The sequence below is a fragment of the Mirounga angustirostris genome, unplaced genomic scaffold (assembly GCF_029215605.1).
Source record: "Mirounga angustirostris isolate CCGP_5_RB_7025 unplaced genomic scaffold, mMirAng1.0.hap1 SCAF_1, whole genome shotgun sequence".
NCBI lineage: Eukaryota > Metazoa > Chordata > Mammalia > Carnivora > Phocidae > Mirounga > Mirounga angustirostris.
The window spans coordinates 177,596,706-177,668,644 of NW_026991709.1; the positions used below are offsets into that span (position 1 = coordinate 177,596,706).

At 43.8% G+C, this 71,939-nt stretch overlaps 1 protein-coding gene across 2 annotated transcripts; it reads left to right on the forward strand.

The window, feature by feature from the left end:
* Positions 1 to 9,772: 9,772 nt before the first annotated feature.
* Positions 9,773 to 51,712, forward strand: EIF4E3 (eukaryotic translation initiation factor 4E family member 3). 2 transcript variants are annotated; one of them, XM_045861968.3, is made up of 7 exons: positions 9,773 to 9,915; positions 27,055 to 27,127; positions 37,454 to 37,548; positions 39,058 to 39,118; positions 41,721 to 41,787; positions 45,173 to 45,328; positions 49,702 to 51,712. In XM_045861968.3, exons 3-7 carry the CDS (start codon positions 37,523 to 37,525, stop codon positions 49,746 to 49,748), a joined length of 357 nt encoding a protein of 118 aa, XP_045717924.1. In that variant the 5' UTR covers positions 9,773 to 9,915; positions 27,055 to 27,127; positions 37,454 to 37,522; the 3' UTR covers positions 49,749 to 51,712. The 2 variants fall into 2 exon arrangements, with proteins under 2 accessions (XP_045717924.1, XP_045717925.1); XM_045861969.2 differs by lacking the exon at positions 9,773 to 9,915 and adding an exon at positions 12,994 to 13,181.
* Positions 51,713 to 71,939: the final 20,227 nt, after the last annotated feature.

The following is a 71,939-nucleotide window of genomic DNA, read 5'->3' on the forward strand; positions in this document are numbered from 1 at the left end:
TATTATATCCAGGATGTAATCTACATTGATGAATGTTCCAGGAGCATTTAAAAAATAAATGTGTATTCTGCTAAAGTGCAATATATGTCAGTTATGTACTGTTGGCTAAACTTCGTTATTCATTTCTTCCGGAACCTTTCTTTCTTGCTGATTTTCTGCCTAGTATTTCTATCAGTTGCTGAAAGTGGGTTGTTTAAGTTCTGAACTGTAACTGCCCATCTCCTTTCCCCTCGCTCAGGGTTTGCTTTGTTGTATTTTGAGGCTCTGTTGTTTGGTGCACACATATTGGGGTCATTATGTCTTCTTGAGTTGATTTGTTCATTACATAATATCTTTGTTTGTCTCTAGTAAACTTTGCTTTGAAGTCGGATATTAATATAACCGGATATTAATCATAACAGATATTAATATAACCACTCTTAACTTTTTTTAGATTAATGTCTACATGACATATCTTTTTCTATCCTTTTCCTTTCATCCTACCCATATTGTATGTTTGAAGTGAGTTTTTTTATAGATAGCATATTATTGGATCATGAGGGGGGTTTTTTGTTGTTGTTCTTGTCATTGTTTCTTTGTTTAATCTACCCCCCCCCCCCATGACGGTAGCTGCCTACACTCCCATGTTGGCCTTGATGACTTGGGTAGGAGGTGGGGTCATAGTTGTTCTGTGGTGTTTAGCTGGTGTACAGCAATTCTCGTCTAAAAGTTTTCTTTCTTGGTAGGCTGCTGCTTTTCTTATCCTTTGGCTAGAGAGAAAGCCAATTTTTCTTGGGCTTTTTCTGCCTCTGCTCATTGGCATTTCGAGGATGCTAGCTTGTCCAGCTCCAAGTCTGGGGTATGTGAGGTGCAAAGAAAACCCATGGCACAGAGCACAATGTTGTTCCTTGGGTGCCAAGGTTCCTAGCCGGTATGCCACCTTCTTGCCACCTTTTACAGTTCTCTTCTGTTTAGCTTATAGGTAGTGTTCAGGATTTTTCACTGTACCAAGTACAAGGAATTGGGAAAAGCATGTTGACTCCATCTTTCTGGAGGCAGAATTCTTTTCCATTGTTTCAGAAGAGATATTTCACTGCCTCTAGAATTCTAGGTTGACATTTTTTTCTTTCAGTACTTTAAGGAGATTGCTCCCCTATCTTCTTGCTTTTATTATTTCCTATGGAAAATCTCCTCGAATATTTTTGTTTTTCTGTTCATAATGGGTACTTTTTTTTTTCCTGGTATTGAGCAATTTGATTATGCTCTGCCTCAGTGTAATTTTCTTTATGATATTGTGTCTGGAGTTCACGGAGATTCTCTTAGATCTGTGGGTTTACATCTCTTAAACAGCCCCTCTCCCAAAGCAGATGACTCAACCAACCTTATGGCAAATGCTTAACTGCTGTTAATTTGTAGTTCAACTCCACTGCTTACCAGATTCCATATTGTTTTTTAATATGTGTACATATGCTTTGTACACCAGATACACAGGCCCTTTTCTACAGTGTTCTAGTTTTAAACATTTGGGGGCATAATTTGAAAACTTCCCTAAGTCAAAGGCCCATCTCGTTTTTCATATGTTAGAGGGATAACTGCAGGGAGGTGAAACTTGTCCTCTAGAGGTAAGTTTGCAAATGTAGGAGCACAGACTTGGAACCAGGCTGACTTTGGTTTGAACTCCATACTTCTTGCTGTGTAATTATGGGAATGTTATTCAACCCTTTAGAGCCTCCAATGTATAAAATGGGGATGATAATCATACCTACTTACAGGACTGATATGTGGAATAGGTAAGTAAATGTGGAACATAGTTACACACTCATGAAATGTTACCTGTTGTCATTGTTGGTATTTTTTTTTAATAGCCTTTATTTTTAAAGCACTTTAGATTCACAGCAAAATCAAGCAGAAAGTATAGAGATTTCCCTTAAATGTGCACATGCACAACTTACCCCACTATCAAAACCCCTCACTAGATTTGTACATTTGTTATAATCAATGAATCTACATTGAAACATCATTATCACCCAAAATCCATAGTTTACATTAGGGTTCACTCTTGGTCTTTACCTTCTATGGGTTTCAACAGATGTATGATGACATGTGTCCACCATGATAGTATCATACAAAACAGTTTCACTGCCCTAAAAATTCCCCTTTGCTTTATCTGTTCATTCTCCCTTCCCCTAACCCTTGGCAACCCCTCATCCTTTTACTCTCTCCATAGGTTTGCCGTTTCCAGAGTATCATATATTTTGACTGATATGGTATAGGGCCTTTTCAGATCGACTTCTTTCACTTAGTAATATTCATTTAAGCTTCCTTGTGTCTTTTCATGGCTTGATAATCCATTTCTTTTTTTATCACTGAATACAATTCCAATTAACGGACATACCATTTCCATTTACCCACTCACCTACTGACGGACATCTTGGTTGCTTCCATATTTTGGCAATTGTGAATAAAGCTGCCATAAATGTCTGGGTGCATACTTTTGTATGAACACGTTTTCAACTACTTTGGGTAAATACCAGGTAGCCGTATTGCTGGATTGTATGGTAAGCGTATGTTTAGTTTTATAGGAAACTGCCAAACTGTCCTCCAAAGTGGCTGTACCATTTTGCATTCCCACCAGTGTGATTAGAGTTTCTATTGCTCCACAGCCTCATCAGCATTTGCTGTTGTCAGTGTTTTGGATTTTGGTCATTCTAATAGGTGTATATGGAACCTCATTGTTTTAATTTTCAGCTTCCTAATGACAGATGATGTGAAGCATCTTTTCATATGCTTATTTGCCATCTGTATATTTTCTTTGGTGAGCTGTCTGTTCAGATCATTGCCCATTTTAAAATTAGTCCGTTCATTTTCTTCTTGTTGAATTTTAAGAGTGCTTTGTTTATTTTGGAGCTGTTGGCATTTTAATTTGAATTATTATTGTCTTCAGTGCTATAAGGGTTTTCTTGACACCTCAGCATTCTAGGCTGCAAAAATAAAAAATCTGTTTTCTCTTTTTTGAGGGAAGTAGAGAAATTATCTTCACCAGAAAAAAATTAAAAGGTTTCCCCAGGACTACCTTGATCCCAAAAGAATTTCAGGCTGCCTCTTAGGTACAACTGTGGCCTCATGGGGCTTCCATGCTGTAAATCCCTCCCTGCAAAATTAGCTTATGCCATGTGTTTCTTAATAATTGCCTTGTTAAGTAGTGGGAAATACCTGTTCAGCACAGCATTGCCTTTCTTCTGTGTCTTCCATAGGCATGTGTAGATTAACAAGGGCCTCTGCTCTAATCAGCAGCAGTAACGATACACCTAGTAGCAAACCACTCTAACTTCTAGAAAACTATTCTGGCCTAGATCATTCTATAAAAAATAGTCACTAATGCTACAAGAAAAATATGTCCCATTGCAGGTGAAGGATGTATTATATTTCCATTCTCCCACCCCTTCACTATGCGTCAGTAGATTTATATCATGGGATTCATTTTCATTTTATGTCTTTTTATTTACGCACCAGTTCCTTTGCAAGTAATTTTAATTCTCCCTTTCATGAGAGTGAGGTTTTGAGTCTGTGTATTCCTATATAAAATAAAGGAAATGATTGTTTTTAATGCAGATTTGAAAGAAATATAATGGATTTCAGTTACAACAATTTCTCCCCATTTAGAGGCGATGAACACCTAGTTAGATGAAGAACGTCATTTCTCGTATAATTTGAATACATCCTGTTTCCATGACAACTTGTACTTACCAGCTTGCCTGGGAAAAGGAGTGTTTGAATTCTTTCTTTGATAAAAGATTTGGCCAAACACTGGGATTCCAGTTTTTTAATTCCAGTAATTTAATTCCAGTTTGGGGGTATTTCTCTTTTTAACCTGGGCTGCTTTTGAAGGAAAGAAACCCAAAGATCATTTGGGGGGTAACTCCACCTTCAGAACAAAAGGAGAGGGTTCCCAGGCCAAATGCTAATGAGCCCAGGAAATGATACTGTTGCAGGTTGTACTCATTTTCTGGTATCTTCCAGTTAAATTAAATCAACAGGATGATGCAACAACTTATTAAGATGCTATTTGATTTGACAGAGAACGATTCAGTTACTCATTTCCATCTGGACACTATAATCATTAGGCTTGTTTCCTCACTGCGAACTTATGTCTTGCCTTTATGGGTGGTCTGTGCCCTCTTAGTGCTGAATTTCGCTTCTTGCAAGGAGTATGGTTTTATTAATGATTTTCCCTCAGAATGAAAGATAGGAAATTATTTGCATCATTAACTATGCTTGTGCAAAACATGAGAAAGATAGTAGTGTATTTTATGGACAATATGATGTTTTAATGTCATATGAAATATTTTAGTCCATGAGGCAAGAAAGTATGACCCTTGGGCATTTTAGGAATCATAGAGCGTTAACTCCAAGTAGGATAATTGGAAGGTTTTGAAAGGGCAAAAGTGATTCTTAGCTATCTCCAAGATCGTGCTCAATGATGATAAATATTTGTGACCAAAACACGTGTGCACAGTGGTGTGTCGGGTACCAGTTTATTATAACCCCCATTAGAAGCCACATTTTAAAACTTTTTTATTTTATTTGAGAGAGAGACAACAGAGCGAGCCAGAGGGACCCTGAGTGGTGGAGGGAGGGGCAGAGGGAGAAGCAGACTCCCCGCTGAGCAGGGAGCCCACTGAGTGGGAAGCCCCATGTGGGGCTTGATTCTGGGACCCTGGGATCATGACCTGAGACAAAGGTAGACGCTTAAGTGACTGAGCCACCCAGGTGCCCCTATTTCTTTATTTTTATATTTATTTAAGCAATCTCTACACCCAACGTTGGGCTCAAAGCCACGATCCTGAGATCAAGAGTCTCATGCTCTTCCAACTGAACCAGCCTGGTGCCCCAATACTAAGGAAATTTTAAAGATATACCATAACATGCAACTTAATATTATGTGCATAATATGTAAAAAATGAAAGCCAACAGGAAAGAAGGAAAAAAAATGACTATCTTTCTGTATTGGGAGTATGCAATTCTAGCACTTGGTAAAAGGAAAGAGATTAAGTAGCCACAGAGATTTCTTTGGCCTAAAATTCTGTTTGCAAGCATCTTCATGATTCCTAATGTAGCACTTTGCTCAGTAGTTGCAGTTCTGAAAATTTTATGCAATTATAATTTTATTTTTTGGAAAACAAATAATGTGGCTTTATTCCAAACTTGCTTTATTTTCCTTTTCGAATTGCCCATCAACTGATAATAGCTTCTCAAATTTTAGAGGACTCAGCTCCTAAGAAGTAAATGACTTATAAAATATTTTAATATTCACTTTAATGAATGTTTTAATCATAGAGGGATTCATTATCCAGATATTTATTGAATATTCACTACATGAGCAATCTTAAAATACTCTGTGAGGAACACAAAGGTGACCTCTCATGCCCCCCTACACACACACAAGGAGCTTAAACTAATACCAGAAATAAGGTATACGTGGTCATTTTGTAACGTGACTCATCACCTCCTAATATTTTGCTCAGTAAGTTGATATTTTCTGTATGATGATTTCTTATGCCATAATATGATGTGATTATTTAAGCTTAAAAATAAAGCTTTGGAAGGCACAGTGCCCTTTCTCAAGAGTACAGGCTTGCACAATGTTCCCCCTAAGAGATTTCTGAGCCATAAGTGAAAGCTCAAAATCAAATCTTATCCCTGAAGAATTTCTTAGCTATGAAGAAGTAACCAGCTTGCTGCTGACATATCCCACCATGCAAGCAACGGTTACCTTGCAGTGGGGGATTGGAGGCCTCCTGGATGGATGTAGGCCACCAAGTGCGCTGTGGACATGCTCCTGGCATGACCAACCATTCCAGATTGCCCAGGACTGAGGAGGGGTTTTCTAGGATGCATGTTGCTGAAATCAGGGCAGTCTCACACAAACAGGGATGGATGGTCCTATACACTCTTCTCTAAAGCTCCGAAGAGTGCAAAGGAGAACACCTGTATTCAAGTAGCCTAGTGTTATCTCTGCCAGGAATTGTAATAAGGAAACAAGAACCAGTAATTGTGTGGCATTTTATGGCTCATGCGGGGCCTCATCTCCAGGCAGCACTGCGAACCCAGTCTTAATAGCACACTCATTTTTCAGTTGAGGAAAAAGAGAGGTTGATTGATTTGTCTCAGATCACACAGCTGTTAAGGGTGGGTTCAAACACACATTCGGGGGATTTCCCCTGATCACATTGCCCTTCTACTGACCATCTCTTCCTCCCTTTAAAAAATTTCCAAAGACCAAGTTGAAGCCTGCTGGCCTTCCTTTTCAGGTCCATTCTCTGACCTGAGCATCCTCACATCTTTGGTTGATTGATAGGCCAGGGGAGCATTAATAACTAGTCTATGAGGGAGCCAGTGATTTGCAGAGTATATTGATTGCAGGGTTGCACGTAATGGGGACAACCCTCGGTAACAATCTGAATGCCAGCAGTAGGAGTGGGTTATGTTAACCTTAGAAATAAAACCTCCAGTTATTTATTCAGAAATAGCAGAGAATTGGAACCCAGGACAAGCAAGCTATGGCCAAACCATTGGCAAGTGCAGAGAACAAAGGAGAGGAATGCTCTCTTACAGAGGAAAGGGGGAAGTTGGAAGGCTGTTAGAAAAAATCCACTGGAGTAAACGGAGCTCAGAGTATAGAGACTTTCCTTTGGCAGATAGGGGGTGGGCTGTTGCTGGAGGAGGAGGAAAGCCATCCCCAGATGTATTTGGAAGGGTGGGTTGAGTGGGAAGATTGCAAATGCTAGACTGGAGATTTCAGACTTCAGCTTGTGGGAGAGAGGCAGCCATATAAGTTGAGCAAAGTAGCAGGGAAAAGGTGCTTTTTAGGAAGAGTAATATACCATCCTCCAAAAGGATAAACTAGCAGAGGAGAAAGACTAGAAATTGGGAAACAAATTCACTGACTGTTCTTTCAATCAACAGCTGTTGTATACCCAGTTCTTTTCCTTCACAAATCTTGGGGGCATGCCACCCATGTGGCCAGACCTAGGCTGGGTACCAGGGAAACCAAGGGTCCTGGTCCTCTTGGACCAGATGTTCTAGGGTGGGAGATGGACAGTAGATCCGTGCAGCTATGACGCGTGTTAGGGAAATCATCAGTGGGGATGAGGACCTGCTCTGGAGCCGGATGGTTGGGAAGCTCTTGCCCAGGAGGCCTGAGTGGGAGAAGAAGCTAGTCATGCAGAGCAGAGATGGGCGGTTCAGCAGAGGAAACAGCTTGTGTAGATGCCTCAAGGCTGCAGAGAAGCTGTAAGGAACCGGGGAGAGTGCAGCCATGTGGTTGGAAAGGCAGGAAGCGTGCAGAAGATACTGAGCCCTGTTTGCAACCAGAAAGAGATGGTGAGAGCAATAGGAAGCTGGCGAAGCACGTTAGGCATGATTGAATTGGTGCTGGGAGACAACTGCTGAGACTACTGTCTGGCACCGGGTTGGCGGGGCAAGGGCTGGAAGCACGGAGCCTGGTCAGAAGCATGTCGCGATTGGCCGGAACTCAGGATGTGAGGACTGGGAGTCGGTGTTATTGGTGGGAATAAAGGAGGAAGACCAATGCAGGGGCTGCAGGAGGAGCAAAACCAGGACTCTGTGGCTGATAGGTGGATATAGATGTGGAGGGTGGGTCCACTGAACCTTGATGTCACATTTTCCAGGCTCAGTGGTTGGGAGGACTTCAGGCTCCTCATTGCAAATACTCAACAAATGCTGTTTCGCTTAGCCCTTTCCCTTGCACTTGCAAGGGACCCCTCAGGGGTCTTTTAGATTCTAGACAAATAACATGAGTCGAGCTTTTCCTGTGTGTGGCTTGCAAGGTGTATAAACATGTTTTCTCATACATCCCTCAAAGCAGCCTATGGAGGGAGCTCTTGTTATCTACATGTTCCGAGTGAGGAATCTGGCATTCAGCAAGGTTAATAACTTACCAAGGTCACACAGCTTACTCCTGGCAGGATCTTGGTTAAAGCAGGGGTCAGTCTCACTAAAGCAATAACTCTTACAGCCTCCCCCGACACCCTCAGTGCCCCAGAGGTGTTTCAAACCTACCCCCCTCCTCCGGGCCCCTCCTGGGACTGACCACTGCCACACCTGCCTTTGCTGGAAGCTTCTGCAGGGCCTGGGCCTCACTGTCCCCTGAATCTAGAGAGACTGAGGTCTGCCATCTAGCGGCCACTGTTTTCCTTTTTATTCTGAGCCTTTAAAAGAAAGGAAACCGGGAGTTCCCACATACAAGACAGGCCTGCATATTTATAGCATCACACCCTGTAAACAGGAAATTTCTCAGTCTTAGAGAAGGAGCCTGGTAACATAAACATAGCATATTGGCAATGAGTTCCTCCGCCCATTCAGCAAACATTTAAATATATATGTAATGCATATATATGTATATACATATATATTTAAGTGTTTGTGTTTATATATATATTCATATATACACACACACACACACACACATATATATTCATTCCCCTGGAAAATAAGCTCACTGAGCCAGGGATTTCTTTTGTCTGTATTGCTCACTAATGAATTTCAAGAGCCTAGAACAGTGGCACTTGTATAGCAGATACACAGTAAATATTTATTGAATGTAGAATAAATGAGGACCTAACATTTAGTGCACCTTTACTATACACCAGGCACTTGACATGCATGTTCTCTCATTTACTCCTAATGATGACTTAAGAGGCAGGGAATGTCAAGATGCCCATTTCTCAGATGTAAAGACTGAGCCATAGAGGGACAAGAAGCTTACTGGGTCTGGGGAGAGCTGCTGGGTTTTTACTCAGGTTTGCTGACTTGAGAGACACTGCATTTAGCTACCACACATGGTACCTCTCGTCGGCTCTGTGTGCAGGTCTCATGTGCTGCCATTTAGACAGGTGGTAGAAGTGCCACCAGGGGACCGCCAGCCATTCCCCTCCTGTGCTTTGACTTTACTGAGTGAAGTTTTCCATCCCACAGTGCTATGACAGAGGCAGCAAATGGAGGGAATTCAAGAAAGGCTGGCCGGCTAACAATGAGTCCCTGTCACTAACTAGCCATGTGGCTGTGTGACCTCGCACAGTGCCCCCACACCTCAGCTTCCTCATTAGTCAAAGGAGGAGACAGAGTTAGGATCCCTGCCTTCCCTTCCAGCTCCAATATTCTACTATTTCTGTGACTCCCAGGGAGCTGGATGAGAGTGAAGAGAGAGGACCACTCGTTCCTAGGCAACCAGTACCCGCCTCACCCATGTTGCCATGGTGATGATGGAAGTTGGGCTGATGGGATTACCAGCTCCTGCTAATTGCATATGAGAGCTCAAGGTCTCTGTCTCTTGCTTGCGGGCTGGCTCGCTCTTACTTTCTCATTCTTCTAGGAACTGTGGAAAGATCTCCTCTCCTCCATCTTCAGCATCCCCAACGCAGCCCTAGTGCAATGGAAAGCAACTGGAAATGGAGCCTAGCTGTGCCTCTGAGTAGCTGTGTGACCTTGGGCAGGTTACTCGGCTTCTCTGAGCCTCCATTTCCCCATATGGAAAATGAAGGTGTTGGAATAGGGACCCCCGTCTAAGGCTCTTCCCAGCTCGCAAATCCTTTGATGCCTAGGGAGCATGTCAAGGGAGCAGAGCACATTGTTACTAGGCGACCAGCAGGCACCCTGCCCAAGTTGCCTTGGCGACTGGATCCTAGAGGGGAGGGGAGTAGCTGCTGCAGCTAATTGCTTAATTATTTATGAGTGCCTCAAGTCCTTTTTGTTGTTTTCCTTGCTAGGGGCTGTGGGGTCACCTTCTCTTCCTCCCTCCTGCTACCCCAAGTCGTCTGAGGTGCACGTTACACAGCGGGAGAGCACGTTGGCCTGGATTTCAAGCTACTCACATTCTAGTCCTGCCTCTGTCATTTCCCAGAACTGTGGCCTCAGGTAAGTCACCTCACCTGTCTGGGCCTCAGTTTCCTCATTGGTAAAATGGGGGGTTTGCTTAGATAATCTCCACATTTCCTTTTTATCCTGTATTTCTAATTCCTGCTGTCCAGTTGCAAAGTGGAGAAGAGAAGGAGAATTTTCCCATTTTTTTTTTTTTTATCTTCTAAGGATGAGTCTGAAGAGCAGTAACAATAGTTAAGTCTCTTACACATTTCAAACAGGAAGGGGATGAAAATTAGGCCCATTGTTCTCTGCTTGCCTCTCATCCTAGCCATGTTGCCTGGGCTGTTTTATTAATCTTAAGGTCATTTAACTTTTATCCTTTTGTACATCATCTCCTTCCAAAATAGATCTGAGGGCTTCACAGTATAAGATGCCTATGTGCAATTAAGTCATTAAAATAAAAATAGGAGTAGGTTAATATAAAAATAGTGACGCTGCTTCATTGGTTATCATCAGTGTTCTGATTAAGCATCAGATGTAATTTTGAGCATCCTGGAAGCCAAAGCAAAAAGAGAGGGGGGTACATAATTGTTATTCAATAAAGAAAAATTGCCAGACTGTTCCTTGTTCTAAATTCTGAAAGTAATTTAGCATGTGGTGCTTACTCTCTTTCAGAAACTGCACATAAAACTTTTTAAAATAACCCTGTGTTGTTGACAGTATTGTTGAAGGACAGAGGAAGAAGCTAGACTAGACAGTTTGACGAGGTCTAATCTAATTAGAAAGCAAAAAGTCCCTTCCTATCTTAGAATTTTATGAAGATAAATATCATTTAATAAACATAACTTCAGAATCAACCCTTATTTCTAAATCAGTTATATATAAATTCATTTAACCACTTTGCACAGTAATTTAGCAATATGGGTCAAATTTTTTAATGCCGACCAAAATTCTAGTTCTCCAAACTTATTCTGAAGTAAACTTGTGCAGCTGAAGAAAGACACTGAATATAAAAATGCTTATGGTAGCATTATTTATAAAAGAGAATGACTAAACCACGGAAGCCTTGAGGGCTAGTGAATTAAATTATATTATTTCTTTACAATGGATTATTTTGCGGCCCTTTAAGTAGAGGTATATGTTTTGATATGGAAAAAAATCTTCAAATATATAATGTTAAGTAGATAAGGAAGTGCAGCAATGGTATAAAATGCTTCTGTTTCTCTTATAAAAGATATTGATAGGGATACAATTTCTGTATCTAGATATATGCTTTTATGTGCCTACTTGCATTTTTTCCGGAAGGAAACTGTTAACAGTCGTTTCCTCTGGGCAGGAAGATTGATAGCCTTGGGAGGGAGGGAGACTTACTATTCACTGCCTTATTTTTAGTATGTAGACCTGTTCATTCTCCAGGTAGAGAGGCAGTAGAGCCTGGCAGTTAAAAACCTAGACTCTGGAGTCTGAATCCGTGTGTTCAAATCCTGGTTCTATCACTTATTAGCTGTGTGACCTTGGGATTAATTTAACTTCTGCATTCCTCATCCATAAAATGGATAAATCCATAAAATAGTACCTTCCTCATTGGATTGTTGTGAGGATTAAATGAATTAATACACTCAGAACAGCCTAAGCAATACCATATATGCCGTTTCTTGAAAAAATAAAAGGAAAAATTAAACAAAAAACCCTGCATCTAACCAAAAGGAGCCCCAGGATCTCAGAGCCAGAAGGACTTTATAAATATGTCACTGCTTTCAGCCTCATATGTTGTATACAGATTATGTTTGCAAGAGGGATCACAAAGCATTGGTCTCATTTAGCTTGTCATTTTATCTGAACTTGAATACCTTTTAGGGAAGGCACCTATCTTGGGATTGATAATAGGCATTTACAATCCCTGAACCTATCTGGTCTTACAGCTCCTGTTCTAGTCTATCCCAGTGAATGCTCAAGCTAAGAGCAGAACATATGCTAGGCCAGGTAGAAAATCTATGAGAAGATGGAACTCTACATCCACAGCTGTTAAAGGCCAGGGAGGGACTAACCAAAATTGGAGCTTCGAGAGGGCATTCATGCCCATGCCACTTACGACATGCGTTCATAGCTCCCAAGGAGTTGTGCCAGGAGGATTCCTCTTACTTTGGACCCAGGAATCTTACGGCCACAGGGGTTCCCTGTGCCTTCAGAAGTTCAGAAAGCAGAGGGTTCTGTGTTCAAGAGTGCCTGGTTTCCTTCTTTGCAGGTGCTTTGGGGCAAGTCTGGAGACTTAGGCTGACTTTGTGAACCTTCCTCTGAACTTGGCCATACTTTGGGCCAGACTTGGTCCCTTACTATAGGCATATGGTGGCTCTGGAAAGGGTGGGATGGGAGCTGTGTTCCCTTAAAATTAGCTGAGTTAGGAAATGTGCTCACCGTGAGGAATGCAAAACTGACCTATCACAAACGCATGCCCAAGTCAGTGGTCCCTGGCTTGGGTCTGTCTGGCCCTCCCTTCGGGCACTCTTGGACATTCCAGTCTCTTCATCCATTTGGCCAGCGGTTCCCCTTGCCATCTCTCTGTCACATCCAACTGCGCTTCCATCTGCCCTTCCGTCCCTCGATCCTCCTCCAACCATCTGCCAGTTCTCCCACCCATCCTTCAGACTGCTGGTATTTCCATGCACCCGTCCTCCGCTCCCACCACGTGCGTCTGAAACTCCATCCACTGGTCCGTCCGTCCATCCCTCCATCTTTCCGGAACCCGCCCGTCCATCTCACCGGCCTCCGTCCCGTCTGGCTGCAGAACCAGCCCTCTCTCTGACCGGTCCTCCGTTCCCCGACCCCCAGCGACCGCTAATCCGTGCCCGGCTGCAGCTCTGCCCTCCCCCCGGCCGGCCGGCCGTCGGTCCCCCGCCCGCCGGGTCCGTGCCCCGTGCCAGATGGGCCCCGCCGCCCGCAGCGGGTCGGCCGGCTTCGGTCTGGCGGCCCGGCCGGACCGTGCCCCCGGCGGCTCCCAGGCCGGGCGGGCGTCGGGCCCGGGGCGGGGCGGGGCGCGCGCGGGGCGGGGCGGGGCGGCCGCGCCGGGGCGGGCGGGGGCCGGGTGACTCAGCCGCCGCTCGCCCCGCGGTCCGCGCGCCCGCCGGCCTCGCAGGCGGGGCGGAGAAAATGGCGATGCCCCCGGCCGCCGTGCCCCCCGCCCGGGCCCGGGAGCCGCCGGGGCCCCGCGCCGCCGCCGCCGCCGCCGCCGCGCCGCCGCTCGGCCTGCAGCAGCGGTCGGCGCTGCAGCCCGAGCCGGGAGAGGTCCCGCTGCACTCGCCCTGGACCTTCTGGCTCGACAGGTGAGGGGGCGCGGGCCCCGCCGCGCCCGGCCCCGGCCCCGCTGCCGCCGCCGTGCGCCCGCCGGGCCCGCGCCGCCGCTTTGTCTCGGCGCCGCCCGGGGCCCGGGACTCGCGCAGAGCCGGGTCGGGAGCCCGGGGCCCGGCCGGGGCGAGCGAGTGTCTGGCGGCCTCGCCTCGGGCCGGGAGGACACCGGCGCAGCCCCCAAAGTTTCCGCAGCACTTTCCCCCTTTATTTCCCTCGAAGGAAGCGTGCCCGCGGGCGGCCGTCCCGGCCGGGCGCTGGGAGATGGGCCAGCCGAGGGTCGTCGGATCCTCGCTGTAAAGTGGGGAGAGCGGTGCTGTCCTGGTGGCCCCGCTCCTGGGGCGCTCAGGACCCGACCTCCGCTGTGACAGCGCTCGGGAAAGTGGGCCGGCCCCCTGGGAACTGTGCAGGGGTGGCTGGATCACGGGCCAGCGGGGGCCTCCACTCTGTGCCCCACCGAAACTGCCACGGACACCTCTGGGCATTCTTTCTCAGACACTGGGCAGGTATTTTCTTGACCATTCTAGGCGCTGGGAATTCAACAGTGAGCCATACCTCACTTTGTCAATAAAGTGGGGACAATTGTAGCGTTCTCAGGGGACAGCTCAGGTGCCATCTCCTCAGAAACGCCTCCCTGAATGCCGTAGCTAAATTAGCACACCCCCATCTTGCAATCATTCTGTATTCCCCTGCTCTGTCTTGTTTTACTCTGTAATGCTTGATGCTGCCACATAGTATTATGTATGAATCTTTATTTTCAGTCTGTCTCAGCCCCTCAATACTTTCCCCTCTGTTGAAAGCCATTGAGCAGGGACTTAGTTTTTGACACTTGCTATATCCCAGCGCCTAGAACTGTACCTGGCACGTAGTAGGAGCACAAGAAAATTTTGACAAATGAATAAATGCACGAATGCAAAGCCCTTCTTAGTATCCGTTACCCTGTGGGTGCCCAAAGATGACACCTCAAGATTGTCCCAAAAGCTTATGGAAACTTTGATGACACCGTAGCTGTGGTTAAATGTTTGGAAGAAAGGTATATGACTGCTTTCTATGAAATTTACTTAATAGACCCAAATCTGGTCTTTAAAAGCCTTGCATAAAATTCCTCCAAGATTTTTTAAAAGTTATAATCATCCTTTTAGGGAAGATAATTTCATTCCTTTCTTCTTGTTGGAATTAACACCCTCTATGAGAGTCTATAAGAACTGATACTAGGAGCCAGTCTTTTCCGGGGACACAAAGAAGTTGGGGGTGGGGTAGATACAATGAGTCTCATTTTCTAAAACATTTTCACTTTCATTATGGGATGCTAAGAAAGCATTTCACTGTCATAACAGGAGTGGGTTTGGCTAGTATTAGCTGAATGAAATCATGTGTTTTTGTTTTCAAAGGTGTGCTGTAACTATTGTTGCAAACTGGTATCTGTTTTCAAGGTGTTAAAACTTGGACCTCTGGTCTAAGGGTCTAACATGTGGAGATTGTTGCCTGGTGGAAACAGTATCAAGAGAGTTTCTTTTTAAATGGCTCACAAATTAGTCTACTTAAAGGCACATCATTTTAAGAATGGTCCAAAATGTTAATACTACGTAACAACAAGTAACTTTTTAAGTCAGGATAAGAATACAGTAACTTCAATGAAGACACAAACTCTAGCTTTCCTAGTATGCATTTGGGTATTTTTGTTCTCTGAAAGCCAGCAATCCAATGAAATGTTATAGCTGCAGTGTCCAAATTTGTAATAGAAATAATTACATTAATCTAGAAATTATAATTACTTCCAGCATTGCTCATTTGAATTCATTTTGCCTGATCAATTGTCCCATAGCTTTTATTGAACTGTCTCCACTTCTCTGGGAGTCCATTACCTTTATGTCAGCGGACCCCCTTCCCTTCGGGGTTATGAACACATTGTGTTTTAGAAGTTTTGTTTGTCACTTTTCTCCTAAGGAAACAAGATTCTAGAGGCAGTAGTAAGGCTCTCAGGAGAGCCCCCCAAGGCAATCTTCACCCCAGCATAGCTGATGTCTGCCACTGAAGGCAACAGTTTTGAGTTCCACAGCATCCAGAGGTCTTCTGATCCCTAAAATTTTCCTTTGGCACCTACCACCTGTCCTGTCTTCCCTTTCAGCCTACTTTGTGACCAGAGACAAGTGATCTAGCCCCACTAAGCCTCAGTTTCATTGTTTGTAAAATGAGGATATTCATAGGCTATCTCTCATAGGGGTTGTTCTGAGGATTAATGGATGAATATAAAACACGAACCTGGGTGCCCGGCATAGAATAAGTGCTTAATAAATACTGATAACTAACATTGTTACCTGAAGCTCCCAAATTACTCCCCCCCCCACCCCCACCACACACACACACACACACACACACACACACACACACACCAATAGTCCCTGGAGCAGCTTGTCTGAACTTAGTATTAGGAAGCCAGCAACCTGAACTCATTTCCCCCACTGGGTGAAATGGAGAGTCCCTTAAGTAGAGTTATTTGCATTTTCAATAGCAAATTCCAGTAAGTCCTTATTTGTGTGCATGTGTGTGTGTGTGTGTGCACGCGTGCATGTTTTAATTAGACTGTATGGCTAAGAATGCAAGCATTTGGGGTATGATTTTGATTGGGGATAGAGAATGAAGAGTTTTCCTCCCCTTTTCTGGATATCGAAAACCCAATCCTGTCTCGATCTTGGAGGCTGCTCTTGGTTGCATGTCTCTGAGTGGTGACCCCCTTTCCTCTGAGATTTATCTGCAGCACTCAGTCCTCAGGCCTCTTGTCCCCATCCACACCAGTGATAGCATTCAGTTATACAAGGCATTCAGTTCCCTTGGTATGCTGGTGATTCCCACAATTTTACACTTGTGCAAGCAGCTCCTCCTCTGTCTCCATATGGATGTCTAATACACATCCAAACTCAACACATGTCAAACCACCTCTTCAGCTTCTCTCCCAAATTTGCCGTCTTCCATCTGTCCCATCTCAGATCAGAGCAGTTCACAGTAACTCCTTCCTTCCGGTTGCTCCACCCCCAGATCTTGGTGACCTCTGTGACTCTCCTCTTCCTCTCTTTCCCCATTCCTTCTCCCTCCCCTGCATCCACTATGCACAGAGGCTATTGATTTTACCATCCCAAGTGTATCCAGAATCGGATGCATTCTGACCACCTGCATCCTAGACCCTGAGCCACAGGGCTTCTCCCACCTGGACCATGGCAGGAGCGTGCTAACTGCTCTCCCTGCTTCTACCCTTGCCCCCTATGGTCCCTTCCCATCACAGCAGCTGAAGTAATACCCAAGTTAAGGCCTGTCACTTCTCTGCTCTCCTTTTCACTCAGAGCAGAAGCCAAAGTACTTACAATAGCCGGTGAGACTCTGCAGCATTCCTGTCCCCGCCCAATATGCCTTTCTCTCTGCCCCCCTCCCCCCCCCCGCCCCAATCCCTGTCTCCCTCTCCCCCTCCCTTCTGCCCTTCTAGCTCTTTCTCTGTCATCCCAAGCATGGGCCTTGGCCACCAACAGTCCCTCCTTCCTGGAATGTTCTTCCCTCAGTCATCTGCTAGGACTGTGCTTTCCTCCCCATCTGGTCTCTGCCCAGATGTCATCTTCTCAGCAAGGTCTTCCCTAACCACTGATACAAAATGGCACGCACATCCTGACACACACCCCCCATGCCCCTGACCCCGCTTTATTTTCTCCATAGGATTCTGCATTTGTCCATCTTCTCTCACTGGAACGTCAGCTTCACAGGGTTCTTTCCACATCATTCTGCCCTCAGCTCCTGTATCAGCCCCTGGCACAAGTCATCCCACACTGAATAGTTCAGGGTTGTGGAATTCTACTCCTAATGACTTCCCTTTCTCCTGTGGTGGTTCATATTACTCTGAGAATCATTTGTAAATCTGCATCCCTAGCCCTGCCCGCTCTCCTGAGTTCTGGACACGCTGTCTACCACGTAACTGGCTAGCAATGCCACCATCCGATACATTTTTTGGAGTTGGAATTTCCTTTGCTCTTCTCTCTCAAGTCCACTACTCCATCTAGTTCCATGCTTCAGATGTTTGATCCCCTTTTGGAAAACTTGCTCCAAGCCTAAGCCATCCCCTCCTCTCCCTGTGCCTGCCTCCCTAGGCCCCGGTGCTCTGCAGCCTCCAGTACATGCTGGCCCTGCCTGTTCCCAAGCTCTGCCCTCCACCCGGCGTACCCCACCTGGGCTACCAGGCTTAGCCTTCTAACCTGCTCCTCGTCTTGTCATTCCAAAACTCCCTGCCTTTCTCCTCTGCCACAGCAGTGGATGGTGACTCCATCTCTCGCCACCAAAGTGTGCCTCTCTTGTAGTTTTGTGTGCTCCTGGCAGGTGGGATTCTGGATCTCCACCCCTTCTTTTACCAGAGCGGCTCTGACTGGTTTTGTTGTGGTGGTTTGTTTTAGAAATGGGCCACTCTAATTTGAAAAGAGCATTCCCCAGCTTAGAAACAAAAACAAAACCTAAAACCCCAGCCTTCAGATTATGGTATAAACTTCTATATTGCTATTTTGAACATGAAACTCACCTTTTTTTTTTTTTTTAGCCTCATCTCCTATATCTCCCCAACTCCAAAATACCACTCAGTGTGTCCAGTCTCTCTGGTAACAGTGGACTTGTGGCCCTTTTCCTGCATAAGCCATGGACTTGCCAGCCTCTGAGATTTGTCTCCTCATGTCCCTTCTGCTTGGGATGCCCTTCTCCTCTATGTCTACCTGAAAAGCTGCCGTGCATCCTTCAAGGCCTTGCAAAGATGCTAACTTTGTAATTGTCCTTAAATAGCCCTTGACCCAGGCAGCATTGAGCCCACCTCCTTTGCACTCCTGCAGCACTTTTTTTATAGGCCAGTATTTGTATAACGGATTATTGATTGCTCCTCTTTCCCTCCCTCATGACCGTGAGACTCAAGACTGCCTTGTGCCTGACTCCCCAGAGAGGACATTACAGTGCACATAGTAGGTGCTTAGAGAGTATTTGTGTTCTTGTGTCTTTAGTCACAAAGGTAGCCCAGTCACATATGTCTCCCACCAACCCCCCCCCCCCCCGCATCGGGGTTTACCTCTACCCAATCAGTGTTTCTCAAAATGTCATCCCTCGCCACCTACATCTGAATCACCTGGCTGTGCCTCTTCAAATACAAGCTCCCAACCCTGCCCAGGACCTGCTCTTTCAGACCTCTGGGGTGGAATGCACATTTGTAACAAACGTCTTATGCATCACAACTGGAGAATTACTGCTCTGTTTATTGATCAGGTCAATGGAGCATAGTACTTGTCCATCGCTGTTCTCAGTGCTAAGAATGCAGACACAATGACAACATGGTCCCGGACCTCCCAGGAGGGATGTCTCTTTTTTTTTTTTTTTTTAAAGATTTTATTTATTTATTTGAGACAGAGAGCATGAGAGGGAGGAGGGTCAGAGGGAGAAGCAGACTCCCCGCCGAGCAGGGAGCCCAATGCGGGACTCGATCCAGGGACTCCAGGATCACGACCTGAGCCGAAGGCAGTCGCTTAACCAACTGAGCCACCCAGGCGCCCAGGAGGGATGTCTCTTGTACCACAGCTTCCATAGCATCAGTGGAGTGTTCTGGGAGGTACCAAGTTCCAGAGGGATTCTCCCTTTCATAGTGTGATGCTTTCACATGCATTGTGATGGTGTGGTCCATAATAACAAATCTGATACAGGCCGGTGGGCCCAGCTTGATAGAGAGGATCCCAAAACCATCCTTGTTCATAGAGTGGCCTGTGGGACCAGGTGAGGGTAGAAGGCAGCGTGGAAGGACGTAGTTGAAAGGGAGACGGGCTGGCATCTGCATCTGTTCCCCTCATTTTTGCCTTTGTGAACCCACAGGCTCTCTTAATGGCCCAGGATTTTGCTTTCTGGAAGGGGGAAATGGTCTCCAGGTAGCTCAGGTAGGGAAAGGCTCTGACCCAGGGGCTCACAGCCTCTCTACCTGTGCGTTAGGGGTTGCTTCCTGCAGTTGGACCTGGAGGCTTTAAACATCCTCACTCAGAAAAGTTACCAGTCCTTTCTTGGTACTAGCTGCTCAAAAAATCGATTTGCCTTCTTTTAATATTACAGATGCCATTTCCTTATTTCCAAACCTAGGACAGCTAGCCAGACTTTGGTGGTCTGGCGTGGTGACAGTCCAAAACCTGGCCTCAGTTTGCTGTCACCTCTCACACTATTATAGTTCTCTTCCACCCAACCCCTGTGTGCCAAGGGATGAATTATATGGCAAGAGGAAGAGTCTCGGTCGCTCGTGTCAAGGAGCTTAGAGGCTAGGAATGAAAATATAAGGAAGCCTAGAAAAATAAAAATAAGCTAAACATGCAAAAATAAAGCATTTAGATTATGAAGCATGTTTCAATAGGTGCATTATTAAATGTTAATGATAGGCCCTGGACCATTTTTTTATGTGACTCTCGAACAGGAAGCTGGTATAGCCACAAGCCACAGATCTATCTAAAAGTGATTAAAGTGAAATCAGCTTTAATGGAGTGAATGATATACGAGGGATGCTCTTCATCATAGAACTGAGCCTGTACAGATTTTCCCTCTGACAGCTGAGCCCAAGGTGAGCAAATTCACCAGGACTGGCTTTTAGGAGACATATCCCTGGCTTTAAAGTTTCCCTCTCTAAGGTTGTTCTCTTGGCTCAAATGAAGTGGTCACTCATATGAGTTAGAATATTGTCAGTATTCATTTCTTCCACTAACATCTATTGTGTGTGTGTGTGTGCACGTGCATGCATGCGCACTGGGCATGTGTATACTTGGATATATTGTCCCATACATAAAATTTCACATCTTTTTCCATGGTAGCCTTTAGTATTAACTACCATTTACTTCAGTGTGCTAGGTATTACACTGGGTGCTTTACATAATTACCGACGAAGTCCTCACAATATTGAAGTAGGACATATCAGCAACGTTTGACAGATGAGAAAATTGAGGCCCAGAGAAACCATTGATCAAGGTCACACAGCTAATACAGAATAGAAACAAGATCTGAGCTAAGGACTGTGTGACCCCAAGCACTGGTGTCCCTAACCCTGCCGAACACCACTTCCCTGTGAATGTGAACAGTGAACGAGATACAGTTCTCCCGTATTTCATATTCTGAAATAAGGAAGCTAGATGGGACTTCATTGGTAATCTGGGCCTACCACTGAATTTCACAAATGAGGAAACCAAGTTCCTGTTCCATGGGAAAAAATTAAGCCAAGGACTCCCTGCTTCACAATTTGCGAAGAAGAGACCCTTGCCTAATACCCATATTTAAGAGGCTGTGTAGGATTGTTCTTCACATTTAGTGATAATCTCATTTTGATAATCTCTTTGGGCGATGACAAAAAAATATATCTGTGAGAAAAGTGATTTTTATGTGTTTTTGATGATGCTGTCTATAGTTCATTAGCTTTTACTTGCCAAGTTGTTAGCATTTCTTACAGTGACTTGATTTAGATGACACAGGCCAGCACATCTCAAACTCCAGTATATATAAAAATCACATAGGATTCAGCAGGTGTCTAATGGGCCTGGAGATGCTGTAGCTCTCACACCAGGTGATGCTACCAGTTGACCGACCACACTTGGGCAAGGGTGCAGGCAGGATTTGGGGAAAACCTTTCCAGCTTCTTCTCTTTGTAAGAAGCATTTCCAGGTATCCAGGTCACTGGTAAGTGGTGCTATAGCCTGCTAAGAGCTAGCTAGGTAACAGTGAAGATAATTTCCTTGGGTATTTACCAGGGCTTCTGTCTCCATGAATTATTCATGAGCCTCCCTCACCTATAGCAAACATATCTTTAAGGGTGGGGTTCAGTGGAGAAGGCACATTTGTATTGCAGGGAAATACACTGAGGTTGCAAAATGCAGGAAAGTTGAGACTGCTTGGTGCAGAGTTGTACTCATGGCACCAAGCAGAGGACGGGTCATGGAATAAGTGATCAGTTTAAGCTGGTGACTAAGAGCAAGGCTGCCAGCCACCCATGGTTCAAGTCCCAGGTCTGCCCCTGGCCAACTCTGTGTCTTTGGCAGGTTACCACTCTCGGACTTCATTTGCTTATCTGCAGAATGGAAATGCAACCATTATTTACCTCATGATGTTTGAGGAGGAAATGAGATCGTGCGTGCATGTAACACATGATACACATTTGGTTTTTTTGCTTTTTTTCCCAGTTATCGGGGGCTCAGTGAGTATTTCTGGAATAAGAGGATAAAACGCTTTGAATCATTGCAGACTTAAATTGAGCTGAAAGAGTTCTGTCTTGTGAAATTCTTAGGAACCTGCTTCAATGAATAGATAAAGATGATTTGTAAGTAACTTTTTGCATATAAATGGTGCTTAGGTGCCTAGAAACCGTTTAAGCAGAACAGTTGGTCCAAACTTATGGGACTTTCTGCTTTCTCCTACCTCCCAAATGAAAAGAAATTTTAACCAGTTTTGCATAAAGAGTTTTAAGATGCATTTCCTGTTATTCTGTTATGCAGTGGAAGATGCACAGGAGTAATATAAAGCTGGATTGGGGAGTTTGGGTCATAAATAACATTAAGAGTTCCCCTCTCTTCTTTACACTAATCATCTACTTGGCAGACCTCGAAGGATCCTGTCCCACTTCTGCCTTAACCATCGTAACTTCTGGATTAGCCAAGTCCAAGTGGAAACAGCCCTCAGGGTAGCTTATGGCCTTCAGCCCTGAGACGCTGGCACCTGCTGGGCTTTCTTTTCCGAGGAAGGAACCTAGGAGTTTCTTAGCTCTGTGTGTAACCCACAGATTTCTTGGGATTCTTACTGGCTGTCCCAAGATTAGAAAATGTGCTCAGTGTCTCTTAGTTCTAATTATGCTCTTATCTGTTCCTGTTTTTTCTGCTTCCGATGATGCTGATGACGATGATGCTATTAGCAACCATTGCTTATTAGATGCCAGGTATTGGGTAAATGCTTTGTGGAGCATTCACTCATGTCATCTAAGTAGCAAAGCAATGGGTGGCATAGAGACCATGTTCTCAGAAAGGGGAAGTGGAGGTCAGAGAGGGCCAGGCTTGCCACACAGCTGGGAGGTGGCAGAGATGGGACTTGAACTCAAATCCGTTGATTCCAAGGACCATCCTCTTAACCCCTCTGCTTTCCTGCCTTCCTGCTATAGCCCATTTGTGGCTTTTCTTTGGTAAAGTATCTTCTGCCCACGTCTAGCCCCAGAAGTCAATGGCCTGTATGTGTGGTTCTTAAGTGAATTGTGTTCCTTGTATAACATTTTGGGATATCGTTATTGCCAGGGTAGCCTCCAACTCAGCTCTGCATCTCTGCGTCTGCCCCCTTCCAAGAGCGTGGCCAGATGGATGGTGGTGGAAGAATGACAGGCCAGAATGGTTCCAAGGAGGGAGTAGATAACCTAAAAAGGGATGAGAAAGGGATTTGCCCTAAGACACCATGTGTGACCCTCCCATGGTGACAGTGACTGCTTGGTTTTTACTGGGAGCCATCCTTGTCTAAGAGGAAGATCATGGGCATCAGAGCCAGACTGACCAGGGAGAGAACCCAGATTTGCTACTTAAAAAGCCTCACTGAGCCTCAGTTTCCTAATTAGTAAAGTGAGGATGATGATAGCAACTTGACGGGACTGCTGCAAGGATTAGAGGCAGCATACGCAAAACCCTCAATAAAAGGAGGCCATTATTACATTAATATCATTAAATCAGAGGAAAGACTCCTGGCAAACACTTCGAACTCCTTAACCTGATCCATCCATGGAGTATTTATTGTCCCACTGATGTGCCCTCAGCTGTCGCTGCATACTGGGGGAAGGCAGCCTAGAATTCAGAGAATGTGCAAACGGGTTCTGATCCCTTGGTTCTGTGATTTCCCACAACTCTGGCTGTGTGTCCTTCTAGGAAGGGTCGTCATCGATATGTACACCCCTCTCACTGCTTTCTCTCCCACCTCCTCCCTCCCGGGCAAAGAAAAGAGGATCTGATCAGAGTTGCTTTGTCTTCAGGAGCCTGGGGAATTCAGAAAGCAGGGGTACTAGTTCTAGAACTCCATGAGGATAAGGACTTTGTCTAGAATGACCCCTGGTGTATCCCCATCAGCTAAAAGAGGTGTGCACTGAATCTTTGTTGATGAAATAAATCATAAATCCTCTGAGACTCTGTTACATGTCTATGTCAGGGTTTCTCGGCATTGACTCTGGTGACATTTTGGACTAGGTAATTCCTTGTGCCCTCTAGGATATCCTGTGCCCTCTACCTGCTAGGTGCCAGTGGCATCCCCCTCAGGTGTGACAACTGGAAATGTCTCCAGATATTGCCATATGTCCCCCCTGGGGGGCAAGATCACTCACAGATGAATACTTTTGGTCTGCAGAGTCATCTGGGTTTGGTTGGGGTTCTGTTGGGAGGTTTAGGTTTGTAACATGAATGGAGTAAAAAGACTTTTAAAAGATCAGAGAATATACTATACATGTGAGATGAGTAAAAATGTTTCCTTGAAGTCCATGGCAAGCATTTCTCTTCCCACTGGTACAGCTCTCTTTTAGAGTGACAGGGAGGAGGGGGTGTGGGGCCGTTCGCCCAGTGCCAATACCGCAACTTTGCTGGGAGCAGCCCACGTTGCTACTTTAAGAAACGGTAACAGTAGACGCTACAGCTTCTGGTTCAGCTTTGAACCAGCAAGTCCCATACAGACTGACCTGTTTACAAAACAGATGATTTTAAAATCTCAGCCTGTTTACCCTGTTAAAATTGATTCCGTGGCTAAGGCCCGGTTTTGCTTGTTAAAAATGTCCCAGGGCAGGCAGGAGGTTTAGGCACAGTGGGATTTTTCAGGGACTGTCGGGATCAGACTTGGCTCGCAGAAGAATGCTGTTCCTCGAGCTGGCCAAGCCAACCACTTAACTGTGATCAGAAGTTCCAGCACCATTGTTGCATTACTTTGAAACCTGGGTATCCATAAAACTGTCCAGCAGCTAGAGGAAACCCTTAAGATCCCAGAATCCAACCTTCCCCATTAAGAACTTAGGAAACTAGAGCCCAAAGGAGCTGACTATTTCCTTCAAACACCGATACATCGTGTTGTGAAACGTTAATCAGAATAGAACTATCATGGAGGGTGATCCTGTTGGTTTTAATGAGAAACGGAAACTAGATTCCTTAAAAAAAAAAAAAAAAAAAAAAAAACTTGAACAGTGAAACAGAGGGGCCCTAAATGATTTTGTGTGATTGTCTCCTACAATAGATTAGAATTAAAAGCCTGGAATGTAGAGACAGAGGCATTTATAAAGAGGCATAGAAAGCAAATGTTCATCAGAAATGTTTTCCAGGTTAAATGGTATTACCCTCGCATTGTATTAAGTTGACATAATGCTGTCTGAGGCGGACAATCAAATACTCATTCGACACAGTTACACACTGAAGTGTGACTTTAAAAAATCGTAAAACTTTGAAATACACAGTTTTAAAAATGAAAGAAAGGCAAAGTACATTTCCTTCCTTTGGACCCTAACAAGCCCCCATCCTGTTCATAAAGCAGTCGCGTATATGCTCTCCTATGTGCTTTGGGTGATCCAGGGATATCTTGCGGGGCATATTTGGTGGAGAGGTCAGCTAAACTTTTCAAAGGAAAAAAAAATCAGCAATGGAATAAGTGCCAGTAGATTTTCATATAAAAGCAAAAGATTTTTCTTATGAAAATCTATCCAGAAAAAAAAGTCCAAGGTCTGTTTTAGTGGGTTTTTTTTTCCAATCTTTTTATAATTGAAGCCAAAAATGGTATAAAAACCTGAGTTAAAGAGTAAGTTAATATTTATTCATGTCAAGGCAGTCTCCTGTGGACTGATGGATTCACCTGGGGCCCAGGCCCCATCGTAGCCCGGTGCTGTTCACCATTCTCTTCAGCATAGTTACTTTAGGCTTCAGGTCTGGCAAGAAAATGCAATCATGCTGGTTATTGTGGATTGGCTTTTTTTTTTTTTTTTAAATGCCCAGCATATTTATAAATAACTAGAAAAGAGTTGTAAGCCCAATGCTTTAGGGTAGATTTATTCGTCAGATGTCATCAACTTAACAGGGTCCTTTCGTTTGCCCTGAAACTAGTCCACAATTATGCTTCCTCAGTGACCTCCAAGCAAGGGAACTGTATTCAGAAGTGCATTTTTCTATTCCAGTTATACACCAGGGAACATTTATTGGTCCATACTTCTAGGAGTTTAGTCTGTAGAGCCCTGTCACTCATGTGTCATGCCCACCCACCCCCCCCCACACACACACCTGGGCATGACCCCTTTCTTTGATGTGCTCTCTGCCTCTGAGCTCTGTGGGTTTTGTGCATATCTCTGGTGTGCAGTGGTTTCATGATTCTCCAGAAAATGCAACGTCTTGAGGTTCTGTGGGATCTGTGTCTCTGAGGGTCAATGGCCGCTAGAGATCCTTTTTTAAATAGATTCCAGATCCTAGGGGGTTGACTGTGAGCCAGCATATTCTCCTCTCAGCAAGCCTCGTTTCCCACCTCACAAGCAGACACGGGGCTTTCAAGCATTATTTGAGTGGTGAATTTTCGTCTCTGGCCTGACATTCCGGGATCCCAACAGTCTTGAGCAAAAACTGCTAGTTCAGTATAGGGAAGAGGAAAAAGGTGGCAGGAATTGAGAATCTTCACTTCTACGGATTGATGAAGCCTTGTCATGTTGCCCCTAATCCCAGGAAATGGTGTGGGGTAAAGCCTGTCTCTGTTTCTGGTGAATAAGCCTGTAGTATGTTGCCATCTAGTGGACCATATGGCAAACTAAAGATCAATGTATTCTGACCGCAGAGTTCCCCAGAACTAATTAAATCAGCCCGAGAAAATAACTGAAAGAGTTTTTCTAAAAGCACGTGTTGGGGAAATATATGCAAATTTCAGGTGCAACTAAAGTTGACTTTTAGTAATCATGTTTTCTTAAAGTCGGCAAAAGGTTACTCTGTTTCTTAAGAGCTCTTGAATATTTACCACCAGGGAACTAACAAGTTTTTCTTTTTCTTTTTTTTTTTTTTAAGATTTATTTATTTATTTATTCATGAGAGACAGAGAGAGAGAGAGAGAGAGAAGCAGAGGGAGAAACAGGCTCCCAAGGAGCAGGGAGCCCGATGCGGGACTCGATCCCAGGACCCTGGGATCGTGACCTGAGCCAAAGGCAGACGCCCAACCATCTGAGCCACCCAGGGGCCCTAACAAGTTTTTCAAACATGTTACCGGGCCAGGGGCCTGTGATGTCACTGTCATCTGTACTCAGGGTACAGTTTCGTATCCAAAGTCCTAGCAAAAGGCTTTGTCATTACAGGGTTATTTTAGTATTTTTTAAAATGTGATTTTTAAAAGTTTCCAATATCGGGGCACCTGGGTGGCTCAGTCTGTTAGGCGGCTGCCTTCGGCTCAGGTCATGATCCCAGGGTCCTGGGATTGAGCCCCATGTCGGGCTCCCTGCTCGGTGGAGAGTCTGCTTCTCCCTCTCCCTCTGCCTGACGCTCTGCCTGCTTGTGCTCTCTCTCTATCTCTCTGTCAAATAAATAAATAAAATCTTTAAAAGAAAAATAAAAGTTTCCAATATCTTCCTTACGTACATTTCCTTTTTTTAAATTAAATTTCCACAGGAAAAAAATATGCTTGCTTTTAGGAGAAGGAGACGCATGACTTCACAGAGTAGGAATTTCACATTTCAAATTCTAAATCACATCCCAGAACGGTCTGCTGCTGTGGTTTCAGACATAATTTGTCCGAAAACCTGCGTGCTGATTTCACGAACATCGACTACTTGCTCCGCTTATGTCTTTGCTCTTTTGTTTGTTTGCTTAGATCCCTCCCTGGTACCACAGCAGCTGAGTATGCATCAAATCTGAAGAAGATCTACACAGTACGAACAGTACAGGTAAGGTCCAGAAATGGACGTACCAGATGAACACGATGTATGTGGGACATTTAATCCTCCAGCCGGAAAATGGCTGCTATGCCGGCAGTCCCCCCCCCCCCCCCCAGGCTTCTGTCCCCTTGTCAGCTCTCAGGTCTTTTGGTGGCGCTGCGCTTGACTAGGTGTAACCCAGATGCTGGCTATGCACGCCTCCAAGTGGCCTGTTCTTCTGTTGGGGACCTGCTAAAACTTATTTACTACCTAAATATTTCACCCGCGGGAGCAGCAGACTGTGGTGTGTCCCCACATGGGTCTGTGTCCCCATTCAGATCCCAGCTCGGCCACTCCCTCTCTGAGCTCCGAGCTCTGTTTCCCTTCTCTGAGAGGCAGTAGCGTCCCCCTGCGGGCTTACCTAAGTTTAAGGTCACATAGGAAAAGCAGGTGGGGGTTGAGCATGGAAGTGGAAGGTGTCAAGCCTGTTTCCTACTTCATGTTCAGCTTCCATCGTCCTAAATTAGGCAAGTTATCAATGCCTTTAATTTCTGTAAAATGGGTATAACAAGAGTACCTCTCTCTGGAGTGGTTGGGAAGAGTGAGTAAGATAATGTGCATACTATGCTTAGCAGGATACCTGATATACTGCAGGTTCTCAACACATGTAAGCTCTTAGTTCTATCCATTCTTTCTCTAGCCAACCCTTACGAAGAAAATTTCTGAAAAACCTGATTTATTTGGTTGATCATATTTCCATGTTCTTTAAAAGCAAAGTCTTTCAAGTGTATCCCCCTTTTTGAGGTTAATGCACTGTTATAGACAGAATAAGGATTTAAGGCTGCTGTCTACTTGCAATGACTATATGTTTAGAATGTTCTAGAAGGGCCAGATTTAAAGTGTGCCTGTTGTGCCTCTAAATCTTTTAATGTCTTAGCAATTTCATTAGCTGGGCATCTAGACTGTGTCCCTTAGGCAGTTTCTCACATTTAGAACTAGCACAAAGACCCTTTTTTCAGAACTTCTCCCATTGTCTGGTTCAGAAAATTTGGTATTCTCCGTTTTGCAGTCCCAGGAGTCTGGTGGTAAGGTGCCATGAATGGCCACTGAGCCAGGTGTAAAGACACAGTCCAGGGGCGCCTGGGTGGCTCAGTCATTAAGCGTCTGCCTTCGGCTCAGGTCGTGGTCCCGGGGTCCTGGGATCGAGCCCCGCATCGGGCTCCCTGCTCCACGGGAGGCCTGCTTCTCCCTCTCCCTCTGCCCCTTCTTGTGTTCTCTCTGTTGCTGTGTCTCTCTGTCAAATAAATAAATAAAATCTTAAAAAAAAAAAAAAAAAAAAAGACACAGTCTAGACCATAGTCCATTTCTGATCTAGTTGGGAAAATGACATAAGCACGTGGAAAGCAAAAGAACAGTGCTGCTGTAAATAATCCTGCGGAGCCAAGTACAAGCAATGTCACAAGACAGCATGTGGGCCACTGTCCAGGGGGATGACTGCTCTCCAATTCCAGGAAAGGCCTCCCCTGGCTTCTTCCCTGCGGTGACGTTATAGACTTTTGTTACCTCTTTCCCAGCAGTCATCATTGTATGAACCTCAGAGCACTTGATTTTGAAGGCTGTCTTCACCTGGAAGTTCTTAGATCCCTTTGACTTCTGGAGGTACTCAATAGACTTTTTCCACTCCATTATGACATCGGGTCCTCAGAGCTCTGCCTGGGATTCCAGGACAGACATTGGTAAAGTCGGATCAGGGCGTCCATTTGTTTCCCTGACCCTGTGTGACCACAGAGCATTAGCATCCAGCAGCCAGTTAAACAGGGGCTTCAGGGACCGATTTTTAGAGTACCCAGGTTGGCACATACTAGGAAATACTTTCTTGAAAACTATACTGGCAGATAATTTATTTTCAGTAAATGTAGATTTCATAAGTGTGCAGTTTGATAAGTTTTGACAAAGGTGTGCAGACATGTAACCATAACCCAGATCAAGATAAAAAGATGTGCATCGTCAGAAAGTTCCTCCATGCCCTTCCATTCATCCTTCTCTTCCAGAAGCAACCACTATTCACATTTCTATCACTATATATCTTTTTGCTTTTTATTGAACATCCCATAAATGGAATCACACAGTATCATACTCTACTGTGTCTATTATTCCTTCCCCTCAATAAGTACTGAAGGATTAGGGTGCCTGGGTGGTTCAGTCATTTAAGCGGCTAACTCTTGATTTCGGCTCAGGTTATGATCTCAGGGTCCTGGGATTGAGCCCCCTGTCAGGCTTTCCACTGAGCAGGGAGTCTGCTTGAGGCTTCTCTCTCCCCCTCTCCCTCGACCCCTCCCCACCACGAGCTCGCTCTCTCTCTAAAATAAATAAATAAAATATTTTAAATAAATATATACATACATATGTACATACTGAAGAATTGAAGGAATGAATGAGAAGTTAACAAATGAACCACTTTTCTAAACCACAACAGAACTACTTGCATAAGGATCCTTTAAGATATAGTCCCCATTCTCAATGGGGGCAAAAACTGATCCTTGATGGGGTGAAAAATCCTACTGTTTTTATACATAAAGCACAGATATATATCCAGTACATAAACAAATAAACCACTTTGCTATGTTATTAACATTTCACAATGGAGTAATTAGAAAAAAGGGCTCTTTGGGGTGGGCTGGAGAGGATGTGATAATGAAACACTGCCCTAAGTGGTCAGGAAGTTCTTTCATATCTCTGATGTGCCTCTGTCCGCCTTGGTTTCCTTATGTGTCAGACTGAGGGAATAACGCTGCCTACTCCCTAAGGTTGAGCGAGGGTTAAATGAGATTGTCTCTGGTTCTTAGTCGTGCTTGGCACTTCGTACTCAGATGTTGGCAGCTTTTACTAGAGTGGTGTTGGATGCTACCCCTTGGCGTCATCCGTTGACGGGCGAGGATGTGGGTGAGGGTGTAGTGTCATCACACTGCCTGGGTTTCTATCCCGTATCTGCCACTTACTAGCTCGGGCAAGTTGCTTAACTTCTCTGTATCTGCTTACTCATCTCCAAGACGGGAACAATCTCGATACCCCCGAGAATAAAATGGCACAAGGAGGTCAAAAGCACACAGTGGGGTCAGATATTAATAACAGGCTCATTTGCCATTACTCACCACCTTCTTCTGGAGCATCTTTTTGTGTTGTTCTCGGTCATGTTTTCTATCAGACAGCTGTGCCCCACTACTTTTCGATGATTTATTTCAAGCAATTCTGTCCCTGCTGCCAACCCTACTCATGAAAACATGTTTAACTTATCAATAACTTCTGGGGTTCCAGCCTGTACGTGCCCTAAACATTTGCGAATAGTCCTGAGTATTGAACAATTGGCTTTGGTGCCAGTTTTTAAGTCTTTTGAGGACGTGCTTTGGTTCCCCTGTGTTTTTATTCTGTTGATTATGTGCTGATTCTTGGACCCTCGCTCTTTCAGCTCTAAAAAACTGCATCCCTCGTGTCTGTGATTTTTTTTCCCCATCTCTGTTTGGGTGAAATATGAGAATCCTGTGTTATTAATGACTGCTTTATAAAGAAGGATATAATGTGTCTTTTTGTACTTTGAGGACCTTCAGCAAATCAGAGATGTTGATGGGGGTGGGGGAGGAATTGTTATTCCCATTTATTAGCTGCAGAGACTGAGGCTGAGAGGTAAGTGCTCTAAAACATCCAGTGGAAATAGCCAATCTTGCCATGCCTCAGGGACTAGAACTCCCGCCCCTTCTAGTTCAATTCTTTTCCTTTCACTCTGCTCTGACTGGGGCGGGGGGTGGGGTGAGGAGGCACGTGCTTCCACACTGCCCACTGACCCCTGCTGAGGACACTCTCTGTAGCCAACAGTAATTCTCTTTGCTTGGATTTAAATTTATTTCTTACTTTCCTGCCTTTCTTGGAAAATTCCGTTTTTCATCTAGTCGTGTTTTCCAGATGCTTATTGATTCCTTTTACTCTTTTGTAAACATTTCCAAATTTTCCACATTTCTCCTGTGTTTTTATGTCCTAAATGGATGGAGTACAGAATAGAACACAGCTTCTGAGCAGGCCTGATTCTACTTGTGGGAGAATGAAGATCTACCTGCCAAATATGATTTGCAAAGGAGGGGCTCCCTCGTCCCCACTCCCTTTCAGCATTGCTACCGCAAACCCCAGCAATTCCACCCCTGAAAACTCATTCCTCTGCCACATTCTACCCTACCTAGGTCTTCTGTGTTATCCCCTTCAAGATTTTGCCACACCGTGTCCCACTTGGGCTGTGTTCTACCCAGTATTTCCCATAAATTGGCTGACTTTTTTACCTAAATTTACATAATACAGAAACTCCATGTTTCTTCTGTAAATGGATATCCGGCATCATTTACCATAAACGGAAAGTCTTCATCAAAAATACATACAATCTGTTAAAATTATGAGATGTTCCTTCTGTACCTGTGTCCTGCCAGTGATAGCAAGACATTATCCCGGGGCGCCTGGGCGGCTCAGTCGGCTAAGCGTCTGCTCTCAGCTCAGGTCATGATCCCAGGGTCCTGGGATGGAACCCCCACATCGGGATCCCTGCTCAGTGGGGAGTCTGCTTCTCCCTCTGCCCCTCCCCCTGCTCATGCTCACTTTCTCTCTCTCTCTCTGTCTCGCAGAAAAAAAAAATCTTAAAAAAAAAAAGACATCATCCCTCATCAGAAGGTGTGAAGTTGTTGTGCTGTTATAGATCATTAAGTTAGGACGACAGATTGCCTTCCAAATCATTGGGGAGTAAGGGCTGTCCCTTTCAGAAAGAGAGGTTTATAGGTCAGTACTGGTAATGAAGAATGATGTGAAGATTGATTCAGATTTTGAACACAGATGGGCAGCTCACAGTGGGTGGCATCCTGCAATAGAACGACCTGGAATGAACCATTTGGGTGAAGGGAGGGGACCGAGGTAAGAAAGAGAAACTCACCGTATTGAAGAGACAGAAGGCCCTGCAGCCAGGTCTACCTCATAGGTCTGTCGAACACAGACTTAATTTCGAGTAAGACGGGATTCTTTATCATTTAATTTATTCATGATGTGTATAACGAGATCGACATTTATAGTCACAGCCCATTTGTGCGGAAATAGAACTGCAGTCCGGTTACCCATGATCCTCTCTCTCTGATGGCTTGCTGGCACTGGGGGCCACTGTGTGGGTGGGGGCTGAAGGGGGAAATGAAATCTTGCACAGTGAAAGTAATTTAGTCACTTCAAATGTAAAACTTGGTCTCCGAAGGGGATCAGAATATGCCACCCCCAAAACTGCCACTTTAACGTAAGAATTCTGTCAAGCTAAGGGCAGTTGAAAAACAGCAGACAGAGGAGGAGCCTTCTGCTCTCCTGTCTGCCTAACATCAGGCATAAATTTCCCTTTTAAGGGTGGCGTAGACTTCCATTTGTAAAGGTAGCCCCCTTTCTTGTCACTTGGGTCTGCAGAGCAAACCTTACTCCACAACCGTTTCTACCGTGTATGTCCTAGTCACCTCCCCCAACGGACCACCTGTAAGGGGCCCCAAACCCCTTTTCCTTTATCCATTCACTTTTCACAGTTTATCACCCTTTGTTATAATGGCATATAAGCTTCCGAGTCCAACCACTTTCTTGGGCTTTCACTTCCATTTTCTGAAGCCCCTGTGAATTTAAAAGTAGTAACGTTCATAAAGAAATATATACCAGTGGGCCTTATGCAGGAAGCAGGGTGCACACGACTCTGATGTGTTTCCCCAGGCTTTTCTGTGGGCTCTTGCCTCTCAAGTTTGAATCCCACTTAGCTCCCCAATTCAGACTTTGTGATTTATTCAGTGACTTCCTATGTGGTGAGAGATTGCCCTAACACCCTATCCTTTATTTTATCTACATGATGATCAGTCCTCCAAACTTTGGTTCTCTCTTTAAGTCAGGCCCTTTTGGAATTCAAAACAAAACCCATTTCTCAAGTACCCAGCTCTTGCAGATCAAAAGCACTTTGCTCTCAGCCTACTGTGTCTGCTGTCAGTTAAAAACATCCTTTAAGTTCTTCCCTTGTTGCCTTGTTTGTTCTGGGTTCTTTCTGTCCTCCCCACAAATATCATTGACTCAGTTGGTGGGAAGCAAGCTCCAGACAACTAGAAATCCATTCCTATTGAATGGAAATACTTGCTTATTATTTAAAAAATATTCTCTTCCTTCATGTGCTATGACCCTCAGAAGAAAGTCTGGATTTTGGTGGGATTTTTTTTTTGGTGGGAGAGGGTGTTTACTGGGTGTTTTTGTTTTATTTTACACCTGCTCATCTGTCACAACACGGCATTTTTTTCTTCACTAGTATTTTCAAGTATGTTCTCTTTCTCATTTCTTCAGAACATTCCAGTAGAAAAATGAGGGGGAAATCTGTCAGTTTTCCTGGTAATGAATGATTATCTATTTGGCAGAAGACTATCAGATGGGGCATAATTGCTCCCATAAGAACTAGTAGACTAGGGATTTATCAAGTGGTCACACTGTCTGTCTAGTGAGTCTAACCACACCTTGCTTCCTTACTTGAGGCATATCACAAACTCTCACTTCACCTTTAATCATTAAGTTATCCAATGCAATAACTGTATCTACTCTAACTGTAGAGGAGGAAATTGGGTTGCAAGGGCTCCATGAGCTGTGAAGGTGATCCTGAGAACCTTGGTCCTAAATCCAGGTAGACTTGGATTTACAACTCCACTGGACAGCCATCCGCCCTGTCTCCATTCTTCAGGGAGGGTGCCAGAATGATGCTTGAGAACTTACCCACCAAGGTGTGGACTCCGGGCAAGGCTGGCCCTCATACGTTCAGCTCTGTTCCCCCAAGAGCTCATCACAGTGCATGCCCATAACTGGTGCCTGCAAATGTTGCCCACATGACTGATGCCCGACTTTTATACCTTTCCTCGTCCAAGGGGGATTGTTCAGGCTTTTGAAAAAAGCACTTAGCTATGATTTATCAACGTTGGGCTGACTTTTACTCCAATCTACTGTTTGCAGGCCACTTTGAATTAACTATAAGAATTAATTATAAAAGCCATTAGGCTTTTGAAATCTATTTGCAAGTTCCTATCTATAGTAAAATTTAGGTTTTTCAACAAAAATAAAAATTGTTACAGAGAATATGATCATGGATTGTCAAGCTTCCAGTGAAATAGCCCTTTTACTTTTGCAGAGTAGGAGGAGGGTCTCAGGAGCTGTGTGATGCTGGATTCCTTCCTCAGGCTGTTTCACCATCATGTATATAGTCATCCCCCCTTATCCAACAGGGGTGCATTCCAAGACCTCCCCGTGGATGCCTGAAACACTGCATAGTACTGAAGCCCATACATAGTAGGTTTTTTTCCTGTACATACATACCTATGATAAAGTCTAATTTATAAATTAGGCACAGTAAGAGATTAACAACAATAACTAATTGTCAAATACAACAATTATAACTCTAATAAAAGTTGTGAATGTGGTCTCTCTGTCTCAAAATACCTTATTGTACTGTACTCACCCTTCTTATGATGATAGGAGATAATAAAATGCCTACATGGTGAGGTGAATGACATAGGCCTGTGACAGAGCATCAAGCTACTATATAGACCTTCTTTTTTTTAAAGATTTTATTTATTTATGTGGGAGAGAGAGAGAGCTGAGCAGGGAGCCCGATGCAGGCCTCGATCCCAGGACCGTGGGAGCATGACCTGAGCCGGAGGCAGACAGTCGCTTCACCGACTGAGCCCCCCAGGGGCCCTCTATAGACCTTCTGATGTTCTGTCAGAAGGAGGATTCTCTGCTTCTGGACTGCAGCTTACCGTGGGTAACTAATTGGACAAATATCCCACATATCGGATGAGGTTTGCCACAAGGAGACAGACGGCTTTAGGGCCGCGTGCTTTTTGAATGAGGCTCTTCTCAGTGGTGTTGCCAGATAGTTTGCTTCTGTTTTGTGTCCATGCACAGACGTGTAAAGATGTGCCTTCATAAGTACCTGAAGTCAGAATTCAGTCTATTGCTGCGTCTTCTTGGGCTGTAATCTCCTCCTGTCAGATTTGCCAAGACTAAAAAAATCAGTTGTCTCTTTATTTTCAAGAGAAGCCGTTAAAGCTACAAACCTTAGCACGATCCTTAGAGAGTGTTTTCTTTTTGGACAAGGAGGAGCATTGTGGTGTTCTTTTCAAGGTGCTTTTCAAGACCCTTGGTGAAATGCCAGGATCTGAGAACTTCGGCGGGGGCCGGGGGCGGGGGGTAGGCAGGTGCTCTGGTTTGGGTGCCCCATTAGGAGGCTTGACATTTAACAGCACCAAAGTCCTTTTAGTTAAAGCAGGGATTTTTATGCTAGCGTACTTTTATCCATAAATTCTACACAGATCACTGCCACCTTATCACGGAAGTCCCAGACTAGAGCTAACCACCATACTCAGCGTGGCAAAGAGCATCTCCTGGCAGGAAGACCTCTTCAGCAGGCATCCCTCATTCTGTGACTCCTTGACCTGGTCCATGGCTTCCAAACTGGAGAAAGATGTGCCTAAAACATACAGTAATATTTTCAAAGGGAATAGCATGGTGGTTAAGAGCACACATTTTGGAATCCAACTCTTTGGCTTCAAATCCCACATCTGTCTGTTCTTACACCACAGACCAATATTGGAGTCATGTTATCGTTTGCACAAATAGCAAACCATTTATCGGGTAAATACCTCCCTAAGGACAGATACACCTCTTTGAGAACCTGCTGTTACTACTAACCTATTTTCGGCTATTCCCTATGTGGTACCACTTTAATATAAGGGATCAAGGTATTCTTGATCAGTCTACTGTCAGGTGGTTTTCTGACTTGAGTTTTATCTTACATTTCATTGTTGCTTTCCTTGCAATTAACTGGGCTTTAATTTTTACACCAGATAGGCTTGAACAACTCCTAAGGATTATCATTCAGTGTACATAAAATTTCATTCCACTGATGTTACTCTGTGGCAGAGGCCCTAGGATTTATTTTTCTAATTGTTCTGTTGCTTGTGCTGTTTTCCTCAGATCTACTTAGGAGACCCTGACAGCCACCCTTTACTTACCCTACCACACAGAGTGATAGTTCTTGTTTGTGTAGTAATTCTGTGTGTAGAGTTCATAATGTAGTGGTACGAGGGCCCATTCCAAACAATCTGGGACGGGTTTTCTTATTTGTAAACCCAATCCTTGTCCTAATCCTAGTGGTCATACCAAACACTGACTCTTAGATTAGTCTCTGTGCCTGTGTTTCCTTATGTATAAAATAAGAATAAGAACTGTGCCCCCTAATGAGGTTGTCGGTAGGATAGATGACATGCATATGTAAAAGTTCATAGACTGAAGCCACTATTATTAACTACTCTTACTATTGTTACTCTTATTCTCTTATTTTTATATAATCTGTTTTTGTCCACCAGCCACCTTTCGTCTGAGTTAGTTCCTGTTGCTATAAGAGAATACTGTAGACTGGAGGGCTTAAACAATAGATACTGGTTTCTCACAGTTCTGGAGGCTAGAAGTCCAAGATCAGGGTGCTTGCATGGTTGGGTTCTGGTACAGGTCATCTTCCTGGTTTATAGACAGATAGCCATGTCTGAGGGCTATCTGAGAGAGAGAGAGAAAGAGGGCTTGTTCTTTTTCTTTTCTTGTAGGGACACTAATCTCATCGTGGGGGCTCTATCCTTCTGACCTGATTACCTGCCAAAGACCACACCTCCTAATACCATCCCATTGGAGGTTAGGGTTTCAGTATATGAATTTGGGGAGGACACAAACATGCAGTCCTACATTTGGGGCAACTTGTTGCTTCAGTAACTTGAGCTGTTCCCTCTTCCTTCTAGAGGGGAAAAGAAAGGAGAGAGTGCATAAGGTGATCTCTCTTCGCCTCCTCCTCTGTAAGCCATCCCCTAATCCAAAGTGTAAGTCTCCTTCTGGGCTTAGAAAGAAGGCAGTCTGTGTTATAAGGAAATATGGTTCACTACGTATATTCAGCACTCAGGTCTGTATTAGATGCCATCCACCTGCCGGAAAAGTCAGTAGCAAAGTCCTTGACCAGTTTTACATGGAGAAACGTTGCATAGGGAGGTTTGCTTAATAACCATAGCTTCCTGTGAAGCAAAGAACTTGGCCCAGCATCAGCAAGGAACATTCTTTAATGCTATATTATGTTCTCTAGCAGAAAACTAGAAAGATGACTGGAAAGAAAATCTATTTCGAATGGATAGGACTTAATGAGAACTGATTTTTTTTTCTTTAATGCATTAATTTTATAATCTAGTGGCATAGTAAATCAATACTGGGTATATTAAACAAAGTGTTTTTCTTTTGAAGATATTCTGGAGTGTGTACAATAATATCCCTCCTGTGACTAGCCTGCCTTTGAGATGTAGTTATCATTTAATGAGAGGAGAGAGGCGACCACTTTGGTAAGTGTCAACTTGTAATTTGAGGTTAAGGTGGGAGGAAAATGGTTGTGAACCTCATAAAATATTTACTTCATGCCAAATTGGAATGCCAAAGTCATTTTCTCCTGCTAATGATGGAAAGTAATTTTAGCTCTTGCTAAATTATGAAGGAAGCTGCTGCCTACTTTCCCCTTCACCCTGGGCTCCATGATGATGAGTAGGTTTCTCAGTGTTCCCCAGTGAACACCCCATTGTGGTCTCACCAAAAATAGGTCATTGTTTGTACGCCAAAGTTATGATGCAGTTCTTTGTATGGGGTGTTGCTGTATTTTGGTTTGTTCTTTCATTTGCATGATAATGACCTGAACAGTGGGGTGTAAAACCTTCTAGGCTGGTGGGAGATGAGAGGAAGAGATGGAGTGTCCACGTCTGCTGTACAGTTGAACCTCAGAGACATCTGTTACGTGGACCCCATAGAAAGTATGGAAGACAGGTCATGGCCCAGTGTCTAGAGGAAGGGATCCTTCTTTATTAGCTTGGTGTAGTGGTGAGGGTGGTAGATAATAAGCCAGTTTGCTTAGGCTGGAGTCCCAATTAGTAATAAATTCTTATATCCCTCGAGTGTTCTAAGTAACTGAGATGTCCACTGGTAGGGCTTATTTCTGCCATACCTGAGCGCTCAAATGTTTTTAGGAATCTGATGCACTCCACTAGATTTGCTTTGCTTTCCTCTGAGTTGGTGTAATTTCTCAGACAGGCTCTCCCATTTGTGGTGGCAGAATGGCTCTCATGAGCTGCAGTCTTACACCCTACAAATGTATCAATCTCAGCCTTCACCAGACCCCATAAGATGCCAAGGCTGGCTGTCATTGGCCCACTGTGGGTCCTCTACATCACTGGCCAATCACAAGGACTAGAAAGAGGCAGTATTTTCATTGGCAAACCTGGGTCATAAGCCCATCTTTGAGGCTAGGATGAGGAACCAACCCTATTGGAATGGGTCTGACGTAAGAGTAGGAGACAAGTAGCTCCTTGAAGGGAAATTGGGGTACTTTTACCAGATGAGCAAGCAGATACTAAACAGGAAAACATGGCAGATGCCCACCACAGGGGCCGAGTCTCCTATTAAGCATATAGTGCAAGGTCGATATGAGAATCAGATGAGGCAATGCCATGAATGTGGTACTGAAACATAAAGGCCTTTACCCATGTAAAGTACTTGTATTAATTTGTCCATCCCCAGATAGCATAGGGAACCTCTCATCACCACCTCACCTCACTGAAAGTGAGAAGCTGGTCACCCATCGCCACCCCTGACCTTGTGGCCACTGAATCCCACTTTCTTCCTTCCCCATCTCCACCCCCTTTCTTTTTCTTTCCTCTTCTTCCTTTTCCAGTAAAAGGGCTGAGGGAGAGTTTATTGAAGAATGCTCCATTGTTTGTTGTTTTTAATGTCATCTGGGTTAAACTAAACGCATGTAGAATCATTTAATCCTTGAGTATAATTTTAAACCTCGGTCTCTGATCCAGGGAAGAGGAGAGTAATGCGAAGGGTGGCGTGTGGAAGATGAAAGTCCCCAAGGACAGCACGGTACGTTTGTTCAGATCCTATTCTAGAACTGGCTATGGCTGGGGTTGTTGTTGACTGCATATGGTGAGCCTCCTGTGCTTTTTAGGCAGCCCACTTGGTCATCTCAGAACAGGACCGGGGGTGAGAAACTCTGTTCTGACGTTCATGATTTTCTGCCCCACAGTGTCACCTTGAAAATGTAGTATTGTGTTTCTCTATAGAAATGATGCAGCTGTGGGACTGTATCCTAAATTCTGAAGAGCTACACACTTCTTAACTTTACAGAAAGGCTGATGATGGCAGTCATTTCCTCACCAGCCATGACTAACATGTGGAAGTTGGTATACATAGTGAGAAGCAGATTCCTGCCACCAAAGGCTTGTCCTTCTTCCACTGAACTTGGTGCGGAGACAGGGGATGCTTGGGAGGCCGTGCATCTTATCATTTGGGGAGGGTTTCGTGTGAGGCTGTGCCCAGCCTCCCTGCGGGACTGACAAGAGCCTGGTTGGTAGGATGGCCTGCTGAGACAACTGGTTTCTAGTGGCCAAGCCTCAGAAACCGAGATTTTCTAGAATAGGCTCAAATTCATCATGCTGACTAAAAGTGAACATTTGAACCCATTCTTAAGCTTTGGGAAACCAAAGTACTTCTTTGAAAATGGATGAAAGGGCAGAAGCTACCCGAGTCACCTTTTCATGGTTTCTTTCATGTGGATAAGCTCAAAGAATTACAATGTCTCCAGAGACCCATAGGTTTGAGTCATTTCCCTATAAGCACAAACCTAAAGATGTGACCAGATTTATTTGTTAATGATGCAGACTATCATCAAGATGCATAGCTCCAGGATTTGCCTGTTATTTGGCTTTCATAAAAAATGTCAGGGGAGCCAACAACCAGGCAAGGCCTGCAAAGCTCCTCCTGCCCCCCACCTTTAAAAGGAGAGAACATAAGTTGTTTTTAATTTCAGTGAGAGCACGGTTTCCTTTTCATGTGCTTTATTGACTCACACCAGCCTTTGAGTTCTGGTAGAAACAATGGTGATGTCAGCGTGTGGTGAACAGTAGCTGACGGGCACATTTGCCCCTTTCTCTCCTTGGCCATCTGCAGTCACAGATAATAGCACGTTCATGTCCTCTTCACTCACTGTCGGTTGGGAGCCTGGTGGGCCAACCTTGTTTGACGTCACAACGTGGGAGGGAACTTCCCCTTTGCCCTAACTTCCTTGCAACGCCCTCAACTTCATCATGAATGGTGTAAGACACCGCAGGTGGGACATAGAGAACGGAGAGGATGATTTCCAGAAGGGAGACCAGTGGAGCCAAAGGGGGCATCTAGAAAAGGGAAAATAAAATCCTCCCCGCGAGTGAAAGCTCACGGTGCTTAACTGCTATCATCTTGGTTAAAAACTCAGCTAGGCTGCTTTCAGTTTATTAGAACATAGTAATAAACACTATTATTAATAGTTAATATGTAGTGAGCACCTGGCATGGAGCAAACATGCAGCTATATATGGAACCAATCTTATCTGTTAGCTTTTTTCACTGCAGTCACAATGCTAAGCCCTTTTAATGCATTTGTTGGCTAATTTCATGGTCACAACAAGCCTGGGAGGTCAGCCCATTGTTATTCCCTGCTCGACTAAGGAAACTGATGTTGCCAGGGGTTGATAACCTGCCCACTCACAGACTAAGCAGCCTGGCAGGATTCAAATCCAATTCTGGAAGAGTTTAGGGCCTGTAAACTCTGGCAAGGAAGTTAAATGGGACCAAGAACTTTTTGAGGGGGGATAACTGGAAGAACTTTTAGGCCTCCAGCTACCCCTGAGTGCATGCTGGCTGCTGACTGGATGGCCTGAGTAGATCTTGGGTAGAAGGGCCTCCAGGTTTCTCACTTGCAGGAGGTGGATGGGAACATGAACTGATTCTTCTGGAGAGATGCATGCATACACACATCAAGTTCTACCCCTTGATGTAAACGGTCTGGCTCCAGTGGATGGAAATTTGCAAGTCTCTCATATTCACTAAACCAGAAATTTCCTTAAGAGCTCATCCCTGTGGTAACATTTTAAGTATCTCATAAACTGCAAGAAAAACAGAGGGCAGGGAGGGTACTGGAGAGAAGGATTTTACTAATAGCATTCAACTATAATCAGTAGATACATTTTGAATCAGTGAAAGCTAAAGGCACTGGAACATTATAAATCATTTTAAAGCATCACCCACCCACCCACCCCATTCTTTTGAACTTCATCAGGGTGTCACTAGAGATTGACTTTGTAGCTTTGGACACAAAGTTTTATGGACACAAAGTTTGTGACTTTGGATCCCTCGTATCTATCTGTGTAAAGTTACTTGTAAAACAATACAGTATATGCCACCATTGTGAGTGTTGACACCCGTGATCCGGGGACGTCTGCAGGCTCCAAATAATGGGCATGAACACAGTGCATGTGAGGCTGAAGAAAATATGACTTGTTTAGCTCCTGAAGATACTTGTCTAAAAATATATGTGTTGTTATTGGTTTTTGTTTTTTGTTTTTTGTTTTTTGGGTTTTTTTTGTTTTTTGTTTTTGTTTTGTTTTGGTTTGGTTTGGTTTTTGTTTTTCATTCTTTTCCCATGCCAGTCCACAGTTTGGAAAGAGTTGTTGTTAGCGACAATCGGGGAACAGTTCACAGACCATGCTGCTGCAGGTAAAGAAGCTCACGCCGTCGGTCGCCTGCTCGTGTGTGCTTGGCTTGTGCTTGTCATTTGGAAGCATTTGTTTCCACGTGTTTGACTTTTAACATGTCTCGAAGTTCTTTACTCCGTAACTCTGAACTTACAGGCTTTTTTCATGTGATCATGGCATTTCATGTCATATGTGTATGTACATGTACATATTTATGTGTGTGTTATATGTATGTACATATGTATATGTGCATATATTTTTCCCCACGTAGCTCATCTTAATAGTGTCCATGAACATCTGTCCAAAATCAATAGGCAAAAAGAAAAGAAAATTTGGTATTGGTTTGTTCTTAATACAGTTTAGGGTAGGTTGCTCATTCCAGTTCTTCCCGAGGGGTGAGTGGTGTCTAGTGGAGTGTGGAGTTAGGCCAGCACAGTCCCTTCTGTACCCCCTGGTTTTTCTCCCTTCCTCCTGTCCTGCTCTTGGGCCCCTGCTCAAAGAGACTTACAGAGGTTCACCATTGGGACTTGTAACCCCACACCTGAAGCTCAGATAGAAGGTCCTCAGGCATTTTCAGATACTGAGTGAATTTCTCAGAGCCTCTGTAAGTCCATTTTTATTTTGCTTTGTTTTTATCATGAAACCACTCAAAGAGGAGAAGAATTGAATTGCTTGTTTAACAATTTGTTTTCTTCTTGGCTAGTTCCTTCAGAAGGCTTCTGAGCTAACATTTAGAATAATACTTTACATGTTCAGCTTTCAGTTAAAAAATTTTTTTCTTAGCTAATTAGTACTGATTAATTTGTCCCCAGATGTCTTAGATGGTACTATCTTTGGGGGGCACCCCGAGGCTGAGTCACTGCCATGGCAAGCTTCAAATTCACCTACTAGCAGTTTCCATAATTCTCCTTTTGTTTTGCTTCTTATTTCACCAGCTTTCATTCCCTTAAGACAAAACCCGGGTGAAGATGAAATTGTCTTAAAAGTACAGATTCCTTCTGTTTTAACAGAGAAGAGTTAGCAACTTCACATTATGGAGCCAAAAATGCGTCCTAGGTATAATTATAAACACATTAATCCCTGGGAGAGGAAGTTTCCTGTGCGAATTATTCCTGTTTCCAGAACCCGGGAAAATAGTCCAATAATAAACAGGCAGGATTGAGTAAAGAAGGCCTGTTATTCCGTGGTTGACTTAGGAAACTGGTGCACCATTAACTGTCTATTAAGCATTAGCTCTTCCACTACCCCCACTCTACCACCTGAAGCAAGTCAGCCAGTCTCTCTGGGCCTCGCTTCCCCCATCTTTAAACAGCGGCTCCTCCTAGCTCTTATACTGCCAGCACCCTAAAATAATTAGGATTTTGCTGGTCGATTCTACTTATGAATATTACATGATTGCTGATGGATCTGCCTTTGCATAAGAGTTGCAGCCTTTGACCATGCGCTTCTGAAAGCCCTATGCTAGTCGGAGCCTCCTAGTTACCAAAAGCCAAGCCAAACTGAAATGCTGACAGCTCAGCAGATCCAGCAGCCATCACTTAAAACCCTCTGGCCAAGAGTGTAGAAATGGGCCATCCCCAAAGACCGGAGAATGCCGCTGTTTCCCTGAAAGGCTGATCTAGTGTCTTCATGGCCATTCTTGAAAAGGGTAATGAGAATGGCATGCGTGGGGCTTCCCTCTTCACTCGCAGATTTTCCATTCACATAGCAGTTCTGGTAGTGAGCTCGAGCAAGTGTCCGTTGAAGACATAAATTCAAAAATAAGAAACCTGAACTAAAACAAATTTTTGACGCAACGATGTTTCTCTTGGCTAAGGGATGGCCGGGATCAGGTCCTATTTATTTTTTTGGAAATTTTGATTTAAATGTGACATAAATACCGAAAAGTACACAAATTGTAATGTGTACAGCTTGATAAATAGTCACAAAGTCAACAGATCCCCATAACTGCATCCAGATCAGGGAGCAAGCAGAACATTACTCACCTCCCAGAATCCCTCCTTGCCCTCCCTTCCTCCAAAGGTGGTCACCAATCTGGCTTCTGATACCATAAGCTGATTTTGCCTGTTTTCAAACACTGAAATAAATGGCATCATTTAGTGTCAAGTCATACACATTTAGAAGGAAAGAAGGGAGGGAATGAAGGAGGAGAGGGAAGGAAGGAGGAAACAAAGGAATTATTTTACAAAAGATGAATTCCTTTAGTAAATTAGACATGCCCTCTTTTAAATTGTATCAAAATACTAGAGTGTTTTAACCCCCAGAAGACAATTGGAAAAATTGATGGTATAAATATTTAGATGCACAGATTTAGAGCAAATCAGGCAAATTAGAAAAAGCATATTAACTAAAGCAAAATTTCCAAATTTTGATGATGCTCATCTTTCACATTTTACTTATAGGTGCTGAGCATGTAAGTACAGAGAGCCGACCCTGTTTCATTGGTGTGGCATGAGCACATAAAGTGGGAGTCAAAACCCTTTATTCCTGTCATTTTGCCACAAATTAACAGACACAAAGTGGGTACAAGGAAGCATATGATGGTACAGAGCCTTCCTTATCTAGCCACCATTCTCAAATATCTACAGAGTGTCCCCCAACCCAGAATTTAGTTAAAAATAAATGAAAGACCTACATTAATCAGTATTGATGAATGCTTTAATGTCCATTCACAGAAGTACTAGAACAGCAGAGTCACACTCAGAAGATATTTACTGTCCCTTTATATACAGTGCTGACAGATGGTCATTGGTTCTCTAGCCCAAAGTTCAAAAATGCCAAAACCTGAAGGGGAATGGCTGGAGAGAAGCACTGGAGAGCAGAAAGAATGAAAAGGGAAGGAGCAGACAAGCAAACCACACAAAACCGGAAAGAGCAGCTTGGAACACACAGTCTGGGTCCAGTTAGTATTGAGGCAAATAGCACTAACCACCCCACGATCTCTGAACACTTGGCAGGAAGTCAGGAGAAATACTTGCTGTTCTTAACAAAGACAGTCAAGCATCGAGGAAAAGCTCATTTGAGTTCACTTGGCTTTCAGAGGACAGAGCATTATGCAACCCATTTTAGAAAAAGTCTCATCAAAACAGACTAAGAAATAAGTCAAAAAGCTTTGGTAACATGTTAAAAAAGGATAAATTACTTATCTGGAAAATTCATTTGCCTGGAACATGATGTTTATCTAAGTCCCTGGATAAATGTGATGTACCTGTTGCAGCTTTTGTCCACTAACTTGCTTTTTGTCCAGCGGTTCCCCTTAGAAACAGTGTTTATTATGTGTTCTCTTGTGCCACCTTCTTCTTATTATCTTATCCATAACTTAAAGCTAAGACGATAAGTGCTTAAAAAAACAATACAGACAGACTTGGAATTATCACTCATTTCTTTCTTCCCCGCCTTCCCCTCAGATGACGAAGTAATAGGAGTCAGTGTCAGCGTTCGGGACCGGGAAGATGTTGTCCAAGTCTGGAATGTAAACGCCTCTTTAGTGGGTGAAGCGACTGTGTTAGAAAAGATCTATGAACTTCTGCCCCACATATCTTTTAAAGCAGTATTTTATAAACGTAAGTGCTTTATTTTCAGTTATTATTTTCTAGCTTATTCTATCATTACTTTTAAAGACAGAGACTATGTTGCAAATGAGGTGAAGGCAGAATCACTCAAAATTCTATAATCCAGAAAATAATGCAATAAAATACACGTGTTAAAAAAAAAAAAGTTCAGTCTCAAGAAATTAAAATGCGATTTTATTGTCCCCTAAACACACGTTTCAGAAAAGGTGATACGTATTGTATTTGTTATTTCACAAATTTAAACCTGATCTTAAATTTGTCATTCTCAGAAAAAAATTACCTTCTATTTGAAGCAATAATAACAAAAATGTTATTATATGAGCTGGCAGGTAGATATTCAATCATCCCTTCATAAACAGGAATTTATAATGTATAACATCTGTATTTGTGGAGAACCTCTTGTTCTGAGAGCAGGGGTGATTGAATGTTCTACTGAAATGCTAATATTTCCTCATTATGGAAGGCCGTGACACAGAACGAAAGAGAATTCACGCACAGTGGTGAAATGTTAACAGTATGAATAGGTGTGTGGACCCATTGTTCCCATCATGATTCATGTTCATTGCTTTTGTGTGCTCTTTTGAAAAAGTCATCTTTTTCATAATGAAAACAGCTTAGCGCTATTAAACGAATGTTTGGTAGATCAAACTGCAGGTTACACTTTTAACAGTGAGTTCAAGAAAAGTATTGACAGTCCTACACATACATCTGATAAATTCCTGTTTTCCAAACCATTCCAAGAGTCAGTAACCCAGTTTTTTTTTTTTTTAACTGTGTGGCATTTCATTGACTCTAAGATGCCTTTGATGATAAGTATTATTTTACAATTACTAAGAAAGAAAAATAAAAGGCTCCCAATTAAACTATGATGTATTATTGAATCCAGGGGTCTTCCGATGTGGGCTGGGGAGTGCATCTTAGTCTTGTTGGAATACACTCCATTATTGTTTCACTTTTCCCAACCCCTTGCCAAAAAGGAGAAAAAAAATCAAATATTCTTTTGGGATTGTCTTGGTATGATAGAAGTTATTAAAACAAAGGCCTCCCTCAAAGGAATCATAAAATCACAGACCAAATGATTTAGATTTTAAGCAACAAGACTGATATGTTGCTGAGGATATTCAGCAAGTGCTGAGCTTCTGAATTTTAAATGAAAGTTTAAATAAAAGAGACAGAAAGATGGCCCTGCAGAAGTTGATTCTTGGCTGTGCAGTGTGGAAATTGCACATTTGTAGATGCAATTTTCAGTCCTTGGGGAACATTAGTTGTATTTTCAACCCAGATATTAATTGAAAGGTCACCAAGGGTCTTTTCTTGTTTTTCTACTTCACAAGACTAACTCTCTGGAAGGAAGTGTATTTCAGGGCCATTTATGAATGGGGCTACAGCATTCTTTACCACCTTTGAACCAGCCCCACATTTGACTCAAAAGAGGAGAGAAGCAATTTGGAATCATCAAGTCAGGCACTTTGAATTTTTGTTCCCCTTCAACTGTGTGACCTCGAGCAGGTCACACCTTCTTGTCCTTTTACTTTCTCATCAAAATATTGAGGAGGTTGGTCTTAAATGGTCTCCAAGGTTCCTTCTACTTCAAAATTCTCTGATTAAATTTCCAAGTAACACGGTTAGCAGCAGGTCCAAGATGATAGGAGTATTTCACTAGAAAATTAAGCCTCACAGTGATTAGCCTAGTTGTTAGGGCAGTGGTAATACTCAGGTAAGACTGAAAAAGGATGAGTCACTGCTTAGTTGTTGTGATGGCTTGGGGGGAGGGGGAGGGCAAGCCAAATAAGGGGGAGAAGTGGCAACCTGGCCAGTTGAATCAAGCTGAATAGATGACCTAAAGATAGATGCCATTGTGAAGTTTGTGAGTAATGCAGAACTGGCTAGGGTCTCCGAAGAAATCCATATTTTAATGGCATAAATTAACATTTAAAGACTCAAAGATTATTCAGATAAAAATTTGAATTGGAAAAAACAAGCAATTCTCTTTATTTTATATAAAGCAGGCAGTCCTTTACTCAGTAGGATTATTATACACCACGTGCTGCAGAATTGATTTGGAAAAATGAGGTTTGGGCAGAAATCTTCATCACAGCATGATGAAGAACAGTCGTAGGGTGAGCTAAGTTAGGAATGACCAACTCCATGCTTTTATTCTCTCTTGTTAATAGGATCCTGGTGTAAGTATTCACAAGTATACAGAAGCCAGGTGACATGGCAGATTTTCTATGTAGAAAGAGCCCAAGCGTATTCGGTCAAGGCCTCCAGCAGGGGAGATGAGGAGTGGGCTGTTGTTAAGTTATACAGGATTTGGATATAGATTAATTATTTGATGGAGACACTCACAGTGCACAGAGACCCCTCCCCCCACCGCAGTGCTACCCTTCCCCCCACACCCATTCTGTTACGTTCTTCAGAGCAGCTGAATGGCATCTTTTCTGATGTGAGAATTATTTAGAGCGGAGGTTGGCGCACTATGAACCCTTTGCCAAATCTGCCCCCTCCTTGCCTTCTTTGGTAGGGGCTGCAGCTAAGAATGGTTTTCACATCTTTAAATGGTTGGAAAAAATCAAGGGAAGAACGACATTTTGTAGCACATGAAAATTGTATGAAATTCAAATTTCCGTGTCCATATATAGATAAAGTGTATTGGCACCTAGCAGTGCCCGTTTGCGCACATACTGTGAATGGCTGCCTTAGTCCTAACTGTGGCACAGTTCATCGTTGGGACAGAGACCGTGTGGCCTGCAAAGCGTAAAATATTTATTCTCTGCCCCTTTCCGGAGCAAGTTCTCTTGACTCCTGGTTTCGAGAATTCTATCTTCTCTTTCCACCAAGGCTCACCCAAGGCTGAAAAAGAACTTCTGTCTCACAGAACTCCCCCAGTTCTGAAGGTTCTGTTCTGCTAGCTTCATAGCCCATCACAGTGACAGGACTTCAGTATCTCAGCCATGACCACCACAGACTGTCCCTCGCACTCAGAGTCATAAAAATCTCCGGACAGCCCATAATCTCTCGGTTTATCACTTGGAGCCTGGCGTCGCTAAGAGGTCTGGGCTTCCTCCACTTGACCCTGCAGCACTGTATATTTTACTGCAGAACAGACCATATTTGCTTCGGTACCGACCCTAAAAATCTGTTCTAAAGAGAAAAAAAAAGTGAAATATTTGTAAAGTTGTACATGCGAGAAGCACTCAGTTCAATCATTTGGGATTGTAGGCTCTCCTTAGGAATTTGGCCAATGCACGGTAACCCTGGGAGCTGTAGGTATGCTTCTGCCAGGGTTTTATCCAAGTGAAGAACAGGTTGGGGTGAACATCCAGGATGATCCTGAAGGGAAAATGGTCCCTTTGCCCACCACTTCACCCCTTTAGACACTAGTCTGAAGAATTTAGTCTATATTAAAAACAGAGAAATGGAAGGGGCTTGACAGGTGAAATGGGCCAGCCCATCCATGCCTTCCCAGGACGTCATTCACTGCCCATAGGGGGAGGGTGTAGGGAGACAAAGCACAGAGAATTCTGAGTTGCCTTCAGCTTTATCAGACCCAAGCTGCAGTGACTTTTCCCCTCAAGAGAAGAGGATCTGCCCTTGCTTCATGGTGATGGTTAGTTAGATTCCAGGAAGTGGACTTTCACACTTGGCCTTTTTTGCCTTGGAGAAAGTGGTATATATATTATGAATGTCTCGTTTCCCACTTCTACTTTATAACACTTTAAGTCTTTGAAAAATATTTTTGATAGTGCAGCTTTTTATTCTAGGGTCCCTAACTATAATTAGTGATTTTGCAAGCCAGACAATAGGACTGGGAAAAAAAATTAAAAACATGATTGGAAAAAATAAAAGACCCATCCGTTTTATGAAATTTCATTTCCCACAGAGGGTGCTCAGAGGTGGGGGGATGTGATAGGATTGCTTACCCCCTTGTGTTGTTCTTTGCTTTGCTTTGTTTTTGTTTTGTTTTATTTCTAAAGATAGGTCTGTGCATGGCCCTGGTGTGGGTAACATTGGGTTCCCCCACCCCATGCATCCCGTGGGGAGCAATCCCCCCACCCCCCCACCCCCGTAGCATTGGAGGCCCCGCATATTCTCTTCATCAGCTTGTGGGGATTACTCATCCTCTCGGCACAGCAAGCAGAAACAGGCAGCATGCCCATTGCTTGTTTATTCCTTGTTTTAATTTTCATGATTACGTTTCTCAGGAAATGCACGCCTTAGCTAACAGTTACTGGCACAAAAAGGTATTTGCGTTCTTGCCAGCCTTTGGGGAAACTGAATGAGATGCCTTAGAGAAGGGTTGCCCCATCCTTTGCTTAAAGTTTTCTTTCCTTTTTTCTTTTTTGTTTTTTTCTGTCCTTTAGCCCATGAAGAGCATCATGCTTTTGAAGGTGGACGTGGAAAACACTAATTGCACACTCTGTAAAGAATTCTTTGTCCTTTGCTGATTGGTTTTGGAAACGGTCTTAACAGGAGGGAGAGTGAAGAGAAGACTTGCCGAAGCTCGATGCTGGTCCATTTAGAGTGGGTTTCTGTCCTTGCAGATGGGGCAATTAGGGCTCAAAGTGGCAGTTGGGGTGGGGGGGGACTGTGTGGGTTTCTACCATCACATTACTTGCTTTTTTTTTTTTGCCTTCTAAATTCTCTGTTCTTTTCACTCTGGGTTGGGTTTTTTTTTTTTTTTTTTTTTTGTCCTTTCAAATTTCCTTATTCAGTCTAATTATTGTTTTCTACACTCCCCTTTCATCGAGGCACAAGAAATCGGTTTCCCTTTAAGTAGCTCTGCTGTACCTAGTTAATGAGAATATGCCTAATCGTGACAATACTGCTTTTGAAAACCACACTGTACTTGGAGGAATACTAGCTTGATGAAACCTGTCTTGATTATTTGTTGTGACACATTCCTTCACATTGTGCACTGGGCATTGTTTTTTTCTATCCCAGGGAAAAGAAAAACCATACTTAATCTGATTTTGCACTGACAGCACACACATCTTTTATTTTTCCTTTTTAAACTTTTTTTTTTTTTTTGCGATAAAAGGAAAATAATAGTTGGGTTGCTGAACATGAAAACTATAATCACAGTTGAGTATTTCAGGATATAAATCCAACTCTAGGTCTTCACACCCTCTGTGGAAGTATTTCTAATCCGAATTTCAATTTGGCCTTTTCAAAGGATAGGCATAGAGTGGTAGCAATAGATTTCTCCTGGTAGGAGACCTTGTATTTCTGATTTGAAGAGGTGGTGATATTTTAATTGTTTGCATTAAAGCTGCTTCTGAATTTTGGGTGTGTGTGCCCACTTAGGGCTTTCCAAATCCATTCGAACACACTTTGTTAGATTATCCCTTTTTCCTGCTCACATTGTATGTCATTTCCAATAATTGATGGTCCTCCTGCCTGGGCAGCTCTCCCCTGCCTTTTTCATTTAGGAGCAGCAAGGTAAATCTCATTTCCAGGATGAATGTGAACATTGGCAAAGTGGAACGTTGAGTGCATTCTGTTGGTATTAATTTTTGGAATTGTTGATATATATTGTATTATGTTACCAAAGAAATACCAGTTTTAGTAGAAGGAAATGGCCACCCTCTGGAATACTGAGACTCTTTCAAAAATGTGCCAATTCCCCTCTCTCGACTCTGCCAAGCCTCCCTACTGCTTTTACCTGAAAAAGCAGGGCCATTTGAAGACACTTCCTCCTGCTAGCTTTTCCTGAGTCCAGGGAGCTAGTGCATGCTTACACATTTCACAAAAAGGGCCCAGTGCTCAGAACTTCGTTGTACCCAGGATTTTTAATCCCTCTTGCAGTATTGACCAGCAGAGAGAGGTGGGGCCACTTCAAGCCTCCAGCCTGTGTTTGTAAATAAAATTCTCCATTCAAACATTTTAAAGGACCTTCAATGATATCTATTTATAAAAGTTGTGCCCTTCACTTGCATTACTAACCACATCAATCATAACCTCAATGATTGTAGTTTTAAAAAACTCCTTTGTTTCTAAACTGAATTTCTTCAGTGATTTCAGAATGAGGTATAAGGATATCAGACCCCTTTTTCAAAAGCCTGGAACTTGCTTCTCTAAACATTGTACTAACATCCAACTTATTTTTAAGTTATTCGTCAAGGATTTTTTAAAAAATTATTCTGACCATGAAGTTAAATTCTTTTTTTATAATATATTTTTCTGATAGATTAGAAGAAAAAGGATGAGTGACCTATCTTCATTTTAATTGTCATATATATTTCCACAAGTAAATGGATTTGAAGTATTTTTATTTTTTTTTTGAACTTTATTTAAAGCATTGTGATGACATGATCAGCTTCTGCATGTATGTAGCCTTTGAAGAAAAAAAAATAAATAGGAATGCTAGGCTCACATTAGTGTTCTCGAGTTTCTGTTGTTGATGATCGTGGCACATGGCTTAACGCACAAAGTAGATTTTTGTCCCAGAGAACTTCTGCACCTATTTCTGACCCGGCAGAAAATACCAACCGTGAGAAGGATTTAATTTGCCAAATGTTAAGAACCTATTATCTAAATTACTTTAAGAGTGGATTTTGTCAGATTTTGCTTTGGAAATTGTTTTAATTGAATATTTAGTTCCTAATAGACTTTGTATGAACTAATCTGATTTAATCAGTCTAAAAACCTCTCATTACCTTCTTGGATTAAAGAAGCTAATACTCTTTTGAGATACAAGGAAATATCTTCTGGGGCATGTGACTTTTGTTTAGGGCAGTGTACCCATGCTTGGGGGTGTGGGGTGGGGGTGGTGGTGGCAACTTGCAGGAAGATCCTGATTTTTCAGTCCGGACCTTGCAGGTGCAGCCTGTCCTCTCTACAGAGAGCCATATGGAAGTCACAGCGCTGACTTGCTCGCTTTTGTCCTTCCTTAGGTCTGGATGCAGAGCCAGGGTCTCTGATGGAAACCAGTATGTATTTTCTCCTCCCATTGCCCCATTCTAGGTTGTTAGATCACAATGGCTTGCTTACACTGGGGAAGTTACACCCGTTTCATAAGGACAGATAATACCCACTGAAAGTAACTTGTCTCTGTATTCACTTTTCTTCTGTAAGCACATCCCGGAAGTGTTGACCTACTCCACTTAAAGATTCCTCGCCCGACTTTTCCACATTTCTGAAACGAGGGGATAGTTTACAGTGAACATGTACATTTGATATAATGTGGCTATTAAATTTATGGTAAAATTGACAGCAAGAAAACGCAAAAGGAAAAACACGACTCTCGTAAAACTTTAAATAGTTTAACTCGACTCCTTCTCAACACTCTTCTTGACTTCAGCTCATGCCTACACATACACACAGTTCCAAGACCTTACAGATGAACGAAACTTTGGGTATCATTGAGTAGTAGACACACCTGCCAGCTACTAGCAGAGCCTTGACCAAACCCGTCCCTCGTGAAAGGACATGGGGTAGCAAGCGATAGAGCTGGGCATTAGAGACTGCAGGCTACATACCCAGTCCAGGTTCCTCAAACTGAGAACAGTCAAAAGTCTGTCAACCTAACCCCCAAACAGCTCCCCAATCGAGCACTACATACCTGATCCTGTCTGGCCACTGATATGCCCATACATGATCAGGTATCCTCTCATTTTCTCCCTCCGACTCTCAGCGACTAAAACGATGCTCCACTTGGGTGTTTGAAAATAACCTTATTGGGACAGGAGGTGGGCCTTTGCTGTGAGAAGCCCAGCTCCTAGAAGGTCCCATCTTTTGTACTTAAACAAAAGTGACAACATTTGGAGCGATCACATGGTGGCGCTGCCTTCCAGCCAACCGGTCTGGCTCAGCGGCATCATTTATCCAGCTATGTTTGTGTAATTATGTTAAGATTCGAGTGCATTTTGCTCTTCTGGTTTTATAAAAATGTGGTTAGATACCACCAATAGAAGTTTAGCTCTCCTATACCTAATAAAAACGGGTGAAAGATAGAACTCTCTGGATGTGCTTTAAAAATCTCAAATCCTAGGCTCTCAGTGAGCCTCTAAGCAGTTATGAAGAGAAAGAATGAAATAAACTAACATATAGGAAATACCAGAGATATTTCATCCAATATTGTGCCCGAAGGGAGAAGTAAAATTAGGGTTTGGTTTTTGGGTTTTTAAGGGCTTTCTAAATATGGAACTCCCCTTTAAAATTGTAAGTCTGCTCTTCACCTTTCCTAGGCTGCATGTTTTCTGTGTGATTTCCCTCCTAACAACTGAGAGTAGAGGACTGCCTGTAGGTAGTTTATTTCTTAAAAGAATGTATGCAGACCAGTTAAAGATTATGTAAAAGTTTGGCAACTCGGGATTGTAAGAGCCTGGGTAATGGCCTCGACAACTGAGAGGGGTTGGAAGGTGGAGAGGGAAAAGGTGGGAATGGGGGCGCGGTGAAGAGCCCTTTGAACCTACGCTTCTGTGTAGGAATTAGAGTGGGTTCTCCCACTCATCCTGTCCCAAGGAAGAAAGCTCACATAGGTTCTTTACACACCTGATTATGCTGTTCTGTTTCTGTTTTCTATTTTTACATATACATCCAAATCTGTGAGCACTTCTTACTTAGGCTAGCGCGTTCAGGCTAAAAGTCACCATCTTATGTTGCAGAGATACTCTCATCTTGCTGACACTACTCCATCTCTAAAAGAAAACTCACCGAGTCTTTGAATTTTAGAGTGGAAGGGACCTTCGAGATCATCTACCAGTGCTTCTCACCCCGTAGCATGCAGAAGAATCATCGTGGTGCTTACTCAGTATGCACATTTGTCAGCCCCGACCCTAGAGGTTCTGATTCACCAGGTCTGGGAGACCTAGATAACTGCCTTTTTTTAGCAAGAGCCCCAGTGATTCTAATGTGGATGGCCCTCAGATCTCACTTTGAGAACCCCTGTTCATACCAACCCCCGCCTATGACAAATGAGGAGAGCCTCCCACCCCCCAAGCTCTCAGGTGACCTGATTGGAATTTTAATACCAACAACCCTAGGAAGGCTGGAGAAAACCATTATCACTAATACTTGAGAAGATGATGCTCGTAAATAAGAACTTTATGGCCAGGACCACAGTGGTAATAAGTAGCCCATCTCTGAAAGTCCCTGATATAAAACCTTTAATACAGAGGGGTGGCTTTTCTCTTTTCTAAATACCATTTCAGCGAGTTAAGAGAAAAGAAATTAATGTTCAGAAAAAGTAGTTACTCCATATGTGCAGTAACTACTTTTCTATAATATCTTATGGCATCTGGGGTTCAGCATCATTGAACAAGATTAAATGAACATTATAGAGCTATAAAATTGCATGTAAAATAACGCAAAACTGTTCAAATGACTCTCAAAGTAGCCTGGGAATGAATTTCCACTAAAATTGTCACTCCTAGACATAGCTTAGCAAAGCCATTAATAAAGTGGAGGGATTCTTTAATACAAAGAAGTATCAAAAAAATCAAGTAAGTATTCCCTAAAACCATGTGAATGATAATCAAAAGTCATCGTGAAGTCAATATTTTTTTGTCCATCATTGCTGCTAAAATTTAGAGTCCCATTGTATATGTGTGTGTTGAATGTACTAATTAGAATATCCAATGAAATAGCCTTTTGGATATTCTATGCTTTTGTGTCCTCCAGAAACCATGAGGTTGAAGAAATCTGTGTTAAATGTTTGGGTTGCTGCCTAAAAAAGCTATCAACTCATTTTATGAAATGTAAGATATCTTTGTGAAAATCTCAACTCCTGATGTTGAAGTGGGAGAATTTTCCTGAAACTTTTATTTTGGAACAAGTGTTTGAGATTTATAAAACTGCCAACTTTGTATTTAGAGAAACAAGCATGAAGTAAATATGAACGTTTCTGAGTTTTCGGTAGAAAATCAATGGTACGTTTTGTCCTTTTACCTAAGAAAGTTTAAAGAGGTGAAATTTTTAATTTTAGCACTTTACCTTATATGATGAATGGGGACTTTGAACATTTTAATAAAAGTTGTAGGGTTTCTGTTTTCAAATAGAGCTATTAATTTTGTGAGTATGCATTAAATCCCACTCCCCACCCCCCCCCCCCAATTCCTCAGACCTTAATCAGGTAACATGGCTCACAACCACAGTGTGGTGTTTTGTTTTGTTTTTTTTAAGTCTTAACTACTCAGTTATCATTTAATAACAAGTTACCATCCCCTTGCATGTATCCTCCCTGAGATTTCAGTTTCATCTAAATTACTACACAAAGGATTTCAGAGCTGAAACTGATGAGCATACTTTAGCTTGGGACATCTAGCACCAGTTATCCCAAATTTAAAATCTTATCAGTTGCGTTCAAAATGATTCATTCTTTCCAACTGTCTTACCTGTGTGTAAGCCGAAGCAGGCTTATTTGCCTTATGTTTTGGATCTGCTCGTGCCCCCCACCCCCACCCATTGTATACCATCTGTGCCCTATGCAGTTGGGGCTCTTCCACATATGGCTACAAGCTGGTGTAATGCCCTTCCTTTTGATCTGGCTTCATCTAGTGATTTGCTCAGTATTTTTAAGGTCAGACTGAAAACTTTTCTGTTCTAGTTATTTTTGATTTTATATTGTGTGTTGTGTTTGATGTTCAGATACATGTGAAAGTTGCTTCTCTGAGTCAGTAATTTTTATTCCAGCCTTTTGCAGCAATAAGGTAAGACTAGACTGTACTTTTCTTCCTTGAAAATGTAGTGATTTATGTGTTGAGGGCAACTGTTTAGGCTTTTCATGTAAAAGTTCTTGCTGTTTTCTCATTTGGGACTATGCTGCTATGAAATCTGTGCTCCTTTTTTCAAGTCATAACTTTGTGGGGTTTAAGGGTCCATTAGTTTGTAGAACTTGCTATTGAGAGGTTTTTTTTCTCATCTGTTGCCATTCATTTTCACTCTGTATTGGGATTCTATAGAACAGAAGTGTCATTCTCCTCCCTCAGGTTTAAAATTTCATGCCATTTTGTTAACCACATTGCTTCATCTTAACGAGGGTCCGAGTATATGTGTGGTGATGGTCATAACGCTGTTTATTCTAGCTCCTAGTGAACCTTTCTGTCCAGCTAGCGTAGTGTGTATGAAGCTCCCAGCACGGCGTGTGGGACACGGAGTAGGGCGTCCATGATACCCTGACAGGAAGCAGCTGTTCCTTGCATACTCCCCTGTTGAGCGCTCATCTTCGGCTCTTAGAAAACACATTTCACTTACTTTCATTTCTTTTCTCTACTTTTTGCTAAGAGTGGTCTCATTTTAGAGTAAGTCAATTACTCTTATTTCTCTCTTGTCCTCCAATTTGCCCTTAAGATTCAACTGTCCCCCATTTCTCCAAGTAAAGGGAACTTACTCTTCCTTTCTGGCTGTCCAGTATATCCCTTTAAAAACAAAAAGAAACCAGCAAACTCTTACTTCTCCCATTTATCTGCAGACTTTCCTATCTCTCGATGCAGAAGCAAGCAGTTCAAGATTATGTGTGTGATGCCCAGTCACCATGAACACAGCAGATTTTCATGAAGTCTTTGAGGGGCAGGGCGTAACACCCTAAAAGTGTTAAGATTTCCCAATATCTCCTTCTCGTATTCGGGTCTAATTACTGCCGCCATACATTCTGGATCATGTAGTGGTTATCGATGCACTTTTTGGGGACATGTTCTTAGTTGTAGGCTTAGCCTTCCCACTGAAGATACAGTTTTTCAGAGGCCAACCCCGGTGATTCTTTTGGTTGTAGCAACCGCTGTTATGGAACTTTTAACTGCTTTCCCTAATGAGTGTATTTTTAAAACCCTCTGGAATCCTATGGGAAGATAGGTCTTTTGTTATAGGAAGAAAAGAAAACAGTAGTATTTACTGGGCTCAGCAAGTTAAAATGTGTACCATTGAAATATGTATCTATTTCCCATCATCTGGCTAAGCTGTGGTGCTGACTAGGTTATTTCTTGCCAGAGAAAATAATTTTAAATCATAAGCATATTTAACTAGCAAGCATAAATCATAAGCTCTTCTAATCATAAACATGTTGAACTCTGGTACCATTTGTACAGATGGTATGGTTAAATGTGTGGGCTCCTCCCAGCCTCAAAGATGTGGACAAGCTCTTACTCCCCAATTTCCTCTTTCACTGGGGGAACTTAAATCACTTGTTGTTTGCACATATAGAATTCTAGAAAGCATGGACCTAGGGGAAGGTTTCAGGTCTTAGGAGAGTTTGGGGTTTTGTGACTCACCCTGACTGGAGACTGGTAGAAATGAAGGTTAATATTAACGCAGCATTCCCTTTTTGAGGCAAAAATAATTGGTGTTTCAGGAAGATAGTCAAATTATGAAGGACAAGACTCTGATTTTCAGAATGTGTCTTTTTTTAAAAAAACAAACGTCATGGAATCATAAATAACATTTTAACAGAAGCCTGTTGGCTTTCAAAAAGTGTTCTCCAGGTGGTTGGTTCTACAGAAATACTTCTGGATATACTGCAAACAAAGCTCCTATTGTAAAGTATATTTTTAAAAGTATTTTTAAAAGTGTAGTAACACAATAACACATCCATACTGACATGCATTGCAAGGCAAATTGTTAACATTTTGGAAGCCAGTAGGCATAATTTCCATACTCATTGATTTTGTTTTATGAAACACCACTTTTTAGAAACTTTTTATTGTAAAAATAAAACAAAGATAAAGAAAACCACCCAAAACAAATGTGTAACTTAGTGAATCGTTATATGGAAAACACTCCTAGAACAGCACCCAGGTCGAGAAACAGAACTTTGCCAGTCACTCCAGGAGCCCTCTTTGTTAGTTTCCTCGCAGTCCCAGGCCCTGCCTGGCCCACTTGACTTCCAGTAAGCCCTTCCTTGCATTTCTTTCTGGTTTTATCACTCAGGTAATAAACATCACCTTTACCTTTTTATATAGAAACTCCTCTATTTATGAAAGTTGAGTTCAGAAAAGTTATTTATAAGCTCTTTAAATGCTAAGTGTGGGGGCGCCTGGGTGGCTCAGTCAGTTAAGCGACTGCCTTCGGCTCGGGTCATGATCCTGGAGTCCCTGGATCAAGTCCCGCATCGGGCTCCCTGCTCGGCAGGGAGTCTGCTTCTCCCTCTGACTCTCCCCCCTCTCATGTGCTCTCTCTCATTCTCTCTCTCTCAAATAAATAAATAAAATCTTTAAAAAATAAATAAATAAATAAATAAATGCTAGGTGTGGAATGACACTATAAGCCCGGGCTACCCCCATACGTCAGGGAGCGGGTAGAGTTTGGCATGCTTCCGTTGTGCTGTGTGGCTCTGTTCCTAGCTGTGACTCAGTAGAAACTAATGGCATATGGCACTCCATGCCATCGAAGCACAGAGACTCACTAATTTACTTCTCCCCAAGACACTAGGAGGTACTGTCGTGATTGTTGCCCCCATTTTCTGTATGTGGAAGTTAAGGCTCAGGGGTGAAATGACTTGCCCCATGCTCACGCAGGTGGTCTGTCACGGAGCCAACGGACAGATAAGGTACTGTGGCTCCAGCCTGTTCTCCTGATGCTAGGCTTGATGGAAGATTCCAATATACAAGGATTTTGAGATTGCCTAGAAGAGTTTGTTGGTAAAGGAAAGGTCCTTTCTACAGCTTTAAGAAAAAGATTGAAAACTCGCTGGCCTAGTTCAGCCTTTCATTTTACAGATGAAGAAGTGACCCAGAAAGCATAAAGAATTTGCTTAAGGTCACACAAGCAGTTGGTGGCAAAGTTGCAGCCAGCTCCCCGAATCTCTTGGCTGTTAAAATCAACGATCTTTCCTTCATTCCATACCTTATGTGGAAAAAAATACACATTTCCTAATCCGCTTCTTTGCATCAGTTCCACATGAGCAGATTTGTCTCGAACCCAGTGTACAACTAGGATACACCATCTACTTGCTTACTTTTTCAAGGTTTTAGCTGGGAATTAAAAAATTTATATTTGAAGTTCGCTTTTCTGTCTCACTTATTGAGTGCCCAATCTGTAGATGCACATGCCTAACACTCTCCTCCAAAGAATGTACAAGAATAACACATTTGACTGGTGTGGATGGCAGGTGGAGAAGAATTACTGGTGTAGAGTAGGCCCTTCAACATATTCACGGCCAATTCTGGATTATCCCAGCACAGATGGATCATGCAAAATCCCTCTTCTACTTCTTACTGGTGACCTTTAACTATTTGTGTTTGCAAATGCTTCTACCAGAGATTGGAAATGAGAAGAGCAGAGATGATGGGATTTGGTTTCTTGACCAGATTGTCAGGTGTCCTGGTTAATGGTTTGGTGGTTTTCGTGGGAGACTGTGGGATTCACTCTGGGTTGAACCACTCTGGGATTTCCAAACCTTAGCCTTGGATGTCAACAATCGGAAGGGAGACAGACTGGCACAATGCAAAGAGCTTAGCTTGGAATTTGTTTTATTAGGTTGAAATCCCATTAGCTTCTGCCTCAAGCAAGTTACTCATCCTCTCATAGCCCCAATTTCCTAATCTACAGAAGGGAAGAAGACAGAGCTTCTTCAAAGCCAATGACATATTTAAGCACCCAGCTCAGCACTTTGCTCATGTAGAGAGCTATTCAATGGTACTTCTATTAGTTGACTATACGTCCACACGGTAAAGAGAATGAACTGATCCAATGAAACTTTGGCACATTCCTCTTGACGTATTGGTCCGGCTTAAGTTGTTTGAGATCCTGCAAGTTGATGGCAACACTGGCCAAAACCCACTAGTCTCATGACTGCTTGTTTACCAATCATTCTACCTCCTCACGCCATAGTGGCACAAACAAATCTGCCTTCTTCACTGGAGCGCTGTGTACCTGACTTCTGGGTCATTTGCTGTGAACCAATTAAAAACCTGAATGAATCTTCCAGTTAATTATTTTCTAAGGACATTATTGCCATTGTTACTCAGGAATATACGAAGGAAGTCTAGCTAATGAAAATGTTTTCCAGGCTGAACAAATTATCGTTGAAACATAAGCCCCATGTAATGCTCTGTGGATTGTAGGCACTCCAACTTAACATTGGAGGAGGACCGTAGGAGGCTCCCAAGTGTTCCTTGTATTCCGTGCATATTCTTTTAATGCTGGGTGCCTTAAAGAAAGTTGATAGACATCAGTGTAGCTGAGATAAGGATTATATGGGATACTGACTCATTCAGTCAAAGTATTTATGAACAACTATGATGTGCTGCTAGGCACTGGGGATACAAAAATAAACAAGAAAAGACATCACCCATTTTTCATGGAGCTTACCGTTGAGCGGATTGGCAAATAACATTAAAACTTAGGAACTACTAGACCATAAAAAAGGCAGGAAATGTATCTTAAACATGTTTGAGCTCCACATACCTACACATACTACAAACTCAGTGCATGCTGGAATGAAGGAATGTTTGAGTGTTGTCGTAAGCAGAGTTTTGTGTTGCTTTTTTTTTTTTAAGTTAAAGTATCCTTAGATTTCTAAAGCTGACTGTTTTTACTAATCCCATTATTGTTTTAAAATGCTCTAATAATAGTTTTGACACTGAATTCAGTAACCACAAAGGCTGTTTATAATTTGTTGGTGCTTTTCAAACATCTTTAAAAGCCGATCGAGCCCTGGACTTTCGCTTGGTAATTCACCATGTCTTTATGTATATACCTGAGGGGTAACCATCATAAAAAGGCCTGTGCGCCAACATGTTCAATATGGGGATTCTTACACTACGGAATGTCTAAAGATTGCTTACTCTGTAATTTTTAAAAGCCCTGTAATTCCTTATAAAGCATATATAGCATCTGAACAAGAAATATGACACTAAGTCTTGGATTAAATAATATCTTGGGGCCACTGCCTTATGCATTTTCAGCGGCTCAGGAACTCCACTAAGTGCAGGTTAACAAGACCAGAGCATCGTAAATGAGCATCTGTCTCATGACCCAGTTGGAGACCCCTTCAGATTATTCATTCCAGAAGCACGTGCTGACACCGGGTTCAGCCCTCTCGAATCTCCCACTCCAAGTGGCCTTTTAAGATTGGCAGGAGGTCAGAGCCTTCCAACCCCGTGCTTTGTGGCGTGGCTCAGTGTTTTCCGGGTCTTACTCTGTAGCCCAGATAACTCTATTTTCAATTAAAGTAAACAAAAGGAGACTTGGGATGGGGAGCAGTCCAACTCGGAACACTTGTGTGGAAAAGGGTTCTGTTGTTGTTTTTCCAGAGCGTTTTAAATGAGAACAGGCACAGAAGAACTCGTTCAGTTGGGCACCATCACCGTTTATCCGGCTGACCTGGGTTTTTGAGCCCTAGTTCAGCCTTCCACTTCAAAGGCCTGGCTCTGAGGGGATCACACATTTGCCTTGATGACAAATTAATCAAACTTGATTTCTTAGATGAGATGGATACAAAAGAGCTACAGCTCCCCAAGGCCTGAAAGTCACTACGGCCCTTCTGGCTCTGATTAGAGCCACAAAAGGATGTCTGAGAGCCATCTTCCTCCCCGCTCAGGCTGTGGGACAGAGCTGAAAGCCGCCGGCTTGTAAAGGAGAAAGGCCTTATTAAAACACATTTCAGCTGCGATCAAGTGCTCGGCGAGCCCTTCTGACAGAGGAAAATTACTTTTTAGTAGATGCTCACCTTCTCTCAAGAGCAAAGTTTCCACTTAGAAGAATGAGAAGAGGGAGTATATCAGCAATCTGAAATGTTTATAGAGCTTCCCTTTTGTTTCTGTTGGGAAGGTGAAGTTAAAAAAAGAAAGAAAGAAAGAAACTGGCCTGTGATATCTGGCAAGCGTTAGGGATAGGCGGAGTTTGGCTAAGGAAATTTACTTGTACCTGGTTAAAAAGCAAATTCCCCCGGCCGGGAGCTTTATGTACCTTTAAGGCAGGCCTAGGACAAGGCAAAGAATGGGATTCAAAATGCGACTGCTGTGGGTCGGCTCCGGCAACCCACTCATGCGAGAGAGCGAAATAAGCCTTCTGCTAAATCGGGGAGCGCAGGATTTCGATGCAAACCCTCTTAGCAGCTTTGTCATCCGCCTGTTCTGCGGAGCATCCAAGGACACTGCTCGCATCCCTCTTGTGATCGCTGTGCGGTCTATATTTAGAAGAATTTCTGTTGCACAAAATATGGTCCCCTGACTGTCCTGGGCGGGCTTTACGGCTTTCCCTAAAAGTCTTCAAAAAATGAAAGGTTCATACCTTTATATCACAGTTTTGGAAAGAAGAACCCAAGAGGTGTTTTTCCCCCCTTTAATATGGAGCAAAACACACAAATCCACATACTGTGAGTTCCTATTTTATTTGTAGGATCTCCTTCCACGCAGCCGCACCATCGCCATCCGGTGACTGATGGCTGATAAAAATGCGCGCGGTGAAGTGGGGTCACACAGGCTCATCTCTCATTTCTGACACTTGGTTTGAAGAGCCTTCCTCCAAGTATCTTTGTGATCCTGACAGGCAGTTTTCAGAAGTTTGTGGCATTCCAGGATCCTTAATAACTTAAAGCTGTATTTTAGATTCCAGCCAGGAGCAAAGTGTACGGCGGGTTCTCCCTTCGCCACGGCGGCGAGCGGACTGCAGTGCTGACCCCACAGCTCTCTGACATGTGTGCAGCCAGCCAAGCCCCTTGTGGCCCCAGCCCTCTGCCTCTGTCCCCGCCCGCTCACCCCTTCCCAGCCTCTGAGCATGAGCCAAGGCCCCCTCCTCCAGGAAGCCAGCTCTGAGCTTTCAAGCTGGAGAGGAGCCCTCCCTCTGGCAACGTAGGAGGCCCTTAAATTTTCCTTTTGCTCCTCTGTGGCACTAGGTGCGTTCTTATGTGTGTTCATTTGTAAGTGTGGCCCTAACTCAAGAATCCCCAGGCCTTTCACACAGAGGACGGAGGAACGACATTGTCACAAGCCCAAGGGAGATGCCTTGTAGGATCCTGGGGAATTGGTTTTGTGGTTGGAAAGAGCACTGCCATTTGAGGGAGAAGACTAGCTCCTGCCTCCCTAAACCCCAGCCTGCAAGCTTTGTGACCTCGCATGGGGCTTCCTGACCTTTCTGAGCTTCAGTTTCTGTCGTCTGAGGCACAGGCAGAATGAATACTCCCATCACTGGGTGAAAGATGAAATGAGAAAATCTGTGGGAAGACCCTTTGCAGCAGCTCAGGCTGTTCATGTGTGGGTCTTGATAGTCCTACTTTATGGTACCGTAGTGTTCTGGTCAAGATAGGCCTGTTGTTTTTAGATATACGCCGGCTGTTTTAAAATCACACTCTAACACAGAGGCCCGGGGCGCCTGGGTGGCTCAGTTGGTTAAGCGCCTGACTCTTGATTTTGGCTCAGGTCATGATCTCAGGGTTGTGAGATCGAACCCCGCATCAGCATGGAGCCTGTTTAAGGGTCTCTCCCTCTGCTTCTGTCCCTCCCCGCCTCAAAACATAAAAGAGTCCAGACACTTTTTATGTTTATGAAAATCCTCTTTTTAGGATAAAAGTGATACATTTTAACACAATGCAAACAGTAATAGCTACCCCCGCACCCCCAGCCAAGTACTTTTTTTTCCATAATGATAGCCATGGGAAATAACAGTGTTTATGGAAATCTGAGGATAGGCACGAAAGTGGGGCTGCTTAGGGCCAGGGCAAGGCTGAGAGGAATGCCAGAAAGGAGATGTCAAGGAAGTAAGGCGAAAGTGAACAGGAAAAAGGAGAGACCAAAGAACAGTGAGCCTTGCAAAGTGGCCTGGCCTTACTCAGGTGGTACGGGAGAAGTCATCTACCAGCGTCTCCTGTCTCCTGCCCACGTGCACGGGATCCTTTAAAGGAAACATAGCCATTATGCTTCATTTGTGGGCGTCCAACACCTGTAGGACTTTCTTCACTCTGCACCTGGAGGTGATGTCTGACGGCAGAGGAAACCCGCCAGAGCCCCCACTGACTTTCTAGAGTTCAGACATGCCCCTCGAGGTAATTAAGTCGGCACTCACCTTGATCCACAAATGTGTATTATCTTCACACCAAGACACAGACTGTTGGTCCTGGAGAAACTTCAGTGGAGGTTTGTGGTTTTAAATCTAATTATTTTTCTTGTTGGTGTTGTATCTTGTTCTCAAGAACAGTTTATGCCTCTTGTGTTTAGGTAGCTGAATGATAGTCACCGTGACAAGAGCTGGGCACTGTTAATAGTTTTCTACTATTAGACGTTTTGCTGGTGTTTCAGTAATTCCAAGAGCATAAAAATGGGAGTGACTCTGGTCTTCTTTGTTCCGCTAAAAAGTCTGTTATGGCTCTTGGGCTACATGGAACCCCTGATAGGGTAGCCCTAGAAAGTCATTCAAATAAGATGGGAGAGGTCGAAATTGTGTTAGGACTTCACCAGACTTACAGGGAGCATGTTCCCTGGTGTTATCCGGGGAGAGGAGATAATTTCTGCCTTGCAAGAGGGGGTCAGTGACTGGCGGTTAGAACATGACCTTGTTCTAACCAATCTCGATAGCCACTTCACATATCCAGTTGTATATTTCATTTTTTACAACACAGAACTTAAAATCTCGGGGGCGCCTGGATGGCTCAGATAGTTAAGCGTCTGCCTTCGGCTCAGGTCATGATCCCAGGGTCCTGGGATCGAGCCCTGCATCAGGCTCCCTGCTCAGCAGGGAGCCTACTTCTCCCTCTCCCTGCTGCTCTGCCTACTTGTCCTCTGTCAAATAAATAAAAATAATAAAAGAAAAATCTTAAAAAAACTTAAAATCTCACATGTTGCAGGCAAAAAGCCCTAATTAGTTCATGGGTGGAATCATTGGAGAACGAAATGTGTTTATAATAGAATACAGGTTTTAAAAGGAGACTCTATTCAAAGTCTGTTATAGTGACAGGCGTCTTAACTCCAATTCTTGTAGATGCTTTCTTCGTTGTACCAAGTTCAAAGTAGGTGAAAAGTGTCTATTTCTAAAAGTTGTAGAAATTCTAAAGTTTATGTTTAGCAGAATAGCTAAATAAAGCCCCCAGCCCAGCCCATCAGATTCTTTGAAAGTCACTACCCAATTGCAACCTACCAGTGTCAACCTTTATAAACAACCAGTGTGGTTTTTACAGGTCCCTGTGGGCCACCTTCCAGGTCACTGGCTGGCCGTCATCAAAAGATGAGACCAGCTGCACTTGGGGACTCACTGGAAGGGTTTGTAGAGAGAGGCTCCATGATGGCAGAGAGCAAAGTGGGAAAGTCCTCTCTTGCAAGTAGCAGGGTGGTGGGATATTCATGTGTCTTGAGCACAAGACTCAAGCCAGGCTGGAAACCCTCTCCCAGGGCTGCCATTTGAGATTTCCAAGATCCAAGACAAGCTAGGTTCTCTGGGGTTTGTCAGTTACATAATTGTCCTTCCCTGAACACAAGCCCAATGATGAGCCTTTCTCAGCTGCACCTGCCAGATACAAACAGGTGTGAACTTTCTTGAAGCTAAACCTCCATCTATGTTTAGATATGAATGAGTCTCGGGGCACCTGGGTGGCTCAGTTGGTTAAGCGACTGCCTTCGGCTCAGGTCATGATCCTGGAGTCCCGGGATCAAGTCCCGCATCGGGCTCCCTGCTCACGGGGAGTCTGCTTCTCCCTCTGACCCTCCCCCTTCTCATGCTGTCTCTATTTCAGTCTCTCTCTCAAATAAATAAATAAAATCTTTAAAAAAAAAAAAAAGATATGAATGAGTCTCCTAAATCTGTGTTAGTCAACTTTTGATGATTCAAAAGCAGCCTACGTAGCAGTCACCAACCTGAGTTGGGGTCCCATCTAGTGATGCTCCCTTATTCCATAGCTTTGATGCTGAGAGAGCAAAGGTGCCTTGCCCGAGATCACAGAGCTGGTGAGCCCCAGAGCAGGATCTGTGCTCCTGTACCTCAGTTCCCTTCGCTCTACATCCAGTCTCCTTTTCCTGTGCAACTAATTTTACAGTTGTTTAAATAATGCATTCCTGTTCTCTGCCTTTATTTTCATAGCTCAATTTAGTCCACACTCAAAATTTTCACTAAGGTAATTTTTTAAATGTGAGAAATTAGCAAAACACCAAAGCAATTTCAGCCACATGTAACATTGGGGGTACAGGAAGAGAGGGTCACAATAAGCACCACTGCATTAGGGCTACTTCGTTGCAAGTGACAGAGAAACCTACCAAGAATATGGTAAATAACCTAACTGAGAAGTTGTGGAGTATTGTAGCTTCAAGCAGAGTTTGATCCAGGAGACCTAATCTCATTGTTCTCTTTGTGCTGTCTTCATTCCCCAGCTCTAAACCTATATCCTCCCACTTTTTTTTTTAAAGATTTTATTTATTTATTTGAGAGCGAGAATGAGATAGAGCATGAGAGGGGGGAGGGTCAGAGGGAGAAGCAGACTCCCCGCCGAGCAGGGAGCCCAATATGGGACTCGGTCCCGGGACTCCAGGATCATGACCTGAGCCGAAGGCAGATGCTTAACCAACTGAGCCACCCAGGCGCCTCTATCCTCCCACTTTTAAGAGACCTTTCTCTCTCCCACTCTCTCTCTCTCCCTCTCTCTCTCTCTCTCTCTCAAGATTCCCAGGAAGTCCCAACATTGTGTGCCATTGACTCTAACTGGCTCTCATTCCTGAGCCAGTGACTGTGGCCAGAGGATGGCAGTGCTCTGCCAGGCCAGGCATAAGTCCTATACCCCAGCCTACAGCTCCAGTGACCTCATGGAGATGGAGTCCCAGAAAAGGGGGTGTTGATTCTGGGTGACAAACTCAGAAACCTCAACTACAGCGTAAAGTCCCAGTAGCTGGATGACCCAGGGCGGGGTACCTCACTGCCAAGCCTCCATTCTTTCAACTGCAGGATGGAGATGATATTGGCGCTGCTCTCATTTTGTGTGGTACCCTAATCTTTGTCTGTGGTCAGGTTCAATAAATTTTTGCCTTAGCCTAAGTTAAGAAGCCAGTGGTGGTACTGTGGTTCCCAGTTGCCCTGTGGATGATGTCCTGACTCCGTGACTTGCCCACATGGAGCTAAGTCTCCAGTCTTTCCTCCTTTCACTCCTATTATCCTTCCTCCTTGCTCCTCCCTGAAGGCGAGTGACCCCCCCCCCAGGGTGCCATTACAGTACCCTTCTCCGTCCCTCTCCCCAGGGCACCCCTCCTGTGTTCTCTCTTGGAGCCTGCACCTGTCCCAAGACAGCAGGAGCACAATGTATTGTGACAGCCTGTTTGTCCTTCCCACTAGACTTGGCAAGGACAGACACCATGATTATCACTCAGGGGGGCACCATGCCCAGCTGATAGCAAGCGTGCGATAATCTTTGTTGTAGAAATCAAGCAGGGATAAATGATAGGTAGGCAGGGTGTCTCCCAGGTGAGGGTCTGCTTGGCCCTGTGTGTTCGGTGCCCCAGTGGATGAGGGGGCTTCACTCTGACCTATAGCCACAGCCATCACCCCCATATCAGGCCGTTGCCTTGCAGAGCATCCTACCCAGTGCACCGGGCACACAGTGGGTGCCCCCCACCCCAGGTACCATCCCCACCACTGGGAAACCCAATGAGCAGTCACTTTGCTTACTGCGCAGATGTTTAACACTCCTTGTCTAGATTGTAGACGGTGTTGTAGTTTTGTAATACATTCTTACTTTTAAAGGATGAGGTGCTTCTTGATTCAAAAAGCAAATTTTGATTCACAAAAGAACTTTGCCGTATGTAAAGATGGACTCTGTGGGTTAGAGCTTTAGAGCTCCTCCAAGTGAAAATGTCCCTGACTACATGTTAAGGGGAACTTGCTTTGGGAGGAGACTCAAAAATGCAAAAGAAACACGACCTGGAAATGACACAAGGTGCGATTAGATCCACCCTCTGCCGGCCGGCCCCACCCTTGTCAGGTCCCAGAGGCCACTGTTCTTATCTTCCCAGGGGGGTGGTAGCCTGCCGGGAGGCTCTTGGCAATGGGGAGGCATTTCATATAGTTTCTTCTAGTCAAGTTCGGTTTTGACGTTTCATGGGTTAGTGCCTAAGAAATGCCTCCTTGCCGTAAGTGTTAGGGTGAGCCGAAGGAATAGACCCCTGCTGCAAATGCAGGCCGTCCATCTGAGAAGTGAGTATCTGGTGGCCTGGCTCTTTGGGCTCAGCTTGCAAGCCATCTCTCTCTTTCTGGCCCCCAATTTTCTTTTGTGGAGCTGGTCTCTCTGTCTTATTGAAGTATTTCCCATGTGTTTGCTAAAGGGAAATCACCACCAAGACATCTGCAAAGTCTCCAGGCTTTGAAGTACCCACAGGAACTCAGCAAAGAGAAATGCAGTTACTTTGAGTCTCCTGGGTGGGGGGAAGATGGTGTGTTTGGTGTTAGAGCAGCTGGTGATGAATCCAGGGTGCCGGCACCACCAGAAATGAAGGTATCTTCATTCTTTTCCTACCTGAGACGAGAACTTTTTCATTTTTTCTCCCCCAAAGGGATGAAAAATAGAAGCACATATACAAAAAAAGTGTTTAGTTTGCCCTCGTTCAAGTGAAAATTCCGATGTTAGTGTGCTTTTAAAGTGTGTGTGTTTCTCGATTCATAACCCTTTAAATATGGGTAGTATTTACGAACTCACAAAGCACACTTGTGTATATTAGCTCAAGTCCCCTGTTCAGCTTGTTACCATTATTCTCCAGATGAGCTGACTGAGCGAAAGACAGTGGCAAAATTACCCAGCATCACTTAGCTGGTGAGGGGCAGACCGAAGGCCTATCTGATTCCAGAGGGAGTGTTTTCCAGCTTAGAGATGCTTCTTCCAATTTACTGGGGGATAGTGGCCTGACAGGAACTGTTTTCCCTCCACATCACCCCCAAATTTTAGAGTAATCTCTCTCCATATGTGTGGAGACCAGTGTTCATGGTTCCACAGACAAAAGAGAAACAAGAAATGAAGCCCTAATCATAATGCAACTAATAATAACATTGGTCAAGCACAGACTCTATGCCCGGTTCTGTTATACATTATATGTATAAACTTAATCCTCATGGGGACCTACCTTCTCCCGTGAAATGAGGTGACTTGCCCAAGGTTTCTGAGCTAGAAAAGTGGGGGTCAGGTTCCAAATGCAGACAGTCTGACAGACGCCTCCTCTAAACCACCCTATGGATACTCACTGAGCGCTTGTATGCTAGACCCTTTATATGCGGTATCTTATTGAATCGTCCCTGTCCCTGATTGACAGCGGAGGAGACTCATTCAATATGGTTAAGTGACCTGCCCAAAGTCAGAGGATTTAGCCAGTGTAGGAGCCAAGATATGAACCAGGCTGTCTGTCTCCCAAGCCTGATCTTGGACCCTCTTGCTTCATTGCATGCCTAAGTATGCCATTTACACTGCCATGCACAAAACCGCCTTGTGTATAAAACTGCCAGCAAGGGGCGCCTAGATGCCGCAGGTGGTTGGGTCTATCCCACTCATGGTTTCTGCTCCAGTTCTGATCTCGGGGTCCTGATCATGGAGCCCCGCCTTGGGCTCCACGCTCAGCAGTTTGCTTGGGCTCTCTCTGCCCCTCCCCCTTACACTCGCATTCTCTCTCTCAAATAAATAAATCTTAAAAAAAAAAAAAAAAAACTGCCAACAAGCCCACTGAGGGTGGATTCCAGAGGCTGTGCTTCTAGAAGCCCTGCCCTAAGCAGCATATCTCATTGAGGCACCTGACAGATGGGGAAACTGAGGCCCAGAGAGGCTAAAGGACTTGCATAAAGTTTTATGTCTTACGGAGCAGTGGCACCAGGATCTGAATACAAGTGCTCTGGACTTAGGGCTCTGGCCTAGGCAGTCGTGCTCTTCAGAGGACACTGAACTTGGCAGTAGACGGCTATCTGGGGGAAGGAGGTTGGGAGCCTGGTTTTCCATTTCTGCACCGTCCCCAAATTACTCCAGGCCCTTTAACCTCTCTCTGCTTTTCCCTCCCCTCAGGAAGTGTAGAGAAACTGCCACCCACCTTCTTCACAGAAATTTTGCAAAGATTAATTGGATAATTTCAGAATCGTTCTTTGAGCTGTTTGAAGGAAAGTTGCCATCGAGAACAAAGTAAAATAACAATAATAATTATTATATTTAAATGTATTTATGAAGATCTCTGGGGGGGGGGCAATTAAGAGGAGACCAGCTGGGGCTTGTGGGAAATTCACCAGGTGATGGAATGCCCATGTCCCTGCCCGTTGCCCCCGGCCCCGCCAGTATGCTGGTGGAGTGACAGTGCGGTGGTCCCGGGTCTGAAAGGATGGGCCCAGGAGGGTGGGGGCTTCCGAGCCAGAAATAACGCGTCAGTCCCTAAATAACTTGCCCGCCCATCTCAGGCCTTTGGGAGGCAGCACCTGTTGTGACCCCAGACTGGTGACCTCAAAGTGCTCACACAGCTCTTTCCAAAACCTCCATTCCCCTGTCATCGGCGGTAGAGAACTTAGTCTTTAGGCTTCCGCGTCCGTCCTATAATTAATTACTGCCCATTTATCACAGGGACAGAAAATTCCTACCGCCTCAGCCGGGGGCCTCGGAGGACTCTCACATCTGCTGCGGAACCTGTGTTTGTATTTAGTGGTGTATTGCAGCCGGTTTATTCTAGGCTCTCCGGATCCCTCGGCTGCTCACATCTGGTCTGTTCAGACATCGCCCTCTCTCCATTCGGAGGGCCTGGGTTTTGGTGGGCAAGATGTTCTCTTTTACAATCGATTTGCCTTTGATCTTTAAGACTGGCTTTCCTGCTTAAACACCTGGCCGTGCTTAGCCGCTGTAGCGATTCCACACTCCTGCACAGTGTTGCTTTTCTTTTTATACACAGATGGCCATCATGCTGGGTGCAACTGCAACCACAGCCTGCTCATCATCTAAGAACAGATTTTTTCCCCCTGCAGCCGATCCAGACAGGATAACCTCTGAGGCGAACACTCGGGTACCTTCCCAACTCTTACAACTTCATTTTCTGCTCCGCACCAACCCCCACCAGCTCCTCTCCACCACGTGTGAGCAGAGGCTGGGCCCCCAGGAGCAGAGCGTCTCCAACAGGGGTGTGCATACAACTCATCTGGGCATCTGATTAAAATACAGAGTGTGATCCATCAGACAGGGTGGGTCTCAGACTCTGATTTCTGATGGGCTCCCAGGGGATGCGGATATTGCTGGCCCATGAACCACATGTTGAGCAGGAAAAATCTTAGATTACTTCTGAATCAGCTCCACACTGGCCTCCCTCTAAATTGTTCCTATTTCTTTCCCTTGCTCTTAATTAAATGTAACCCCTTTATGTTCTCTTCCCATAGAAGCACTCTCCTGTCCACACACAGGTGACTATTTCATACGCAAGTGCTAATAGCTGATAGAGAAGCAGGTTGAATAATTAGAAGACAGCAGGGCATAGGATCCACGTTGTGACTACTATATGAGGATCACACTTCTAGTAGCTGAGCCATGATTGTTTTTAATCTATCCTGACAATATTCTACCTTGATGAAAGTTTTTAAAGTAATAATTTTATTGACCATACGAAATCTCATATAGAATCTTTTTATACCCATTCTCCCCCTACCCTCCAAGAACACAGAGAATCACAAATGTACAACTCAGTACTTACTCAGAGCAGCCAGACGTAAAAGCATCATCCAGTTGTGGTCGAGAAGACTAGCTGTGTACCTGTCA

Bases quoted from the DNA above. Each gene is read 5' to 3' on its own strand.
- EIF4E3 (XM_045861969.2), top strand. From the start codon at position 13,009: ATGGCGATGCCCCCGGCCGCCGTGCCCCCCGCCCGGGCCCGGGAGCCG. The intron at 13,182-27,054 runs GTGAGGGGGCGC...TTGTTTGCTTAG, and splicing joins TGGACCTTCTGGCTCGACAG to ATCCCTCCCTGGTACCACAG. The intron at 45,329-49,701 runs GTAAGTGCTTTA...TCTGTCCTTTAG, and splicing joins TAAAGCAGTATTTTATAAAC to CCCATGAAGAGCATCATGCT.